The 71,932-nt window shown below is 42.9% G+C and overlaps 3 protein-coding genes across 3 annotated transcripts in view; 2 read left to right on the top strand and 1 right to left on the bottom strand.

Annotated features, from left to right (window-relative positions):
* Positions 1-10,311: 10,311 nt before the first annotated feature.
* IGBP1 (immunoglobulin binding protein 1) lies at positions 10,312-49,897 on the top strand. The gene is made up of 6 exons (XM_079728233.1): positions 10,312-10,517; positions 10,917-11,210; positions 19,896-20,091; positions 21,893-21,972; positions 22,685-22,797; positions 49,666-49,897. Exons 1-6 carry the CDS (start codon positions 10,327-10,329, stop codon positions 49,803-49,805), a joined length of 1,014 nt encoding a protein of 337 aa, XP_079584359.1. The 5' UTR covers positions 10,312-10,326; the 3' UTR covers positions 49,806-49,897.
* On the bottom strand, positions 23,793-24,308 carry LOC307069916 (ferritin heavy chain-like; the record flags this gene model as incomplete). Its single annotated transcript, XM_079728234.1, has 1 exon — positions 23,793-24,308. The coding sequence occupies one exon, from the start codon at positions 24,306-24,308 to the stop codon at positions 23,793-23,795; it is 516 nt and encodes a 171-aa protein (XP_079584360.1).
* An 11,453-nt stretch (positions 49,898-61,350) lies between the features above and the next one.
* Positions 61,351-71,932, top strand: part of LOC307069156 (diacylglycerol O-acyltransferase 2-like protein 6) — a gene marked incomplete at both ends in the record, with an annotated part of 11,704 nt that continues 1,122 nt past the window's right edge. Inside the window, 6 exon segments of the mRNA XM_079727320.1 lie at positions 61,351-61,441; positions 66,892-67,002; positions 67,536-67,583; positions 67,586-67,605; positions 67,974-68,178; positions 69,601-69,775. Of these exon segments, the coding sequence (XP_079583446.1) occupies positions 61,351-61,441; positions 66,892-67,002; positions 67,536-67,583; positions 67,586-67,605; positions 67,974-68,178; positions 69,601-69,775 (650 nt within the window).

The raw sequence follows: 71,932 nt of genomic DNA on the forward strand, positions 1-71,932 counted from the left end.
CCCTCATTGGGTTGTTGTGGAGATGCAATACAATGATATCTACAAAGCACTTAACACAAAGTACCCGTATATAAGTATTCATTTGTCCCTTTCTTACCCACCACAAACTCCTATATTTTCACCCCAGATTTGCCAGGAAGGCAAAAGTCCCCAGCATGGAGAAGATAGCAGCCTTGGGGCAGAGGGGCAGAATTTCTACTACTGCCCATGAGGCGCACAGACAGCAAGGCCAAAAGCAGGCTGAGTTCTGAATGGCCCTTGCTGTTGGACTCCTTTAGTTTTCTTCCAAACTGTGGGCCTGGGCTGGACCTTGGGTAGTTTTAAATAGTCCCATGCCGAGTAGGAAGTACTGATAAAAGATGGGAAAAGCAAGAACCAACAATTCTCCCTGGGGAAAGATAATGCAGAGAAGGGGGTGAAGGTCTTTGAAAGTGAAAAGGAAATAGAGGAGAATTGCTGGGCTTTCCTAACATATTGGCGTGCCAGGAAATGAACAAACTGGGATACCTTCTCTGACTCGCTTATAAGTTTCCCTCAGTCCTTGGGGACCATTATAGGGAAATCCCTTAAGTGGAAGGGAAATCCAGGTTCTGAGTAAATTCACCAGCCTCTCAGCGCTTGTGTCATGGGTCTCCGGCTTAGAGATGAGAGGGAAGTCAGAGGATGGGGTCCACGCTGAATCTGGGATAGGCCCCCACCACTTGGCGGGTATTGGGCTAGGTGCCCCTCCCTCCAGTCATTCAATTAATTGGTGCCAGGTGCTACGGGGAATGGAAGAGCCTCAAGTCTCACCTGTATTAAAAAACAACAACAACTGTACCATAATTTCCTTCTCTGGACCTAGCACTCCTTCCTTTTTCAGGCAAGCTTTTAGAAAACCTTGGTTGCTGATTTCTCCCTCTGAAAAAAATCCATGGTCTTCATCCATTGTTCTCTATCCCCACTACTTCTCCAATCTAAGCCCAGCTAATCTCTCACCTGCCTCCAGTCTCTGCCCTCCTTCAAGGCAGCTGAATCTCCAAGCCAGCAAGTGTAACCATCATTTCCTTGCTTTAAATTCTTTGATGGCTCCCCACTGCATGCCAGATCAGGTCCCAATCTTCTTCTCCATGAGGCCCTTTGTGATCTGGCCCCTGTCTTTATTTCTTGTCACTTCCCCACAGGAAACATGCATTTCAGCCATATTAACTACTTACAGTTAGTCAGGGATATACACATACTGTTTCACCCCTTTCTTTATTTGCACATACCATTCTTTCTTCCTGGGATTCTCCTTCCAGCTTGACTGTCTGGCAGATTTTGACCTGACCTGTGAGCTACAGCTGAAACGTGGTCTCTTATGCAAAGACTTCCTGGATCTCGCAACCTTTTCTTGGCTTCAGCCTTCTAGTCACCTAAGTGGCACCCTCCTCATACTCCCTAGTCAGTTCTTGTCATGTCAGGTCTTATTTATCCCCACCCCTGCCCCTGATTTTTCTTCAATTGAGCCTTCTTCCATACCAGGCACTCTGCTAATGTTGTATACATACATTATTCCATTGAATCTTCCTATCTCCCAGTGAGTTTGGAACCATTATTATCCTCATTTTGCAGCTGAAAATACTAAGGCTTGAAGAATCTGGGTCAGTTACCCAACATCACCCAGGATACAGGGTTAATAAGCAGCACAGTAGAGATTGAAACCCAGGCTGACTCAAAAGGCTTAACCCTGGCACTAAAGTACCTAGCCTTTACCCCTTTAAGGAGTGTAGTAACACCCCTTAAGGGAGAGGCTTGCTGGGCTGGGCAGAAGTGGAGATGAAATCTCTTTAGATCCATGTTCCCTGATGTCCTAGAGGCTGCAGACAGTGACCTTGGAGCAGCCCAGTGGCTGCTATCTATGGTTTCTTCCATTTGAGACAGAAAGCAGAGGGGGATAGGAAAGAAACTAGTACCTTTCTAAGGAGAAAAAGATGCAAAGCTTCAGGTACTAACGCTGCCTACTTCAACAGCTCACACAAAATCCCCTGGCCAAGCCTTGGCAGAGAAGGTCAAACAGTCCTGGGCAAGACTGACAGACGGCAGGGAGAAAGCTGGAGGTGGGGGGCGGGGGCGGGGGTGTGTGTGTGTGTGTGTGTGTGTGTGTGTGCGCGCGCGCGCGCAAGCAAATGAAGCCAGAGTTCAGGCTCCAACTGCCACCTGGTGGTCAGCCTTAGAAAGACAAGTGGATGGGGGCTGGCTGGAGCCCTGTCTTGGCACAAGCTACAGGGCAGAGAGACTGCTCAAGTGAGCTGGCCCTGGCTCACAGCATTCTTTCACTCACTCATTCATCCATCCATCTATCCACTCATTTCTTCATTCATTCAACAAAGGTGTATTGTACCAGGCACAGTGTAGGCATTGGGAATACAGCAGTGAACAAGGAGTGAGCTCTCCTTGAGCTCGTAGTGGGAGACAGACAAAGAATAAATACGTAGATGACATTGTGTATTAGACGGTGATAAATGCAGTGGAGATAAAAACACATGGGAAAGGGGAGAGGCAAAGGCTTTGCCATTTTAAGTAAAGCCTCGCTGAGAAGATGAAATTTCAGAAAAGACTTGAAGGAGGTAAGGGAGGTAGCAATGGAGATGTCTGTGGAAAGAAGGTTCTGGGATAAGGAAATAGCCCAGGAAAGATTCTAAGGTGGGAACATATGTGATGTGATTAAGGAGCAGTCAGGAGGCCAGTGTGGCTGGAGCAGAGTGAATAAGGGGAGGAGTAATAGGAGATAAGCACAGAGAGGTAGGCTGGGGTTAGATCAGGCGGAGCTCTGAAGGCCTTCTTATATACTGAGTGAGATGGGAAGTCATGGAAGGGTAACTTGCCTAGGATCACCCAAGCTAGCAACTGGCACTAGGCATTCTGTCTCAAAAGCCTGTGCTCTGCATTGACAGGGATATACACATAGACCAGTGGAAAAGAGAACCCAGAAATAGACCCATACAAATCTGCCCAACTGAGTTTTGACAAAGGTACAAAGCAATTCAATGGAGGAAGGATAGTCTTTCCAACAAATGGTAGTAGGGCAATTGGACAACCATAGGCAAAACATAAACCCCAACCTTACACAAAAATGAGCGCAGAATGGATTACAGACTTAAACTTAAAACATAAAATTATAAAACTCTTAGAAAAAAATAGGAGAACATCTTTTGGACCTAGGGCTAGGCAAAGAGATTTTAGGCTTGACTCAAAAAGCACAGTCCATAAAAGTAAAAATTGATAAATTGGACCTCATCAAAATTAAACATTTTGCTCTGTGAAAGACATGTTTGACTCACACAAAAAGACATGAATGTTCATAGCAGCCTAAAACTGGAAACAATCCAGATGTCCTTCATCAGGTGAATGGTTAAACAAACTGGTGCATCCATACCATCGGATACTTACCATTCAATAAAAAGATGAACTCTTGATATATGCAACAACTTGGATGAATCCCCAGGGAATTATGCTGAGTGAAAAAACCAATTCCAAAAGGTTATATACTATATGATTCCATTTTTATAAAATTCTTGAAATAACAAAACTGTAAGACATAGAGAACAGATTTATGGTTGCCAGGGATTAGGGATGAAGGGAGGGAAGTAGGTGAGTGTGGTTATAAAGGAACAACACAAGGAATTCCTTGTGGTGATTGAACAGCGCTGTGTCTTGACTCAGGCTGTGGATACATGAATCTCCACATGCGATAAAATTACATTAGAACTACACACACACACACACACACAAATGAGTTCATGTAAAACTGGTGAAATCTGAATAAGCTCTGTGGATTGTATCAGTGTCCGTTGACTGGTTTTGATATTATACTGGTAGTTAGGATGCCAACATTGGCAGAGGTGAGGTAAAGGATGCACAAGACCTCCCTGCAGCTTCCTGTGAATTACTTCAAAATAGAAATTTCAAAACAAACAAAAAACCTTAGAAGAAACCATTAGAGATTCTAAGCAATAAACTTATAGAGTATTCAATCATAAAATTTTGAAGACCTCCACTATGTCAGTTTCAAAAAACAAAAACACCTTAACAGATTCACTAGCATTCATACCTAAAAAAAGTCAGTTCCTCAAGAGAAGATCAGAACTACTTATGATCTGACATTAATAAGGGGATATTCAAGGTGACAATTAGTCCAATACTGTTATTTTACATATGGGGAAAATGAGGCTCAGAGACAGGAGGCTACTTGCCCAAGGTCATACAGCAAAGAAGAATGGTGGAAATAAAATCCTCTTGGTTCCCGGTTTCAGTGAGGATGATAAGAGGCTCAGCAGGGGAAACAAGGTCAAGTGCCTCCCCCTCTGTGAGCCTTTCTCCCTTAAACTCTGTAAAATGTCTGATTTGAGTATGTAAAGTGCCTAGCCCAGTGCCTGGCACCTATGGTACTTATAAACTGTAATTTCCCTACCCCCCTTTGTTGAGAGAGGGGCCCCAATGCCTTCATTCAAAGCCAGAGGGAAAGAGACAAAGACTGCAGCCACAGCAGGGAGTCACCCTCACCCTCCTTCCAGCGCCCCCTGATTTCTAGACTTCTGGTAGGGATTGATCCTGGTTATGTCCTGGGGGTAAGGTTTAGGGTCACCATGGAGATGCCTGGGGGGATGGGGACAACATTTCTGTTTCTATGGTGACAGCCTGAGAAGCAGGATGTGATTTGGAAGAAAGGTTGGGGAGCATGGAGTTCTTTCCATGGAGATGGGGAGGGGGCTCTCTGAGCCTCACCTAGGGGTGGAGGTAGGGGAATTAGAGAAGTGAAGCCACTCATCTCCATGGCAACAGATGGGGAAGGGGTGGAGTCACCTAGGGAACAGCGGGAGGTGAAGCTTTCTATCTGTGATGCTAGAAGGTTGCTAGGGGTATCGCTTAGAGCTTTTTTTTTTTTTTTTTGCAGTATGCGGGCCTCTCACCGCTGTGGCCTCTCCCGTTGCGGAGCGCAGGCTCAGCGGCCATGGCCCACGGGCCCAGCCACTCCGAGGCATGTGGGATCCTCCTGGACCGGGGCACGAACCTGTGTCCCCTGCATCGGCAGGCGGACTCTCAACCACTGTGCCACCAGGGAAGCCCCACTTAGAGCTATTTAAATGTTATAAGTGGTCCTCCATGTACCACCTAAATTCATCTCTCATATCACCAGTATGCCTCCACATTTTGGAAAGACTGACCAGTATACCTACTGTAGTCTCTCTCAGAGCTACTGTGGGGCGCAGTTAAGACATTATCTAAGTTCTTTGGAAATAAGTGCTATACAAATGGGCATGCAGTAGTAGCTCCTGCTTGCCTTGCGATCCACAAGGGCAGGGGTTTTGTCTGTCTCGTTCACTCCAGCGCCTAGAACGGTGTCTTGCACATAGCAGGCATTCAATAAATACATGTTGAATGAATTAATTACCTACCTCTTGTTGCTTCCAACTGTAAGTTCCAATAATAGTGAAATGCTTCAAGTTCCCTACACATCCTATCACCATTCAAGACTCAGTTTTGGCATCATCTCCTTTGAGATGTGTCACTCTCAATGTATCACTATAAAATCATATACCACTTTACATTGACTTGTTGTCTGCCTCCCTCACCTGGCAGTTAGAGCTTCGGGAGCAAAGACTATGCATATTTATATCCCAGCAGCTAGCACAGTGGCTGGCACATAATAGGTCCTTAATAAATATTGAATTAAACCAAATGCCTCCCTATTGCTTACAGCACGTCAAGTCTACACACTTCTGGCTGACTCCACATCCTCCATAATGTGGGCCAGCCTACTGATTCAGCCTTGCTTCCTTTTACTTTTTAGCACTATCTGTTACATGTTCATTTCCCCTTTCATTCTTCACTAGGTCTGTAATTTCCCCCCTCTTTTGTAGTATAGTATAGTGGTTAAAAGCATGGGCTCTGGAATAGGATCTGGATTCAATGGAGTTGGTTTCAAATCCCGTGGTAAGGGGACACTGAAGGGCCAGTTACTTTAACCTCTCTGAGCCACAATTTCCTCATCTGTAAAATAAGGATATAACAACACCTATTTCTTACGGCAGTTGTAGAGGTTCATTGAGAAAATGCATATAAAATACTTAGCACAGTCATCTGGCAGGAAATGAGCACTCAGAGAAGGTAAGGTATTATTGTTTTGTAATTCATTTAACATTGAGTCCCTACCTAATGACCCCACAGTGTCAGGTGCTGTGCTGAGGTAAACAAAGTCGAACAAGACACTCTCCCTGACCTCAAGGAGCTCTCAGGCTTCTGAGAGACAGCTGTGGATAAAGAAAACCATAGTCCAGTACTGTCATAGGGAGATGAATAAAGTGCTGTAAGAGCTAAGAGGAGGGCACCTCACCTGCAGGTAAACGATCAGGAAATGCTTCCTGGAGGAAGTGATCCTTCAGCTAAGTTGTCAGTACTAAATACAAATTTGCCAGGCAGACAGGGAAAGAAGGACATTGCAGGCAGAAGGCACGACCCATGTAAATGCATGAAGGCCTAAGAGGACATGATAGTTTGGAGAATTAGGAGAGTCCGCTAAAGGTGGAGCTTAGGATCCATGGGTGAACAGAATGAACAGAATGAAAAGGATGTCAGCAGCAGGTCAGAAAGGATCAGAAAGTCAGGTATGGAGTTTGACCTTTAACAGAATGCCCCCCTCAGGGCTAAAGTTATTCCCTCCATTCTTACCAAATTCCTATTTGACTATTTGTTCACTGGTCTTTCCCATTGAACTGTGGGCCCCTTAAGGGCTCAAACCCAGTGTCTTGTTCTTTGAATTTCCAGTGCCTAGAATTTAGGTAGCACATAACTAATGTGGAAAGGAAGGGACTTCTGCAAGGTCACACAGCTACTCAGTAGCAGAGGTAGGACTCAATATCAGTCTCCAGAGTGTTTTTAACTGTTTTAGCACATTCCTCAGAGTTGGATATAAAAGTAGGAATTTAAATCTTTCATTTAATTCAGCCTTCATTGTACTGGAGTTTTTCCTTTCATGGCTTAATGAACTTCTTGCTACTAGTCAGGCAAATTCAAATCTCAGAAATACTTAGTGAAGATAGTTTGAACACTAGGGATTAAGTCATTATTCCATATATAATTTTTGGCAAGTTACAGCCTGCTCTTGGCTTTACACTGTGCACAATTTGATCTCATCTAGTGTTATTGCTGGCATTACAGGTACAAATATCAGTAGAGTATTACTCACTCAAGACAAAACAGCAGTAGGCCAAAGAAGGTCTAAATTGCCAAGCACCTCAATTCAGACAGGCAGGAAAAGGTCTACTATACCATTTCTCTCATGACTCACAAAATTTATCTCAGAGAATAAATCTGTGCTGATCCAAACATGACAAATGAATATCCATCATTTCGATCGGGGAGTCACAACAGGAAATACTTGAAAGGTCATCTCATTTCTATAGCTATGCACAGATTACTTAAAATGCTTTCTACTATTTTCCTGGACTTTAGTTTCTCCCCATTCCGACTCACTCTATATACTGTTGACCTGTTAGTCATCCTAGCTCTATGACTTTGGGCAAGTTACCTAACTTCTCAGGGTCTCAGTTTCTTCATCTGCTAAATGAGGGGGCTGTGCTAGATTAGTGCTTTTTATACTGTGTTACTTAGAGCCCTCGAGTCCCTCAGAAGTGCTTTGGTGCCTTGGGTGCCACTGCACAAGTTGGGGAAAAGATGGGCTGAGTTGGCAGGCTTCTGTGTATCTACTTCAAACACAGCAGCCCTTTTAAAAACTATGGGCCTGTCTAAAATTTGGTTTGGAAAAAGAGTTCTGCTACTACAAAAAGTTTAAGTGACATTATACTTACAAGATTTCTAAGGGCCCTTCTGGTTGCCCTAAACTAGGATTTAAAAAGAAAATCTCTCATACACAACTGGGATTTAATGTGATAAAGTGTTTACACACAGAAACACGATAAATGACTCATTTTTATTATTACTTTTTTTCTAACCACTTTTTAATCTTGGTATTATCTCAGTAAGATGCAATTCAATATTTAAAATGATGATGTGAATATATGATATGCACTCTGAAAGTAACTGGCGATTCTCATGAAGACTGTCATTTTGAAAGCCATAGAAAAATGGCTTACAAAGTTCAAGACCAGATTCAAATTCTGCGTATTTTTTTTTTCTCTTAGGCAACAGTAAAGCTATGTCTTAATCCAAGCAAATGTGCAGGAACAAATTATCTTTAGTCTCACAATTACTGTTTCTAAGTCTCCTTCACAAGTACTATCTTTCTTCTTTGTATTCTTGGCCAAGGCTGACCCTGAAATTTCAGTTTACAAGACTCATTAGAGGTGCCAGGCAAATCAAATTGGTGATTCACCAGAGCTTCCTTTCCTCCTCAGCTTCTAAAGCAGGTTGCAAGGAAAGGCGTATTAGAATCACCTGGGAAGCTTTTTCCACCCACACTTATGCCCCACTCTCCTCTCCTTCTTGCCAAGCACTGGTTTAGCTTGGGGCTTCATTCTGTCCCACATGAAAGGCCTCTCCATCTTTTTAAATCCTACTCAATTTAAGATAGATGGAGTAAAAACAATTGAACTTAGAAGACACTGGCTTTGTCACAACTCGTTGGGCAAGTCACTTATCTGGTCTCAGGTTTTTTTCCTATGATTTTTGAGATCCTCTTCCAACTTTGAAATTCATGGAATTTCATGAATTTCATGAAATGAAATGTCATGTCTAAGAAGCTTTCTGACTACTAACATAAAATGACTTGTCATTTCTTGGGTTTCCAACAACCTATGCAGTACAACATATCCCCTAGTTATATACTGTCCTATATTGCCCTCTAGTTGTTTTTACATGAAAAGTTTTTTCTTCTCAATGATAGTGTAAACTACATTTAGTCTAAAAGCTTATTTTCCAGGGCAGGCAACATGCATTTTACTTAAATTAAATCTCCTAGGACAACTCGGGGTGTGTCTTATGGTAATCAGTACATATTTATATTGATTTGTTCAAAGCAATGAGGTCCCTTCTTTCAAGGTCCTGGAATTATATTTTAACATCAGCGCTGTACAGTAGCTGTTAGCCACAAACGTGAACCCAATATGTAATTCTAAGTTTTCTAGCAGGCACATTAAAAAAGTGAAAAGACACGAGTGAAATTTTAATCATATGTTTAACCCAATATATACAAAACATTAGCATTTCAACATGTAGTCAGTGTAAAAATTATTGAGATATTTTACATTATTTTTTCGTAATAAGTTCTCAAAATCCGGTGTATATTTTACATTGAAAGCACATCTCAATTCAAAATAGCCACATTCAAGTGCTCAATAGCCCCATGTGGCAAGTGGCTACCGTGTTGAACAGCGCAGTTCTGCGTAATTAAGCTGCTTTCCAAACCGATCACTTATTTTTCTATTGATATAATGACACTGGGCACTTAGTAAGTACCAGGCACTGGGCTAGCCGGAGAGGTGCAAAAGTTAATCAGACTTATAGTGGTAAGGGAGATAGATTTGTAAGTCACTAGCTGTAATACAATGTGGTAGGTGTTCTGATAGAGATGCACAGAAAATTTTCATTTGGCGGGGGAGAGGGGCTCAAGGAAGCTTTCACAGAGGAAGTAACTTTTCAAAGTGTGTGTGTGTGTGTGTGTATAGGAGGGGTGACGGTAACTTCTGAATGTGTGTGTGTGTGTGTAAAAGGGGTTGGTAACAGTAACTTTTAAATGTGTGTGTGTGTGTAAAAGGGGTTGGTAACAGTAACTTTTAAATGTGTCTGTAGGAGGGGTGAAGCGACGGGAAAGAGAGCAGGCGAGGATTGGCTGGGAGGAACCCGGAGCTCCAGCTGCTGGGTGGACGGAAGCCGGAGGGGGGTGCTAGTTGCACGACCCTGGCCGCCCCGGCCCTTCAGGCCAGGGAGAGCCTTGCGAGGTAAGGCGCACGCCTGGCCGACTCCGGAGGCGCGCCCGCGCCTACCCTCTCGCGCCCGCCCTAGCTCCGAATTCAGCCTCGTCACACCCGCGCTTCAGAGCCTACGGCACTGCCCAGACCCGGATCGGCGACGAGTAGCCACGCGAAAAGCAGCACCTAGGGTTTGCTTGTTTGCGCGTTGTGTGTCTATAACAGATGCCTACTACTGTTAATAGGCAGCCTGGTAAAATGAGTCTATGGAAACGGTTGCTAGGTTTAGCTAACAGCCGCTTCCGGCAGCTGTCCGACGCTTAGGTAACAATGGAGCCGCTGGACCAATGCTGCGCCCCTTCCGGTTTCGTTGCTGGCAGCCCAGCCCATCCGTCCCAGGGTCGGAAGTGAGGTTTTCCGTGTTCTTCCCTGCCCCAAGATGGCAACAGCCGAAGACGACTTACTGCTGCCGCGGCTCCCCGAGCTGTTCGAAACCAGCAAGCAGCTTCTGGACGAAGTGGAAGTCGCGACTGAACCCACCGGCTCCCGGGTCATCCAAGATAAGGTGTTCAAGGGGCTGGACCTCCTGAAGAAGGCTGCCGAAATGTTATTGGAGCTCGACTTGTTCAGGTACGGGGAGAGGGTAGTATGACTGAGAATGTAGGTAATAATAGTTACCAAGGGCGGAACCATTGATCCTGGGTGCAGGAGACCTTTAAAACCCGGAGCCTTTCTTTCCTACGTCCCACTACGACCTTGTGTACATTGTTTCCATTCTCCACCTCTCTTCCGAGATACTTAATATCACACAACTCTGCTCCCTAGTGTTGGCTATTTGTATAGGCATTGGGTGTGAGCGCTCAGCCACTGTCAGTGAAGAAAACTGGCAGCTGTTCCCGGTGCCTCCTCCCTTTGTCCCACCCCCACCCCCACCCCCACCCCCACCCCAGCCCTTCCCTCCCCCAGGAAGCCAGGGCCACAGTTTGAATACCCAGGCAGACTTCACAGCCTCCTCTTTGCTCTTTCCAGCCGAAATGAAGATTTGGAAGAGATTGCTTCCACCGATCTGAAGTACCTGATGGTGCCAGCATTTCAAGGAGCATTCGCCATGAAACAAGTCAACCCCAGCAAGCGTCTAGATCATTTGCAGTGGGCTCGAGAACACTTTTTAAACTACTTAACTCAGTGCCAATACTATCATGTGGCAGAGTTTGAGCTGCCCAAAACCAAGACCAACTCTGCTGAAAATAACACTGCTGATTCCTCCATGGCCTATCCTAGCCTCGTTTCTATGGCATCTCAGAGACAGGCTAAAATAGAGAGGTGGGTCATTTGAAGACTGCCCAATGGCAGTGCTGTTGGGGGGGAGGGGTGCATGTTTTTTTTCTGGGGGGGGGTGGGAAAAAATGGTGTGTGTCACTCTTTGGGTTCTTATTTAGCATAGGCCCTGGTGAGAGCAAACTCCTGAGTTTTTCAAGAAGCCTCTGCCTTGGTTGAAATGATCATACCTAACTGTCAGACCCCTAGCACCTTATGGTTGCCAACAACAGCAATGTAGTTTAGCACAGTGTTTCCCAGTCTCTCCCGCATCACAGCATGGCAATACTCACATGGTACAGTGAGGTAAGTATCTCTGAAGGGCACAAATATCTTGTAGCTATAGTCCATTTATGGTCAATTGATTGAGAAGCTCTGTTCTAACAATAGTGGATCAGGTGTGTAACATCCTGAACTAATCTTAGTACTGGCATAGCTTCATTATGTGACCTTGAACACCTTGCTTACTCTCTTAGTTTAGTTTTTCAAAAAGAGTGCTCATAGTGTTTAGGAGCTATGCTAGGCACCGGGGAGTCAAACTGAGTATGGGCGTTTGCATGGATATGGGTGGTCTCTGCCTTGGAGGAGCATACAGTGTGGTGAGGAGAAGAGGCATAGAAACAGTATAAATTACAAAATGATGTGATAGGGAAATGCACAAGGTATCAGGAGAGCAGACAGGAGGGGCACCTAACCAAAGAGGGAGCAGGAGAGAGGAGAAGGCTCCCTGGACGAGGTGACTCCTGTGATGAGTTGTTTAAGGATGCATTGGAGTATCATCTAGAGGAAGAGGAAAAGAGGGCTTTAGCCAGCAGAGATAATAGCATTAGTAAAGCTACAGGGACATTAAAGACCACAGTGCTGGGGTGGGGAACAACTGTAAGCAATTAGGTGATGCTAGAACACAAAGTGGGTGCTGAAGAAGGGGAAAGAATGATGCTGAAGAATGTTGTAGTGTTCAGACCAAGGAGAGCTTGGGGTGTGGGGAAGGTGAAAGGACGACCTTGTTCCTGAGAACTTGGGAAGGGGGTTTGAATCCCAGCTCCAAAATATAATCATTCTGATTTTGGGTAGGTTGCTTAATCCCTCAGTGCCTTAACTTCCCCAGATGTCAAATTGGATAATAATAGGTCCTATAAAATAGAAGAGAAATGCATAAAAAGCTCTTACCACATTGTCTGATATAGTAAGCACTCAAAGTCAGCTATTGTCATATCTTTGTAGCTGAGTACAGGTCGTGGAATGAGAGACCTGGGTTTGAGACCCAGCTTTACTTATAAGCCATTGGACTTTGGATAACTTATGTAAACTGTCTGAGCCTCAGGTTTCCTCATATGTGAAGTCTAAGTAACAGTGGTACCTATCATAGGGTTAAGAGGCATTAATAAAGTAAACCACATAAAACAGCTAGCACAGTATCTGTTACATAGTAAATATTCTATAAATGTTACCTATTATTAGGCCATGCTGAAGAGCCTGAGATTTGTTTGGTGACTAGGGATCCACTGGAGGTTTTTTTTTTTTTCCTTAAAGAGTAGCAAGGTCATATTTGCATTTTAACTAGCATACTCTAGCAGCAGTTAGGAAGTATTCTGAGGGAGAAGATTAGATCCAGTTAGGTCACAGAGGTGATGAGACTTTACTACTACAATGGCAGAAGGGATGGAGGGGATATATTTGTTTATAGGGTTGAATCTGCAGAAAACGATCAATTGGTTGTGACAGGTAGGGTAGAATGAAGCAGCAAAGAAGATGTCCATGTTTCTGATGTAGGTGGTGGGTGGCTGTGGAACTCATTGAGATGGGGGAATAGAAGAGGAAGAACAGATAGGGGAGAGTATGAATTGTATATTGAGACATGTTGCATTTAAGGTGCCTAGGAGACATCCAAGTCAAGGTATCTGTAGCATGAAGCTCAGTGGAGAGGCCTGGTCTAGAGAGCTGAAAATTGATTGATTCATTTAACATATTTATTGAGCCTTTACTGTGTGCTAAGTAATGGAGACCCAGACAAAGTCCATGCCCTCATGGAGCTCTTGTTTTGGTGGAGGAGACAAACAGTAAGCTAGTAAATAAAAATGTGATTTTAGGTGGTAAGGGCTTTAAAGAATAATAAAGTATGGTTAAGAGCTAGTGAGTGACAGAGAATGATTTTTGAGGAAATGGGATAGACTGATATGAAGTGGAATTCAGTATCATGTCCTTTGTAAGAAGGTAAGGGCAGCCTGTTGGCATATAACAGGTAGTTTAAACAGTGAATTTGATATCCAAATAATCGTAATATATCCAAAAAAAAAAAAAAGACTGTAAATGCACTAGAGAGATACAAATGGTGTTGTGGACAAAGACCAGGGAGTGATCACATCTGGTTGGAGGGTTAAGGAAAAGGTTTCCGAATGTAGTAGCATTTGAGGTGAGACTAGAAGGATGCAAATTAAAAATGCAAATTACAGGTTAGCCTGAATGTAAAAGTAATAATACTCATTGTAGAAAGTTGGATAACAGAACATTTTTTAAATTAAAAATAAGTCTTCATCCTAGCACTCAGAGATGAGCTTTTTTAACTATCTGATGCATTTCCTTCCAGATACATAGTTATTTTAGTTAATAAATTTGGAAGAATACCATAAATATAGTTTTTTTATCCTTTTTTTTAAACCTAACATCCTGTTTTGATTTCCCTATGTCTTTTGAAGCCATGGTATTTAATGGTTAAATAGTATTCCAGCTTACAGTCATATCATAATTATTTAAACTGATCTTTTATTGTCAAATGCTTAGCCTGTCTATGGGTTGATTTTTTTTTTCTTCTTTTTCTTTTTTTTTTTTTGCGGTACGCGGGCCTCTCGCTGTTGTGGCCTCTCCCGTTGTGGAGCACAGGCTCCGGACGCACAGGCTCAGTGGCCATGGCTCACGAGCCCAGCCGCTCCGCGGCATGTGGGATCCTCCCGGACCGGGGCACGAACCCGTGCCCCCTGCATCAGCAGGTGGACTCTCAACCACTGCGCCACCAGGGAAGCCCTATGGGTTGATTTTTTATTTGCTATTCTAAGTAATGTTATGAGGAAACATAACTGCATCTGTCACTGTTCCTGTAGGACAGATTTCTAGAAGGACCAGTGCCTAAATCAAAAGGTTTGAATATTTTGACTCTTGATGGTAATTATATCGCTTTCCACAATAACAAAGTTTCAAAGTATGTCCCACTGCAGCAGTATTGAATGGCAGCGCTTAGAAAATCCAGATGGGCAAGCAGGAAAGATACCTCATTGTTTTGATTTACATTTCTTTGGTTAGAAAGCTTGATCTTTGAACTTTTTATTGTTTTTTTTTTTTTGCGGTATGCGGGCCTCTCACTGTTGCGGCCTCTCCTGTTGCGGAGCACAGGCTCCAGACGCGCAGGTTCAGCGGCCATGGCTCACGGGCCCAGCCGCTCCGCGGCATGTGGGATCCTCCCAGACCGGGGCACGAACCCGTGTCCCCTGCATCGGCAGGCGGACTCCCAACCACTGCGCCACCAGGGAAGCCCGAACTGCTGGCTTTTTAATCCCCAAATGTGCCCCCACACTCATGTCTTTACCACCTCAATAAACAGACCACCACTCACCCAGGTTTTAAGCTAGAAATCTAGGAGTTAGCTTCAGTTCCTCCCTTCTGAATTGCCACATCCAGTCCATCAACAAGGCCTGCCAGTTCTAGCTACAAAATGTACCTTATGTCCTTCTGTTTCTCTCTTTCTCCACTATCATACCTTCATCTAGGCCACCAGCATCTCTCACCTGAAATATCCAAGCCATTAACTATAAAGACCTGGATGATCTGGCATCTTCCTCTCTCCAATCTCGTCATATATCACACTCCCCTTGTTCACTAGACTGCTGCCATAATAGCCTTCTTTCAGTTCCGAACAGATCCAGTTCTTTCCTTCTACAGAGTCTTTGTACATGTTGTTCTCTTTGCATGGAATGCTCTTCATTTATCTGTCTTTCTGGGCTTTGTCTTTCTCCCCTACTAGAATGTATACTCCATGAGAGCGGTAGCCATTTCTCTCTTGTTCTCTGTGGTATGTCTAGCACAGGGCTTGGTATATAGAAGGTGCTCAAAAAATATTTATTCTTGACAAGTAGGGGGGAACAACATGAGCAAAAGCCCAAGGCAGGGTAGCTGGAGGTATGTACAGGAAATGGAGAATAGTCTGATTTGGCAGAAGCTAAGAGTAGTATGGTTGGAGGACTGTAAGGAAGTGATGTGTATGGAACATTGAAAAGGAAGAGGGGCAGAAAGACAAGTTAACGTGTTATAATAGTCCTTCAACTGGGAAGAAGTGATAAAAATGAAGTTAACAACTATCAGAGATATTACTTTTGCAAGAAGCATTTATATGATTAGAAAACAAATTGTTCAAATCCTTATTTAACTTCTGTAAGTCCTCCATCCCCCACCTCATGACTTTACACAGTGAGGCCATCCTGCATAAAACACCTAAATGGTATGTCCTCTCTCTCTCCCTCAAAACCTGTTTCTTCACGTATCTTCTCTACTCTAATTCCCATCTTTGAGGCGTGAGTGTAAGTCTTGATTAACTGTACCTACATTCTTTTGACAAAAATGGAGAAGTAGAAGCTGGGTAAGTAATGAGTCTAGTTTTAGATTTACTGAATTTAGGTCCTAAAGTGACAACTGGACAGCCATGTCCATAGACAGATGGAAATGTGTAACTAAAACTTATCAGACTGTTTTGCTGCTAGTGCTAAAAATTCAGGAGTGTCACTGGGTGTGGATAGTTTGCCAAGAAAAAACATGTAGAGGGAACAAAAAAGCCAAGGATAAAACCTTGGGGCAAATTAAGGGAGAAGGAAGAGGAAAGAAAGAGCTGAGGTAAGAGACTCAACAAGGTACAGGTAAAAGTACTTATAGAAAGAAGCCTGGGGAAGAGAGAGGACAAATGTCCTCTTTGAAGCTTCTCTCTACCTGTCTCCCCTCCCAGATACTATAGCACTTAGTTTATGTTACTTATCAGGCCATAACAGTCTGTTATTTTCTAGACTTGGAACTTCTAAAGGTCAGAGATCTTGACTAATTATATCCTTAGTATCCTAATTATATCATTATATCCTTGGTACCCAACCAGTAACTGGATCATAGTAGGTACTTGAGGTATCTTTGGGAAGGACAGATAGAGTGGTCATCAGAAAGATGGAAACAATATGGTATAGCAGAAAAAGCCCGGGCTTTGGAGTCAGACCCGGGGTGACCAGTCCAATTCCTGCCACCTAGTAGATGGGGCATCATCTAGCCCCCCTTAACCTCAATTTTTCCCATCAGATAACAATATATTGCTGCTTACAAAGCACATTCATGAATATTGTTCATTTGCTCCTCTTGACAGCCCCATGAAGCAGATATTATCCCATTTTAGAAATAAGGAAATGGGCTCTGAGTACTGACTTGTCCAAAGTTACATGGCTAGTAAGTGGCCAGGCTTTAAACTCAGGTCTTCAAATTCCCAGTTCTAGTGCTGTTTAGAAAAGAGAGAAGAGTGGTCATTTGAAAAGGCAGAACATGGATTGAGGGAAGGTGTTTCTAGGATAGGGGAAAGGCACTAGTAGGGTGAAAAATTGTAACTGCTAATGACAGGGAGGATGATTGAGTGAGGCTTGGAAGAATGTGGGTGGGGACAGGATTGATAGCCAAAGTGGAATGGTAAAGACAACATTAGCTCCTTAAAGGCAAGAGGAGAGGAGGAAAGGTGAAGCTATAGAGATTTTAAGGTAAAAAGGGAAATTGAATTTCTACATTGGCTGGCCATCTGGTGAGCATGATGTTGGCATGGAATCCACAAAAGATGAGCAAAAAGATAGCTGAACAAGAGTGACCGTTCCGCTGAAGTTTGATCATATGAATTTGTAGTTGACTCATTTGACACAAATTTGTAATTCGTTACCTTTCTTCAGCAGCTTGGGAACAGAAAAGGGGAATGAATGATGAAAGTGGCCCAGAGTCAGAAGGGTGACAGGCACCGGGGAATTCTAGTGTGATAGGGAGTGTTTGCATGCAATGGCTCACCATAGGAAATCTAGAACAGTGACAAAGGTCTAGGATAGTGGTTTACAATCTGTTCCTTCGAGCCCTAAGATTCTACCACAGTGCCTGGGTAGGGGGCATGTTGGGAGCCCTCCTCTGATTTAACCAAGGCGGATTTTATCTTTTATTACTTTCTGGAGTTCCAAATAAGCTCTCATAAGAATAAAGGGTTCTTCTGCTAAGACAGAAAGGTTTAAAAAACACTGGCCTCAAAGAATAGGAGTTCAGGAACTTAGAAGTCCCAAAGATGACTAGGAGCAAAGTCATAGAAGCAAAGGAAGTAGAGAAGAAGGAAAGACCAGAGAGTGTGACTAGACCGCTTGCATGCAGAGGATGGGGAAGGAAGCACAGGAACCTTATTCAAAGGCCCAGTAGACTAACCAAGAATTTACCCTGGATTACATACATTCTAAGGCCCTGATATATATATATGTGTGTGTGTGTGTGTGTGTGTGTGTGTGTGTGTGTGTGTGTGTATTTTTTTTTCCTGACTTAGGTACATCCAGGAAAGAGGGTGGGGGTAGAAGTGGCACCAGAGTTAAATGTTCTCAAGTGATATTTGTAATAGCATTCATGAACTAGGAATTGACCTGTGTAGTGTTTTACTCAGAAGGCCACCTGTGATGGTGCTGTGACAGTTATTTTTAACATTACATAAAGTGCCCACTTGTTGATTAAAAGGAGCAGAAGAGCCTAAAAGTTGTTTTTTTTTTTTTAATAAATTTATTTATCTATTTATTTATTTGGCTGCATGTGGGCTTTCTCTAGTTGCAGGGAGTCGGGGCTTCTCTTGTTGCAGAGCACGGGCTCTAGGTGCACAGGCTTCAGTAGTTGTGGCATGCAGGTTCAGTAGTTGTGGCTCACGGGCTTAGATGCTCCGCGGCATGTGGGATCTTCCCGGACCAGGGCTCAAACCCGTGTCCCCTGCATTGGCAGGTGGATTCTTAACCACTGCGCCACCTGGGAAGTCCCTAAAAGTTTTTATAATAAAGAATGATTCCAGAGCAGAGGTTCTTGACTTTTTGTGGGTCATGGACCTCCTTAACCTCTCCCCAGTAAAAAAAAAAAAAAAGAAGAAGCATACACGTAGAACTCTATACAAAATTTGGGGGAGTTCAAGAACACCCCCCCCTCCAAACTCTGTCCGTGGACCTCAGGTTAAGAACTTCAGATTTGGGTGAACACCCACAGAGGAGCGTCTGATTCTGGAGGTCTAGAGTGGGATTCCAGACATAGATATTTCAAGATACTTCTCTTGGAAGTTGTGGAGTTTTCCCTTGATTCCTCTCTTTGCCTCAAGACCTTACATCCAATAAATCAACAAATACTGTTATATTTTAATTATGTCCACATCTCACCACCTCCCTATTTCAAGTCACTGTCTCTCGCCTGGATTGTGGCAATATCCTCTTAATTGATTTTCCTGCTCCACCCTTGCCTCCCCTGCCCACAGTCTACACACAACAGAGTAGTCCATTAAAAAAAAGTTCATTTCATGTATTCTATTTTAAAGCTTCCAGTGGCTTTCTCTTCTCAAAATATCATGACATTTGATATTTCGTGTATTCTTGACCTACAGCGTTCTACAAATTATGGCCCTGGCTATCTCTCTGACCTCACTTCCTATTATTCTTCACGTCATGCCAGCCACACTGACCTCCTTGCTATTTCTCAAACATGTCAGGCCAACACTCTCCCACCCCAGGACCTTCATATTTGCTTTTCCCCCTTAGAACACTGTTTCAGATACTGGCATGGCTTCCATCCTTATTTCCTTGAAGTCTTTGCTCAAATGTCATCTCTTCAAAGAAGTCTCTCCTGATCACCCCTACTTTCGCACCATCACTCTATCCACTTTACCTTGCTTTTTTTGCTTCTTCAGAGCACTTCACCACCACCTGACTCATCTGTTTCTTTTTGTCTGTCTTCTCACACTAGAATGAAAGCTTCAGGAGAGCAAGGACTTTCTTGTATGCACTGTTGTGTCTCAAGCACTGAGAACAGTACCTGTCACACAATAGGTACTCAGTAAATAGTCCAATGAGTGATAGATGACACACTAGAATACATCTTGAAAAGGGCAGGCAGGGTGGATATGAGTCTTCAAATTATACTAGGATGAGTTAGAGGAGCTGGAAATGTTTTGCCCAGAAGAAAAGAAGAGATTACCCTTTTTTATGCTGTTTCACAAAGAATTCCTGCATCAATGTCAGGTAAATGACCCCTAAGATTCTCTGACTATTTGAAGCTGTAATTCCCAAATGGACATTGTATATACTAAGCACCCGACCTAGTAAAGGTTGATGTCATAAAATTACTAAGGCTCTCCCATCTCAAAATATGATGGGAAGAGTTGCTCAGATCAGGCTACCTCGATATTTTTCTGGTTTCAGGATGCGTTTCTCAGCTTCTGCTGATCCTTTCCTTGCCTTGTAGTCTTGAGAGAACTGCCTTGGTGGCAAATTCTGAGGTATAGAATCTGTATTTTTGCCTAAGTGGAAATCGGTGTACCTGGTCATTTGTAAGGGTAACATTGTATTGTGGCCTTCTTTTGAAGGAACACCTCTTTATTTTTAAGTTCATGGCTAATGTGTTTCTGTGGAACAGATACAAGCAGAAGAAGGAGGTGGAGCATAGGTTGTCTGCACTGAAATCTGCTGTGGAAAGTGGTCAAGCAGATGATGAGCGTGTTCGTGAATATTACCTCCTTCACCTTCGAAGGTGGATTGGTATCAGCTTAGAAGAGATTGAGAGCATTGACCAGGAGATAAAGATCTTGAGAGGAAAAGACTCTTCAAAAGAGGTAAGCCTGGTCACTGCCTATATCGCTGAAAAAGCTACTGTCAGAGATTTGAATCTTCTACAGGAGAGTAATCGAATTAAAATCCTTTTAAGTCTCCATAAGATCATTGTTCTTATTAAGAGTAGTGGAGGAAGGCTGAAGGTTCACTAGGATAGCCTTCTTTCTAGTTTATAGTATTGTTTCCCAGTGCTTTCTAACCTGTAACACACTTCCAGTCTTTTGTAATTTTGTGCCAAGCCAGGAGGGAGGGAGGCTTCTCTGAAGTGAAAATTGGTTTGGGCTGTGAGCAGTCATGACTGCTGAAGGAAGGCATAGGGAGGTGGGCCTTGAAAACCTGTGCTTGACTGTAATAAACAGGAAGAGGGATAGGATGGGAATGAAGAAGAGTGTAACTGGAAAAGAGAGAAAAGAGTAAAAAGAAGATAAAGCAAAAGACATGGAATGTGTTTAGGTTGGGGGAGAAACCAGGATTTAACCTTACACAATGATACACTCTCACACCTTAGGTCACCCAAGTATGAAACACAGCAAGGACATCTCTGCACAAAATGTCAGGCATATTGGTAAAGAAAACTTGGTGTAACCCCACTTTGGCTGTCTCTGAAGATCATAACTGTGTTTTGGAGCTGCTACTTCAAAATATTAGGCTCTGCTGCCACTTATTTTTTGGTTCAGAATATAACATGAATTGAGTTGAATTTATCAGTTAGTCGCAGGCATTTAAGTCCTCAGAGAAACCTCTTGCTAATTCGATTTCCACTAATTAGCCCAGGAGCTTTTGCCTCAGGGTAACATCAACCTAGTTTCTCCTGCGAAGGGATCAAAGAATGAACAATTAGTATTCTAAAGCCTTAAGGCCCCTTGGGCATATCTAGATGAGTGGTTTTCAGGCATCATGAGGCTGGACTCCTCTGGATCCTCCCATCTCCTTAGTTTTTTTGTTTTTTGTTTGTTTTTTTTTTTCTGGTACGCGGGCCTCTCACTGTTGTGGCTTCTCCTGTTGCGGAGCACAGGCTCCAGACTCGCAGGCTCAGCGGCCATGGCTCACGGGCCTAGCCGCTCCGCAGCATGTGGGATCTTCCCGGACCGGGGCACGAACCCGTGACCCCTGCATCAGCAGGCGGACTCTCAACCACTGCGCCACCAGGGAAGCCCGCCAGTTTTTTGTTTTTATACTTTCTCATTTGGTATTGGGATTGGCTCTGGAAGTGATGGAGTTTAGAACCAAGTGAACATCTTTTCTTGACCATAGTTTGTTTTGGTGTGCCCCTGGACAGCCAAGTTTCCTTGAAACATTTCTGTGCACCTATATATGAAAAATACTAACCCATTCTTCCCCCCCCCCTTGCATTTAGGAACATCCACTTCTAAAACACCCTAGGGAGCTCATGACAATTAATAGCAAAATTACATTGGACAGGGTTTTAGCAGAAGGGTCTTCATAATTCAACTTTAGCACTGAAGGCCAGGCTAAGGAAAGGGGCTTCAAATTGAGCTCAAGGGTTTTAGATGGAACAGGGAAGAAGGCTTTGGAATCTTCCTCTTTGGAGGGGAGTATTTTAAAGTCAAGTAATTTTTCACTTGTGGTGAAATGATTCCTGGGAGAGCTTTCTCTTCCTCCCTTTCCAGCAAGATACTTGGGCCACCTCAGGAGAGCTAACCAACCTCCACCATTAGTATTCTGCAGATATATCTTAGAGACTGATAAATAGGGCTTTTTAAGCACCTAAAGACATAAGAGCCTGCATAGTAGGGTGGGCAGAATGACAAGTACACTTCTGATAATTAATTTCCTTTTTAGGCATCAACTTCTCACTCATCTCGTCGGGACAGGCCTCCAATGAAACCGTTTGTTCTCACTCGGAACATGGCCCAAGCCAAGTAGGTAGTATTAAAAAGTGGGTTGCCTTTGCAAGCCCCCTGCTTTTATGGTTCATTTACAGTGCATGAGTACCAGAAGGTAATGGCTTCACCTGGGGAGGCTGTTCTTTCATCAGAGGTATCTCCTCTGATACTTTCTCTGTCTGTCTTCATCAGACATTTCCCTCACAAACTGGAGCTTAAAAATAGGCTAGAAAGGAAACCAACAAAAATTAATTAATTAACTAATTAAAAACAGAAAGAAGAAAAGAATCTAAGGGAGAATTGTAGACCTTAAAATTGTTTCCCACTGTTTCCTTCAGCTACAGTTCTCAAAAGGACATGTTTGCCTATCTAGGTTTTAATTCTGAGTTTGGGGATGCTTTTCCATAGGGTGGCAGAAGAGTCTTCTTCCTCTGTGTATCTTTTATACCCTCCAAGTATAAATACTCCTTCCATCGTATCATCACTCCTCTGTGGGGCATTAGCCTCCAGGATTGCTTACTGGGAGATGATTCTGGGCTATTTATCTTCTCATGAAAGCTCTTGCCTTTAATTCTCCTTCCTGGATGCCTCTTTTTACATATCCTAACAGGAGTTTGCACAAATCCTCAGAAGATAGCTGGGTAGGGGAACAAGGATGAAACAGACACAGGCTTTATCACTAAAGAGAAGAGGCTTTTTAATAGAGCTATTTATGTTTACTTTTCTAAATGCAGTGTTATTCTTGCAGAGTATTTGGAGCTGGTTATCCAAGTCTGGCATCTATGACAGTGAATGACTGGTATGAACAGCATCGGAAATTTGGAGCATTACCTGATCAGGGTATAGCCAAGAAAACATCAGGTATGGAGGGGTGGGAGGAGAGTAGTTATACTACTACACTACTGGTCCCTAACTCTCGAGCAATTAAATTCAGACCAAGTATTGCTGCCCTTTAGAAGCAAAAGAAATCTGGACAAAGATTCTGAGTAATAGAAAGATTCTAGTCAGTATTTTATTTCATTTATTATTAAAATAAATAGCACATGATTTTGGGAGGATGGGGGCAGTGGGACAGCATAGTTTTTAAATTTCTCCAAATATCATGGCATAAAAACATACTGAGCAGCTAGATAGCAAAGCCAAAAATCCATAAATAGCAGTTCTGCTTCTGGTAACAGCAGAGTAGGTTGTATCAGGCCAACCCCTCCTATAGATAACAATTACAGACTGAACAGAATATAACAAAACAGCTATCTGAAGGCCCTGAGAGTGACCAAAATCAGACATAGACTGTAGGGCAGTCAACACTTATATAAGAAGGGAATGGTACTTGGAACTTCTTGAGGGCAAGGACTTTGGCTTACTGTGTTCTTGGTGCTCAGTTTGGTAATTAGATCATGGTAGGTACTTGGAGGTGTGTTTGGGAGGGAAAGGTGGAGCTGGTAGTCCTTAGAAAGATGGAAGCAATATGGCACAGCAGAAAAAGCACGGACAGATCTGGAGTAACCAATTACTCCTACCGCTTAGATAGGACATCATCTAGCCCCTCTGAGCCTATTTTCCTTATCTCATGTATTATCTCACTTGATACTCTTAACAACCCCATGAAGCAAACATTCTTACTCCCATTTTATTTATTTATTTATTATTTGGGGGGGGGGGGTACCAAATTACTTTATTTGAAAGAATGGTACTAAGGAAAGGACTTGTAGATGTTTTGGTACAACTTACAGAAAAGATAAAGGTAACCCAAACATGCATGCACTGCCTTGGTGACCAGGGAAGTCACCCCTATGGCTACGAGAAGCCAGCCTAAGGCTTAGCTCTCATTATCACTATTTCCCAGGGTGTGCTTATCAAAGAGATACTGTGCCATGCCAGATTCGGGGGGCCCCCATCGTGCACAAGTTGGTTACGTGGTCACCCAATTCTTTAATGGATTTCACCTGCTCATTCAGATAATGAGTCTCAATGAAGTCACACAAATGGGGGTCATTTTTCTCAGTGGCCAGTTTGTGCAGTTCCAGTAGTGACTGATTCACACTTTTTTCCAAGTGTAGCGCACATTCTATTGCGTTCAGCCCATTATCCCAGTCATCACAGTCTGGTTTCTTGATATCCTGAAGGAAGATTCGGCCACCCCGTTGGTTCTGCAGCTTCATCAGTTTCTCAGCATGTTCCCTCTCCTCACAAGATTGGTGAAGAAAGTATTTGGCAAAGTTCTTCAAAGCCACATCATCACGGTCAAAATAGTACGACATGGACAGGCAGATGTAGGAGGCGTAGAGCTCCAGGTTGATCTGGAGGTTGATGGCGGCCTCCGAGCCCTGGTGGTAGTTCTGGCGCACCTGCGAGGGGGACGCGGTCGTCATGGCGGGCGGCTGAGGTGAAGCGGTGGCGGTGGCTGCACGGCACTGTGACGGCGGCGGGGACCTTGGGGCGGTCGGAGGGCGCTGTGAGGTGGTGGCGAGGGCTGGCTCTGAGCGGCCGGCCAGAGCGGGAGATGAGCGCCGGGTTCCATCCAAGCACTGTTGAAGCAGGAAACCACGGGCGACTCTCTGCGAGGACTGTGTTTACTCCCATTTTAGAATGAGGAAATGGTGTCTGAGAACTAACCCAAAGTAAACATAGCTAGAAAGTGGACAGGCTAGGATGTTAATACAGGCCCTAAAATTCCCACTTCCAATGCTGTTTCCACTGTAGCAAAGAGAAGAGTGGTCATTTGAAAAGGTTTCCTGTTTTTTTTATAGCTTTTCACCCATGGGCAGGCTGCACTTGCTATAATATGGAGGTAGGTAAAACTTGGATAGAAACCAGTCTTATCGGATGAGGAAGGAGAGAACTGAGTTCAGGGTGACTGTAGCAACTGAAACCTGAGAAGATATCCCAGGAGAGAACCACAGAGGAGGAGCCCTAATTGTATAAAGCCTGTCCAAATCTCTGGCAGACTACTAAGCTATACAGGATTGACTCCAAGCACCCTCAGTAGAGCTAAAATAACTGAATGGATAATCCAGCTACTGCCCAATGCAGAGGAAACAGAATTTGGAATTTTCGTTCTAGACAAATGAAAACTAACTGAAATGAAAAAATCAGTACTTTTTAGAGGAACAAAACAGAATTCATAATCTCTACAACATAACCATTCACAAAGTCTGGGATTCAGTCCTCAACTACTATACGTACAGGAAAAAAAAAGAAAGAAAATGTGACTTATACTCAAGAGGAAAAGCAATCAATGAAAACCAACCCCAAGATGACTCAGATGTTGAAATTAGCAGATAAGGACTTTAAAGCAGCTTATTTCTATGCTCAAGGGCATAGGGGAAAATATACTTGTAATGAATGAAAAGGTAAGAAATCTCAGAGAAGTAGAAACTATGCACAAAAAATTGTGGAACTGAAAAATACAATATCTGAAGTTTAAAAATCAAACCAGACTCATAGATACAGACAAAAACACGGGTGGTTGCCACAGGAGTGGGAGGTTGGAGAGGGGAAATAGGTGAAGGGGATTAAGAGCTATAAACCTCTAGTTATAAAATAAATAAAGCCATAGGGGTGTAATATACAGCATAAGAAATGTGGTCAGTAATATTGTGATAACTTTGTGTAGGGACAGATGGTTACCAGATTTATGGTGGTGATCATTTCATAATGTATGCAAATGTCAAACCACTGTAATGCACCTGAAACTAACATAACATTGTATATCAACTATATTTCAATTTTTAAAAATTGGATGAGATTAATAGCAGATTGGCAATGACAGGAGAAAGGGTTGGTTAACTTGAAATAAGCCAATCTGAAGAAAAAAAAAAGACTGGTTAAAAACGAAGAGCCTCAATGACCTGTGGAACAATGTAAAAAGGTCTACCATATGTACAATTGGAATACCAGTAGGAGAGAAGAAAGAGAGAGAAGGGGCCATTAAAAAAAATTGAAGGAATGATGGCTGAAATGTTCCCCAAATCTGTGAAACACAAATTTAGAAATAGCAGTAAGCCCTAACTAAGCAGGTTTTAAATACAGTGAAAACCAAGCCTAGGGACATCATAGTCAAACTGCCGAAAACAAAAGAAAAAGAGAATCTTAAAAGCAGCCAGAGATAAAGTACATATTACACACAGAAGAACAGTGATATGAATTGTTGTCACCTTGCCATTTGAAACAGTGGGTCCCAGAGATAGTGAAGTAATGCCTCAATTAAACACCCCAATTTTATTTATTTATTTATTTAATTTTTCATTGTGTTGGGTCTTCGTTGCTGTGCGCGGGCTTTCTCTAGTTGCATTGAGTGAGGGCTACTCTTTGTTGCGGTGCATGGGCTTCTCATTGCGGTGGCTTCTCTTGTTGCGGAGCACAGGCTCTAGGCGCTTGGGCTTCAGTAATTGTGGCACACCGGCTCCGTAGTTGTGGCACAGGGGCTTAGTTGCTCTGCGGCAACTAAGCCGCAGACCAGGGCTCGAACCCGTGTCCCCTGTGTTGGCAGGCAGATTCTTAACCACTGAGCCACCAGGGAAGTCCCTAAACACCCCAATTTAAAAATGAGTAAAAGACCTTAGACACCTCACCAAAGAAGATTATATAGAGGGGAAATAAGCATATGAAAAGATGCCCAACATCATATGTCATTAGGGAATTGCAAATTAAAACAACAGTGATCCCACTACACCCCTATAAGAATGGCCAAAATCCAAAATACTGACAACACCAAATGCTGGCATGGCTAATGGAGCAACAGGAACTGTCATTCATTGTTGGTGGGAATGTAAAATGGTACAGACACTTTGGAAGACAGTTTGTCAGAAGTAAACATTCTCTTACCATACTATCAAGCAGTCATGCTCCTTGGTATTTACCCAAATGAGTTGAAGTTAGGTCCACACAAAAATTGCACACAAATGTTTATAGCAGCTTTATTCATAATTGCCAACATTTGGAAGCAACCAAGATGCCCTCAGTAGGCAAATGGATAAACTGTGGTACATACAGACAATGGAATAATATTCATTGCTAAAAACAAATGAGCTATCAAGACATAAAAAGACATGGAGGAACCTTAAAGACATATTACTAAGTGAAAGAAGCTAATCTGAAAAGGCTACATACTGTATGATTCCAGCTACATGACATTCTGGAAAATGCAAAACTATGGAGAGAGTAAAAGGGTCATTGGTTGCCAGGGATTAGAGGAAAAGGAGGGATGAATAGGTAAAACACAGAGGATTTGGGGGGCAGGTAGACTATTAGTATGATGCTGTAATGGTGAATATATGTCATTATACATTTGCCCAAATCCATAGAATGTACAACACCAAGAGTGAACCCTAATGTAAACTGTGGACTTTGCATGATAATGATGCATCAGTGTAGGTTCATTGATTATAACAAATGTACCACTGCGGCTCGATGTTGATAGTGGGGGGAGGCTGTGTCTGTGTGGGGCAGGGGGTATATAGGAATGCTGTGTTCTTTTCATTCAGTTTTACTGTATACCTAAAACTGCTCTAAAACTAAGGTCTATTTTTTAAAAATAATGCAAAGAGAGAAAGCTATAAAGTCAATGGAGAAATTAAAAGGGAGGAAGGCAAGAAAGAATGGAGAAACAAAAAACAGATGAGATGAACAGAAAACCAATAGCAGAATGGTAAATCCCAATCCAGCCATGTCAGTAATGATGTTAAATATAAATGGGAAAAAAATATATATATATATATAAATGGAGTAAACCTTCAAATTAGAAATCAGAGATTGATTACCAGACTCAACTGCATGCTGTCTACAAGAGGTGCATTCTACTTGTTTTTTAATTGAAGTATAGTTGATTTACAATATTAGTTTCAGGTATACAGCAAAATGATTCAGTATTTTTGTAAATTATGCTCCATTATAAGTTATTACAAGATAATGAGTATCATTCCCTGTGCTATATAGTATATCCTTCTTGATTATCTATGTTATACATAGTAGTTTGTATCTGTTGATCCCATACCCCTAATTTGTCCCTCCCCACTTTCCTCTGCCCCCTTTGGTAGCCACAAGTTTGTTTTCTGTATCTGTGAGTCTGTTTTTCATATCCGTTCATTTGTATCACTTTTTAGATTCCACATATAAGTGATATCACACAGTATTTGTCTTTCTCTGTCTGACTTATTTCACTAAGCATAATACCCTCTAGGTCCATCCATGTTGCTGCAAATTGCAGAACTTCATTCTTTTTTATGGCTGAGTAATAGTCCATTCTCTGTGTGTATGTATGTATACATATATACATATATATATACCACATCGTCTTTATCCATTCGTCTGTTGATGGACACTTGGGTTGCTTCCATCTCTTGGCTATTGTAAATAGTGCTGCTATAAACATTGGGGTGCATGTATCTTTTTGAATTAGTGTTTTCCTTTTTTCTAGATATATACCTAGGAGTGGAATTGCTGGATCATATGGTAATTCTATTTTTCGTTTTTTGAGGAACCTCCATACTGTTTTCCATAGTGGCTGCACCAATTTACATTCTTACCAACAGTGTACGAGGGTTCCCTTTTCTTCACATCCTCTCCAACGTTTGTTATTTATAGACTTTTTGATGATAGCCATTCTGACAGGTGTGAGGTAATACCTAATTGTGGTTTTGATTTGCGTTTTTCTAATAATTAGTGATGTTGAGAATCTTTTCATGTGCCTGTTAGCCATCTGTATGTCTTTGGAAAACTGTCTCTTCAGGTCTTCTGCCCACTTATTGGGTTGTTTGTTTTTTTGATGATGAATTGTATGAGCTGTTCATAATATTTTGGATAGTAATCCCTTATGGGTCACATCAGTTATAAATATTTGCTCCCACTGTGTAGGTTGTCTTTTCATTTTGTCAGTATTTTCCCTTGCTGTGTAAAAGCTTTTAAGTTTAATTATGTCCATTTGTTTAGTTTTGCTTTTACTTCTTTTGCCTTAGGAGACAGAGCCAAAAAAAATATTGCTACAATTATGTCAGAGTGTTCTGCCTATATTCTCTTCTAGGAGTTTTATGGTTTCAGGTCTTATATTTAGGTCTCCTAATCCATTTTGAGTTCATTTTTGTATATGGTGTGAGGGAATGTTCTAATCTCATTGTTTTACATGTAGCTCTCCAATTTTCCCAGCACCACTTGTTGAAGAGACTGCCTTTTCTTCATTGTATATTCTTGCCTCTTTTGTCATAGATTAATTGACCATAGCCTATTTCTGGGCTCTCTGTTCTGTTCCATTAATCTGTGTGTCTGTTTTCGTGCCAGTACCATGCTGTTTTGATTACTGTAGCTTTGTAGTATAGTCTGAAGTCTGGGAGCATTATACCTCTGGCTTTGTTCTTTTTCCTCAAGATTGCTTTGGCAATTCAGGATCTTTTGTGGTTCCATATGAATTTTAGGGTTATTTGCTCTAGTCCTGTGAAAAATATGCATATTTTGATAGGGATTGCATTAAATCTGTAGATTGCTTTGGACAGCATGGCCATTTTTTTTTTTTTTTTTTTTTGCAGTACGCGGGCCTCTCACTGTTGTGGCCTCTCCCGTTGCGGAGCACAGGCTCCGGATGCGCGGATGCGCAGGCTCAGCAGTCATGGCTCACGGGCCCAGCCGCTCCACGGCATGTGGGATCTTCCCAGACCAGGGCACGAACCTGTGTCCCCCGCATCGGCAGGCGGACTGTCAACCACTGCGCCACCAGGGAAGCCCCAGCATGGCCATTTTAATAACATTAATTCTTCTAATCCAAGAGCACAGGATATCTTTCCATTTCTTTGTATCATCTTTAGTTTCCTTCATAAATGTTTTATAGTTTTCAGAATATAGGTCTTTCACCTTCTTAGTTAAGTTTATTCCTAGGTATTTTATTCTTTTTGATGCAATTTTAAGCAGGATTTTTTTTTTTACTTTCTCTTTCTGATATTTTATTGTTAGTGTATAGAAGTGCAACAGATTTCTGTATATTGATCTTGTATCCTACAACCTTGCTGAATTCATTTATTAGTTCTAATAGTTTTTGGGTGGAGACTTTAGGGTTTTCTAGATATAGTACCACATCATCTGCAAGTAATGACAGTTTTACCTCTTCCCTTCCGATTTGGATGCCTTTTATTTCTTTCTTGTCTGATTGCTGTGACTAGGACTTCTAATACTGTGTTGAATAGAAGTGGTGAGAATGGGCATCCTTGTCTTGTTCCAGAATTTAGCGGGAAGGCTTTCAGCTTTTCACCATTAAGTATGACATTGGATGTGGGTTTGTCCTAAATGGCCTTTGTTATGTTGAGATATGTTCCCTCGATACCCACTTTCAGAGTTTTTATTATTAATGGATGTTGAATTTTATCCCATTGGTCTTTCTGCATCTATTGAGATGATCATGTGATTTTTATCCTTCCTTTTGATAATGTGGTGTATCACACTGATTAATTTGCATATATCGAATTACCCTTGTGACCCTAGAATAAATTCAGCTTGATCATGGTATATGATCCTTTTTATATATTTTTAGATTTGGTTTGCTAATATTTTGTTGAGGGTTTTTGCATTTATATTCATCAAATATACTGGCCTGTAATTTCCTTTTTTTGTAGTGCCACACTGTGGCATGGAGTGAGCAGGGCCAAAACATTCAGCTTGGGCTGGGGTACACATACAGCAAAGCGGCTGTGGGAAACCCAGCAGCTCTGGTGCCATCAGAAATCTGGGCTGCTTCTGGGGCACCTCTTGAGTAAATTCCAGCAATGGTCACCACTGCTGCCCCACCTGGGCTCCACCTCAGAGCTGGGTCACTTCCCCATCTCAAGGTCAAGTCTCTTCCCAGGTCCTGGCCACCCTAGATCCAGTGCCATGCTTGTGACATGAAGTGAGCAGGGATAGAACATTCTTTCATCTCTGGCTGGAGAGCACAGCATGGCTGTTGCATGAAACCAGTAGCCTAGGACAGCAGACTACTGGTTTCTCTACCCTACCTGGGGGCAGTCTACCCACGCAGTACTCATGAGTGGAGCCCAGCCTTCTCTGTGGACTTCTGTGTATCTTTCTTACAACCTTGGTTGTACAGGAGTCTTTCTGCCAATTTCCAGTTAGTTTTCGGTGAGAATTGTTCCACAAGTTGATATATTTTTGATGTGTTCATGGGGAGAGGTGAACTCCACATCTTCTTACACCACCATCTTGATCTCCTATCAAGAGATGCATTTAAATATAAAGGTACAGATTGGTGGAACGTAAAAAGATTTTTTAAATATACCATGCTAACAGTAAACATAAGAAAGCTGCAGTAGCTATATAATGTCAGATAAAGTAGACTTCAAGACAAAAGGTGTTACTGGACTTTCAAAGGGACATTTAATGCTGATAAAAGGGGCAATTTATCTGGAAGACGTAGCAATCATAAACATATTTGTGACTAATAACAACCTTCAAATTACATGAAGAAAAAATTGACAGAATTAAATGGAGAAATAGACAAATCTACAGCCATAGTTAGAGATTTTCATACTTCTCTTTCAGTAACTGAAAGAATTTCTGGACAGAAAATCAGTAAGGACATAAAAGATCTGGAGAAAACTCGCAGCCACCTTAACCTGTTTGACATTTATAGAAAAATATATCCAATAACTGCAAAATACACCTTTTTTCAAATGCACATGGTATGTTCACTAACTTAGACCATATTCTGGGCCACCAAATAAGTGTCCATAAACTTTCTTTTTCTTAATTAATTAATTAATTTTTAAAATTAATTAGTTAATTAATTTGGCTGCATTGGGTCTTAGTTGTGGCACATGGGATCTTCGTCGCGGCACGCGAGATCTTTCATTGCGGCGTGTGGGCTCTTCATTGCAGTGTGTGGGCTTCTCTCTAGTTGTGGCGCATGGGCTCTAGAGCGCGCGGGCTCAGGAGTTGTGGTGCACAGGCTTAGTTGCCCCGTGGCAGGTGGGTTCTTATTTCCCCAACCAGGGATTGAACTCTTGTCGCCTGCATTGGAAGACGGATTCTTAACCACTGGACCACCAGGGAAGTCCCTCCATAAACTTTCAGAGATTGAAATTGCACTATGTTCTCTGACCACAATCTAATTCAGTTAGCAATCAATGACATATAGGAAGTCCCTAAATATTTTAAAATTAAACAACATACTTATAAATAACCCATCAGCCAAAGAAGAAATCACAAAGAAAATTAAGAAGTATTTTTAACTGAATGATAATGAAATACATTAAAACTTGTGGGATACAACTAAAGCAGTACTGAGAGGGAAAGGTATAACTTTCAGCAGTTATATTAGAAAAAAGAAAGGTAAAATCAGTTACTAAGGTACTAACTTAAGAAGTTGGAGAAAACAAGAACAAAATAAGCTTAAAGTATATGGAAGAAAGGAAACAATAAAGATGGAGAACCTCGGGGGGGTTGGTGGTCGTAGTGTTGCACAAAAGTCAAACATATGTATACCGTTATGACCTGGCAGTTTCACTCCCAGGTATATACCTAAGGGGAATGAGACCATATTTCTTCAAAAGGCTTGTACAAGAATGCTCATAGCAGCAGCATTTGTAATACCCCAAACTGAACACTACTTAAATGCCCATAGATAGTAGAATGGATAAATAAATTTTGGCATATTCACACAGTGAAATACTATTTAGCAATAAGGTTAAGCAGACTATAGTTCTTTACTTATAAGTAACAAATATAGCTAAGTTTTACAAACATAATTTGAGTAAAAAAAGTCAGACACAAAAGAGCATAAAGTTCAGACATAGCTGAAACTTGTATATGCTGGTTAAAAGCCAGTATGGTGCTCACCCTTAGTGGGAGATCATGAATGGAACTGGACCTGAGGGGGACTTCTGAAGAGTTAGTGATGTTTTGTATCTTAATCTGGGTACCGATTACATGGATGTGTTCAGATGTGAAAATTGATTGAGCTATACTGTGTTTGTGTATTTTTCTGCATGTATGTTACATTTCAGTAAAAAAGACAAAAGAAAAAATTCATGGATAATATTTACAGCAAAACTAAGTGACAGTGTATCCCCATGAAACTCAAAATAAAAACAGGTAAGGGCAAATCATTCATAGCCACAAGATCAACAAGGAATGGACATCTGTGTAGGAGAAAGCAGAAGGAATTGACTGACCATGTGAAAGACCTGACAAACAGGAGAATTCCGAAACAGCAAACAGGTATTCACTAAAAAGCATGGCATTCTGACAAGTGTGAGGTGGTATCTCACTGCATTTGAGGTGGTTTTTATTTACATTTCCCTTATGATTAGTGATGTTGAGTAGCTTTTCATGTGCCATGACCATCTCTATGTCTTCTTTGGAAAAATGTCTATTCAGGTCTTCTGCCCATTTCTTATTCAGATTGTTTGTACTGAGTTGTATGAGTTCTTTATATATTTTGGATATTAACCCCTTAACAGACATATTATTTGCAAATATCTTCTCCCATTCAGTTAAGTTGCCTTTTTGTTTTACTGATGGTTCCCTTTGCTGTGCAAAAGTTTTTTAGCTTCATATGGTTCCGTTTGTTTATTTTTGGTTTTGTTGCTGTTGCCTGAGGAGACAGATCAAAAAAAATATTGCTAAGACTAGTTTCAAAGAGCATACTGCCTGTGTTTTCTTCTAGATGTTTTATGGTTTCAAGTCTTACATTTAAGTCTTTAATTCATTTTGAGTTTATTTTTGTAAATGATGTGAGAAAATGGTCTAGTTTCATTCTTTTACTTGTAGCTATCCAGTTTTCCCAACACCACTAAGCCATAAAAAAGAATGAAATCTTGCAATCTGTGACAACATGGATGGACCTGGAGGGTATTATGCTAAGTGAATAAGTCAGACAGAGAAAGATAAAACAAATGAGTCCTAGGCTTCCCTGGTGGCGCAGTGGTTGAGAGTCTGCCTGCCGATGCAGGGGACATGGGTTCGTGTCCCGGTCTGGGAAGATCCCACATGCCGCAAAGCGGCTAGGCCCGTGAGCCATGGCCGCTGAGCCTGCACATCCGGAGCCTGTGCTCCACAACGGGAGACGCCACAATAGTGAGAGGCCCGCATACCACAAAAAACAAACAAACAAAATAAATGAGTCCTAAACAACCCAGAAACAGACTCATAGATACAGAGAACAAACTAGTGGTTGAGAGAATGGGAGGATGGGTGAAATAGGTGAAGGGGATTAAGAGATACAAATTACCAGTTATAAAATAAATAGGTCACAGGGATGTAATGCACAGCACAGGGAATATAGTCAATAATATTATAATAACTTTTTATGGCACATAATTGATACAAATATAGAATCACTATGTTGTACATCTGAAACAAATATTATATTGTAAGTCAACTATACTTCAATTAAACATTTTTAATGAAAAAAATAAAAGTGTGGCAGTTCAGTTTAAGAACATTAATTGAAATGGGGAGGGGTTTTGCCCTCCAATAAAAACTGAATGAATACAAGGAACCTGTGGTCAGGTCTGAAAGGGATGGAGCAGGCTAACCCTTAATGAACTCTTGAAAATGAGCCACCAGATCTCCCTACTCATACACGGTCCCACACTGAGGAGAAATTGCTGAGAATAGAATTCAAATTGAGCAGAACAGGGACAATAAAGAATAAGGAAAGAAAAGGTCTAGATAAGAATGGGAGAGAGGACCAGAACCAAGAACTCTAATCAAGCAAGTCATCATATTCCTTTAACATACATAAAAACAGCAGAAAGGGAGCCTCTGTGAAGTTAGAAAAGCCACCCTGAACCATACTTCTTTCTTTTTTTTTTTTTTTTTGTGGTACGCGGGCCTCTCACTGCTGTGGCCTCTCCCGCCGCGGAGCACAGGCTCCGGATGCGCAGGCCCAGCGGCCATGGCTCACGGGCCCAGCCACTCCAAGGCATGTGGGATCTTCTTGGACCGGGGCACGAACCCGCATCCCCTGCATCGGCAGGCGGACTCCCAACCACTGCGCCACCAGGGAAGCCCCATACTTCTTTCTAAAAGTTCAGGAAAGCTTAGTACACATAAGAATGAGCAACAGATTGTGATGATGGTTGCACAGTTCTGAATATACTAAAAACTACTGAACTGTACATTTTAAATGGGTAAATTTTATGGTATGTGAAAAATATCTCAATAAAGCTGTGAGAAAAATGAATGGAAAAATAATCAAGGTCAGATCCCACACAAAATTATTATAAGGAGAAAGAGGAGAGAATCAAAAGCATTCCATGTTGCTTATCTATTTTATGTATAGTAGTTTGTATCTTTTAATCCCATACTCCTAATTTGTCCCTCCCTCCCTCTCTGCTTTGGTAACCATAAATTTATTTTCTGTCTGTGAGTCAGTTTCTGTTTTGTATATAGATTCATTTGTATTATTTTTTCGATTCCACATGTAAGTGATATAAAGGATATAAACTGAAAAAATATATATATATAACTGAATCACTTTGCTGTACACCTGAAACTAACACAGTATTGTAAATCAACTATACTTCAATTTTTAAAAAAAAGAGAAAAAGGGGGGAAAAATATTCCAGAAAGACACACTCAAAAAACAACAAATTTAAAATATACTGTTTAAAAATGAGTTGGAAGACATTAAGAAAATTAAATAAGACATGGAAGAACAAAACAAAGCAGGATTAGAAAAACTCAGAAATGTAGTGACAACTTGGGGGAAGTAAGAAGAAAGAATCACTTCAGAAGTGAAGGCTGAGGGACTTCCCTGGTGGTCCGCCTTCCAATGCAGGGGATGCAAGTTCGATCCCTGGTCAGGGGACGAAGACCCCACATGCCGTGGGGCAACTAAGCCCATGCACTCTAGAGCCCACGAGCCACAACTAGAGAGCCCATGTGCCGCAACAAAGAGCCTGCGTGCCACAACTAAGATCCAATGCAGCCAAGTAAATTAAAAAAGAAAAGAAAAAAGAAAGGAAGGCTGGGACTTCCCTGGCAGTCCAGTGGTTAAGACTCCATGCTTCCACTGCAGGGAGCGCAGGTTTGATCCCTGGTTGGGGAATTAAGATCCCACATGCCATGTGGTGTGGTCAAAAAATAAAAATAAAAAAAAATAGAGATGAAGGCTAAGGCAGAACACTCCTTGACATAAATCGTAGCAATATTTTTATGGATCTGTCTCAGACAAAGGAAACAAAAGCAAAAATAAACAAATGGGACCTAATTAAACTTAAAAACTTCTGCACAGCAAAGGAAACCAACAACAAAATGAAAAGACAACCTACAGAATGGGAGAAAATATTTTGCAAATGATATGCCCAATAAGGGGTTAATATCCAAAATATATAGATAGCTCATATAACTCAATATAAAAAAAACTTAAAAATGGGCAGATGACCTGAGTAGACATCTTTCCAAAGAAGATATACAGATGGCCAACAGGAACATGAAAAGAGGCTCAGCATTGCTAATCATCAGAGAAATGCAAATCAAAACCATAATGAGATATCACCTCACACCTGTCAGAATGGCTATCATCAAGAAGTCTACAAATAGCAAATGTTGGCGAGGATGTATAGAAATGGGAACCCTAGTACGCTGTTGGTAGGAATATAAATTGATGTAGCTACTATGGAAGGCAGTGTGGCAGTTTGTCAAAAAATTAAAATGGAACTACTGTATGATCCAGAAATTCTACCCCTGGGTTTTTATCCAAAGAAAATGGAAACACTAATTCAAAAAGATACATGCACCCCAGTGTTCATAGAATCATTGTTTACATTAGCCAGTATATGGAAGCAACCAAAGGTGTCCATCAGTAGATGAAAAGATATAGAAGATGTGGTGTATATATATATATACAGTGGAGGATTAGCCCTAAAAAGAGTGAAACTCTGCCATTTTCAACAACATGGACGGCCCCTAGAGGGTATTAATCCTTAGTGAAATAAGTCAGAGAAAGACAAATACTGTATGGTATCATTTATATGCGGAATCTAAAAAATAATCTAATAAAAATATAACAAAACAGAACCAGACTCACAGATACAGAGGACAAACTAGTGGATACCAGTGAGGAGAGAAAAGGGAGGGGAGGGCAAGATGGTAGGGGATTAAGAGGAATCAGCTACTATGTATAAAATGAATAAGCTACAAAGATACATTGTACAGCACAGGGAATATAGCCAATTTTTTAAAAGATCTTTATTGGAGTATAATTGCTTTATAATGGTGTGTTAGTTTCTGCTTTATAACAAAGTGAATCAGTTATACATATACATATGTCCCCATATCTCTTCCCTCTTGCATCTCCCTCCCTCCCACCCTCCCTATCCCACCCCTCTAGGTGGTCACAAATCACCGAGCTGATCTCCCTGTGCTATGCGGCTGCTTCCCACTAGCTATCGGTTTTACATTTGGTAGTGTATATATGTCCATGCCACTCTCTTACTTTGTCCCAGCTTACCCTTCCCCCTCCCCATGTCCTCAAGTCCATTCTCTAGTAGGTCTGCATGTTTATTCCCATCCTGCCCCTAGGTTCTTCATGACATTTTTTTTTTAGATTCCATATATATGTGTTAGCATGTGGTATTTGTTTTTCTCTTTCTGACTTACTTCACTCTGTATGACAGACTCTAGGTCCATCCACCTCACTACAAATAACTCAGTTTCGTTTCTTTTTATGGCTGCGTAATATTCCATTGTATATATGTGCCACATCTTCTTTATCCATTCATCTGTCAATGGACACTTAGGTTACTTCCATGTCCTGGCTATTGTAAATAGAGCTGCAGTGAACATTGTGGTACATGACTCTTTGAATTATGGCTTTCTCAGGGTATATGCCCAGTAGTGGGACTGCTGGGTCATTGGGTAGTTCTATTTTTAGTTTTTTAAGGAACCTCCATACTGTTCTCCATAGTGGCTGTATCAATTTACATTCCCACCAGTAGTACAAGAGGGTTCCCTTTTCTCCACACCCTCTCCAGCATTTATTGTTTGGAGATTTTTTGATGATGGCCATTCTGACTGCTGTGAGGTGATATCTCATTGTAGTTTTGATTTGCATTTCTCTAATGATTAATGATGTTGAACATTCTTTCATGTGTTTGTTGGCAAACTATATCTTCTTTGGAGAAATGTCTATTTACATCTTCTGCCCATTTTTGGATTGGGTTTTTTTTTTTTTTTTTTTTTTTAATATGTATAATTGTGATAGAAATTTATTTATTTATTTATTTATTTATTTATTTATGGCTGTGTTGGGTCTTCGTTTCTGTGCAAGGGCTTTCTTTAGTTGCAGCGAGTGGGGGTCACTCTTCATCGCGGTGTGCGTGCCTCTCACTGTTGCAGCCTCTCTTGTTGCAGAGCACAAGCTCCAAATGCGCAGGCTCAGTAGTTGTGGCTCACGGGCCTAGTTGCTCCACGGCATGTGGGATCTTCCCAGCCAAGGGTTCAAACCCATGTCCCCTGAATTGGCAGGCAGATTCTCAACCACTGTGCCACCAGGGAAGCCCGAGTTGTTTGTTTTTTTGATATTGAGCTGCTTGTAAATTTTGGAGATTAATCCTTTGTCAGTTGCTTCATTTGCAAATATTTTCTCCCATTCTGACGGTTGTCTTTTTGTCTTGTTTATGGTTTCCTTTGCTGTGCAAAAGATTTTAAGTTTCATTAGATCCCATTTATTTTATTTTTGTTTTTATTTCCATTTCTGTAGGAGGTGGGTCAAAAAGGATCTTGCTGTGATGTATGTCATACAGTGTTCTTCCTGTATTTTCCTCTAAGAGTTTTATAGTGTCTGGCCTTACATTTAGGTCTTTTATCCATTTTGAGTTTATTTTTATGTATGGTGTTAGGGAGTGTTCGAATTTCATTCTTTTACATGTAGCTGTCCAGTTTTTCCAGCACCATTTGTTGAAGAGGCTGTCTTTTCTCCATTGTATATTCTTGCCTCCTTTATCAAAAATAAGGTGACCTATGTGCATGGGTTTATCTCTGGGCTTTCTATCCTGTTCCATTCACCTGTATTTCTGTGTTTGTGCCAGTACCATACTGTCTTGATTACTGTAGCTTTGTAGTCTAATCTGAAGTCAGGGAGCCTGATTCCTCCAGCTCCGTTTTTCGTTCTCAAGATTGCTTTGGCTATTCGGGGTCTTTTGTGTTTCCATACAAATTGTGAAATTTTTTGTTCTGGTTCTGTGAAAAATGCCAGTGGTAGTTTGATAGGGATTGCATTGAATCTGTAGATTGCTTTGGGTAGTAGAGTCATTTTCACAATGTTGATTCTTTCAATTCAAGAACATGGTATATCTCTCCATCTATTTGTATCATCTTTAATTTCTTTCATCAGTGTCTTATAGTTTTCTGCATACAGGACTTTTGTCTCCTTAGGTAGGTTTATTCCTAGGTATTTTATTCTTTTTGTTGCAATGGTAAATGAGAGTGTTTCCTTAATTTCTCTTTCAGATTTTTCATCATTAGTGCATAGGAATGCAAGAGATTTCTGTGCATTAATTTTGTATCCTGCTACTTTACCAAATTCATTGATTAGCTCCAGTAGTTTTCTGGTAGCATCTTTAGGATTCTCTATGTATAGTATCATGTCATCTGCAAACAGTGACAGCTTTACTTCTTCTTTTCCCATTTGGATTCCTTTTATTTCTGTTTCTTCTCTGATTGCTGTGACTAAAACTTCCAAAACTATGTTGAATAATAGTGGTGAGAGTGGGCAACCTTCTCTTGTTCCTGATCATAGTGGAAATGGTTTCAGTTTTTCACCATTGAGGACAATGTTGGCTGTGGGTTTGTCATATATGGCCTTTATTATGTTGAGGAAAGTTCCCTCTATGCCTATTTTCTGAAGGGTTTTTATCATAAATGGGTGTTGAATTTTGTCGAAAGCTTTTTCTGCATCTATTGAGATGATCATATGTTTTTTATTCTTCAATTCGTTAATATGGTGCATCACATTGATTGATTTGCATATATTGAAGAATCCTTGCATTCCTGGGACAAACCCCACTTGATCATGGTGTATGATCCTTTTAACATGCTGTTGGATTCTGTTTGCTAGTATTTTGTTGAGGATTTTTGTATCTAGCTTCATCAGTGATATTGGACTGTAGTTTTCTTTCTTTGTGACATCTTTGTCTGGTTTTGGTATCAGCGTGATGGTGGCCTCGTAGAATGAGTTTGGGGGTGTTTCTCCCTCTGCTATAGTTTGCAAGAGTTTGAGAAGGATAGGTGTTATCTCTTCTCTAAATGTGTGATGGAATTCGCCTGTGAAGCCATCTGGTCCTGGGCTTTTGTTTGTTTGAAGGTTTTTAATCACAGTCTCAATTTCAGTGCTTGTGATTGGTCTGTTTATATTTTCTGTTTCTTCCTGGTTCAGTCTCAGAAGTTTGTACTTTTCTAAGAATTTGTCCATTTCTTCCAGGTTGTCCATTTTATTGGCATAGAGTTTCTTGTAGTAATCTCTCATGATCTTTTGTATTTCTGCAGTGTCAGTTGTTACTTCTCCTTTTTCATTTCTAATTCTATTGATTTGAGTCTTCTCCCTTTTTTTCTTGATGAGTCTGGCTAATGGTTTATCAATTTTGTTTATCTTCTCAAAGAACCAGCTTTTAGTTTTATTGATCTTTGCTATTGTTTCCTTCATTTCTTTTTCATTTATTTCTGATCTGATCTTTATGATTTCTTTCCTTCTGCTAACTTTGGGGGTTTTTTGTTCTTCTTTCTCTAATTGCTTTAGGTGCAGGGTCAGGTTGTTTACTCGAGATGTTTCCTGTTTCTTAGGGTGGGATTGTATTGCTATAAACTTCCCTCTTAGAACTGCTTTTGCTGCGTCCCATAGGTTTTGAGTCGTCGTGTCTCCATTGTCATTTGTTTCTAGGTTTTTTTTTTTTTTTTTTTTTGCGGTACGCGGGCCTCTCACTGCTGCGGCCCCTCCCGTTGCGGGGCACAGGTTCCAGACGCGCAGGTCCAGCGGCCATGGCTCACGGGCCCAGCCGCTCCACGGCACGTGGGATCTTCCTGGACCGGGGCACGAACCCGCGCCCCCTGCATCGGCAGGTGGACTCTCAACCACTGCACCACCAGGGAAGCCCTCTAGGTATTTTTTTATTTCCTCTTTGATTTCTTCAGTGATCACTTCGTTATTAAGTAGTGTATTGTTTAGCCTCCATGTGTTTGTATTTTTTAGAGATCTTTTCCTGTAATTGATGTCTAGTTTCATAGCATTGTGGTCGGAAAAGATACTTGATACAATTTCAATTTTCTTAAATTTACCAAGGCTTGATTTGTGACCCAAGATATGATCTATCCTGGAGAATGTTCCGTGAGCACTTGAGAAAAATGTGTATTCTGTTGTTTTTGGATGGAATGTCCTATAAATATCAATTAAGTCCATCTTGTTTAATGTATCATTTAAAGCTTGTGTTTCCTTATTTATTTTCATTTTGGATGATCTGTCCATTGGTGAAAGTGGGGTGTTGAAGTCCCCTACTATGAGCGTGTTACTGTCAATTTCCCCTTTTATGGCTGTTAGTATTTCCCTTATGTATTGAGTTGCTCCTATGTTGGGTGCATAAATATTTACAATTGTTATATCTTCTTCTTGGATTGATCCCTTGATCATTATGTAGTGTCCTTCTTGGTCTCTTCTAATTGTCTTTATTTTAAAGTCTAGTTTGTCTGATATAAGAATTGCTACTCCAGCTTTCTTTTGATTTCCTTTTGCATGGAATATCTTTTTCCATCCCCTTACTTTCAATCTGTATGTGTCTCTAGGTCTGAAGTGGGTCTCTTGTAGACAGCATATATATGGGTCTTGTTTTTGTATCCATTCAGCCAATCTGTGTCTTTTGGTGGGAGCATTTAGTCCATTTACATTTAAGGTAATTATTGATATGTATGTTCCTATTCCCATTTCCTTAATTGTTTTGGGTTCGTTATTGTAGGTATTTTCCTTCTGTTGTGTTTCTTGCCTAGAGAAGTTCCTTTAGCATTTGTTGTAAAGCTGGTTTGGTGGTGCTGAACTCTCTCAGCTTTTGCTTGTCTGTAAAGGTTTTAATTTCTCCATCAAATCTGAATGAGATCCTTGCTGGGTAGAGTAATCTTGGTTGCAGGTTTTTCTCCTTCATCACATTAAATATGTCCTGCCACTCCCTTCTGGCTTGTAGAGTTTCTGCTGAGAGATCAGCTGTTATCCTGATGGGGATTCCCTTGTGTGTTATTTGTTGTTTTTGCCTTGCTGCTTTTAATATGTTTTCTTTGTGTTTAATTTTTGACAGTTTGATTAATATGTGTCTTGGTGTATTTCTCCTTGGATTTATTCTGTATGGGACTCTCTGTGCCTCCTGGACTTGATTAACTATTTCCTTTCCCATATTAGGGAAGTTTTCAACTATAATCTCTTCAAATATTTTCTCAGTCCCTTTCTTTTTCTCTTCTTCTTCTGGAACCCGTATAATTCGAATGTTGGTGCGTTTAATGTTGTCCCATAGGTCTCTGAGACTGTCCTCAGTTCTTTTCATTCTTTTTTCTTTATTCTGCTCTGCAGCAGTTATTTCCACTATTTTATCTTCCAGGTCACTTATCCGTTCTTCTGCCTCAGTTATTCTGCTATTGATCACATCTAGAGTATTTTTCATTTCATTTATTGTGTTTTTAATCGATGCTTGATTCATCTTTAGTTCTTCTAGGTCCTTGTTAACTGTTTCTTGCATTTTGTCTATTCTATTTCCAAGATTTTGGATCCTCTTTACTATCATTATTCTGAATTCTTTTTCAGGTAGACTGCCTATTTCCTCTTCATTTGTTAGGTCGGGTGGGTTTTTATCTTGCTCCTTCACCTGCTGTGTGTTTTTCTGTCTTCTCATTTTGCTTATCTTACTGTGTTTGGGGTCTCCTTTTTGCAGGCTGCAGATTCGTAGTTCCCATTGTTTTTGGTGTCTGTCCCCAGTGGCTAAGGTTGTTTCAGTGGGTTGTGTAGGCTTCCTGGTGGAGGGGACTAGTGCCTGTGTTCTGGTGGTTGAGGCTTGATCTTGTCTTTCTGGTGGACAGGTCCACGTCTGGTGGTGTGTTTTGGGGTGCCTGTGGCCTTATTATGTTTTTAGACAGCCTCTCTGGTAATGGGTGGGGTTGTGTTCCTGTCTTGCTGTTTGCTTGGCATAGGGTGACCAGCACTGTAGCTTGCTGGTCGTTGAGTGAAGCTGGGTGCTGGTGTTGAGATGGAGATCTCTGGGAGATTTTCACCACTTGATATTATGTGGAGCTGGGAGGTCTCTTGTGGACCCGTGTCCTGAAGTTGGCTCTCCCACTTCAGAGGCACAGCACTGACTCCTGGCTGCAGCACCAAGAGCCTTTCATCTACCTGGCTCAGAATAAAAGGGAGAAAAAGTAGAAAGAAAGAATTAGTAGAAGAAAGAAAGAGAGAAAGAAAGAAAGAAAGAAGGAAGGAAGGAAGGAAAGAAAGAGAGAGAAAGAAGAACAGAGGGAGGGAGGGAGGGAGGAAAGAAAAAATAAAATAAAGTTATTAAAATAAAAAATAATTATTAAAAAACATTTTAATGTAAAAAGTAGTAAAAAAAAAAAAAAAAAAGAAGAAGGAAGAGTGTAACTGAACCAAAAAACAAATCCACCAATGATAATAGGCGCTAAAAGCTATACTAAAAAAACCCCAAAAAAACGGACGGACAGAATCCTTGGACAAATGGTAAAACAAAGCTATACAGACAAAATCACATACACAGTCACAAAAAGAGAAAAAGGAAAAGTATATGTATATCATTGCTTCCAAAGTCCACCGCCTCAATTTTGCGATGATTCGTTGTCTCTTCAGGTATTTCACAGATGCAGGATACATCAAGTTGATTGTGGAGATTTAATCCACTGTTCCTGAGGCTGCTGGGAGAGATTTCCCTTTCTCTTCTTTGTTTGTGCAGCTCCTGGGGTTCAGCTTTGGATTTGACCCCGCCTCTGCGTGTAGGTCACCTGAGGGCGTCTGTTCCTGCCCAGACAGGACGGGGTTATAGGAGCAGCTGATTCAGGGGCTCTGGCTCACTCAGGCCGTGGGGAGGGCGGGATACGGATGCGGGGCGATCCTGCGTCGGCAGAGGCCGGCGTGAAATTGCAACAGCCTGAGGCGCGCTGTGCGTTCTCCCGGGGGAGTTGTCCCTGGATCAGGGGACCCTGGCAGTGGCAGGCTGCACGGGCTCCCCGGAAGGGAGGTGTGGCTAGTGACCTGTGCTTGCACACAGGCTTCTTGATGGCGGCAGCAGCAGCCTTAGCGTCTCATGCCCGTCTCTGGAGTCTGCACTGATAGCCCCGGCTCGCACCCGTCTCTGGAGCTCCTTTAAGCAGTGCTCTTAATCCCCTCTCCTCGCGCACTGCGAAACAAAGAGGCAAGAAACAGTCTCTTGCCTCTTCGGCACCTCCAGACTTTTTCCCGGACTCCCTCCGGCTAGCTGTGGTGCACTGGCCCCTTCAGGCTGTGTTCACGCAGCCAACCCCAGTCCTCTCTGTGGGGTCTGACCTCCGAAGCCTGAGCCTCAGCTCCCAGCCCCCGCCCACACCGGCGGGTGAGCAGACAAGCCTCTCGGGCTGATGAGTGCTGGTCAGCACCGATCCTCTGTGCGGGAGTCTCTCCGCTTTGTGCTCTGCACCCCTGTTGCTGCGCTGTCCTCCGTGGCTCCGAAGCTTCCCACCACTCCACCCCTGTCTCTGCCAGTGAAGGGTCTTCCTAGTGTGTGGAAACCTTTCCTCCTTCACGGCTCCCTCCCACTGGTGCAGGTCCCGTCCCTATTCTTTTGTCTCTGTGTTTTCTTTTTTCTTTTGTCCTACCCAGGTATGTGGGGAGTTTTTTGCCTTTTGGAGGTCTGAGGTCTTCTGCCAGCGTTCAGTAGGTGTTCTGTAGGAGTTGTTCCACATGTAGATGTATTTCTGATGTATTTGTGGGGAGGAAGGTGATCACTTCTTACTCTTCCACCATCTTCCCAATATTTTATAATAACTCTAAATGGAATATAATATATAAAATATTAAATCAACATGTACCCCTGAAACTAATATTGTAAATCAATTAGACTTCAATTTGAATAAAAGAAAAGAAATGAAGGCTAAACTAGAAGAAAACAAGAATGAATGAATATAACAGAAAATGCCTTTCTAAAGTAAAAAGGAAAATGTTTTAAATCAAAAAGAAACAAAGATGAACAGATTTCTAGAAAAAATGACAAATATGAGAGATAGCAAAGAAGACCTGACATATGGATAATAAGATTATCTGAAGAAGAATACCGAAGCAAGGAAAAAGAAAAAAATGGTTAAAACTAATATTGGATGGACCTAGAGACTGTCATACAGAGTGAAGTAAGTCAGAAAGAGAAAAACAAATACCATATGCTAACGCACATATATGGAATCTAAAAAAACGGTACTGATGAACCTAGTGGCAGGGCAGGAATAAAGATGCAGATGTAGAGAATGGACTTGAGGACATGGGGAGGGGGAAGGGTAAGCTGGGACGAAGTGAGAGAGTGGCATGGACATATATACACTACCAAATGTAAAATGGATGGCTAGTGGGAAGCAGCCGCATAGCACAGGGAGATCAGCTCAGTGCTTTGTTACCACCTAGAGGGGTGGGATAGGGAGGGTGGGAGGGAGATGCAAGAGGGAGGGGATATGGGGATATATGTATACATATAGCTGATTCACTTTGTTGTACAGCAGAAACTAACACAACATTGTAAAGCAGTTATACTCCAATAAAGATATTTAAAGAAAAAACTAATATTGAGGAAACTTTAGATTTGCTTTTAAAAAGCACACCGTGTACCTAAGAATTTTGACTCAGAATTACCAGCAGCAAGACACATTCTAATAAAATTACTAGACTTTTTTTAAAAAAAGAAATGCCTTGGATACTTCAGCAAAAACAGCAGGTGGGTTGTAAAGGAAGGAAAATTAGATCATCTTCAAACTTTTTGACACCAACACTTTATGCCAGAAGAAAATGGAGTAACATTTAAGATACTCAAGGGGAAAAATACGTGAGCCAAGGACATTATATCTGGTAAAACTGACTTTTAGGTATAGAGGGTACAGGTATTTATCAACATGCAGGAACTCAGGAAATATTCATCCCATGATCCCTTTCTGAGAAATTTGCTAGAGAATGAGCTTAAGACAACCAAAGTGATGAGAGAGACATTGATATAAGGACTGTCAGTCAGCATTAAATATATAGTTACTTGTAGAACTAAGACTAAATGAGATTTGAAAGAGAGAAAGTATTAATGCTTATATGCCTAGTGCTCTGGTAATGTAGATATAGTGTTACTTTTAATGGAGAAATGGGGAAAGAATATGCAAAAAAAAGAAATGTTCTCAGCAATTATATTGGTAACAGTATTAGTGTTATTCCAGGACTGTGTAATGTGAGATAATATTAACTGAGTAATTATGAGATATTCAAATTCCATCATTCTCTGTCTTTGAGAGCTAAGACTTTTAGTGTGGAAGAATACAGATGTAATTCAAAAGAATTTGAGTTAGAAACAAAACACCCCTGTCGTCCTGAATATGAACTCATGAGAAATTTTATCGAAAAGTACACACACACACACACACACTTTTGCTTTATCCACTGAAAAGGCTTAGAAACAATGACCAGCCCAGAAGCAATGAGCACACCTAGTAACCCAGGTTCTGTTCTTGAAATACCATTCCCATTAAAAGAAACCAGGATGTCTTAGAGAAATAGCTAATTCCAAGTTTGCAGCAGGAAATAAATAAGATGAGCTTGGAAAATCTTGTCATAAAGGATAGGAAAGAAGCTTTCAAAGACTACTATGGTCATATCAGAAGGACTCAGAAGCCACTTTGAAGACGTTTCCACTGGCCAAAGACAGTTTGGCTTGAAAAAGGATAATTGCCAGTAGCAACGAGCACATCTAGTGCCCAAATCTTGGTTTCTAATACTATTCTCCAATTAAAGGGCTCCTTAGAGAAATGGATAATTCTAGGGCTGGACAGGGAATATACAAGATGAACCTGAAATATCTTGTAGTACTAGAAAATAAAGAAGCACTCAAAAAACAACAACAGCAAACAAAAAACTATTGAGGTATGTTAATGTGACACAGAGCCTTCTGAAAGAACTGTTACTGGCCAAAACTGGAAGAATGTGAGCAGGAAAATAACAGTATTGGATTATAACACAAGGAATAAAATGTGTCCGTGGGTCTATCGTGATAGAAATAAATGATTACATAAATAGATGGGGGCGAAGAGACCAATCTCCCCTACAGAAAAATTCTAAATAATTTGTGTATATACACCTGTCTCAAGGAGGTGCAGCATAACTCCTCACCCCTTAAGTGTAGTTTATGTTTAGTTACTTGCTTCCAAAGACTATAGTATAGAAGGAGGGGGAGCAGTTGGGAACCCTACAAACACTACCTGAAGTGATCCCAGTTAACATCAGCAGTGATAAGTCATGTTGGTGGTTTGTAGCCTTGGTTTGATGTGATAAGGAGGAAACTTCACTGTTATTCTCTTCCAAAAGTCATAACCCTAGTCTAATTATGAGAAAAATATGAGGCAACCCCAGGTTGAGGGACATTCTGCAGAATACCTGATGAGTACCCCTTAAAACTGTCCAGGTCATCAAAAACAAGGAAAGTGAGAAATTCTCACAGCCAAGAGGAGACGAAGGAGCCAGAGGACTAATGTAATATGGAATATTTGATGGGATCCTGGAACCAAAAAAAATGGACATTACGTAAAACCTAAGGAAATCTGAATAAAGTATGAACTTTAGTTGTTAGTTATGTATGTATCAGTATTGGTTCATTAGTTACGACGCACAAACCATAGTAACGTAAGACGTTAACAATAAGGGAAATTGGGTACGGATGTATAAGAACTCTTGTACTATCTTCTCAATTTTTCTGCAAATTAAAACTAAAGTTAGAAAGCTTATTTGAATATTTTTTAGAAATCATTGCAATTCATTGAAACCCATCAAATATGTTTAAATCCATGAGTTCATAACTATAGTTAAAACAAAAATTGTTCAATTTCAGAGGATGATAAGGAACCAATTTATTACCTTGAGAAATGGTAAATTAAAGCAGAAGAATCAAGCATTAATCTTGTTTTCTTTTCCTGGGTGACTAAATAGTAGTAGATGAGGGAAAGCCTCTCTTTATAAAAGCATTCTACTTAATAAAAAAAGAAATGTTAAAGAGTATCACCATTTTGAAATCCTGGGAAAATTAACGAATCTAGGCATTGAGCATCAACAGCTGCTAACATCACAACATATGAGACACAGATACTGTGTGCCACCTGCTGGGGGAGGACAGCACCACCTCTATTCATGAGAAGGGATCAACCCTGAGTCATATCAAGCTCTGTGTCCACTTGCCAATCTGCAGAAATACAGAAGAACGTGTTGGACTCCATCATGACTATGCGGTCGGCAAAATCCAGATTTGGGGAAACTACAGGTCAAATGCCCCAGCCTCTTCAATAGAGAACTTGTAAGGAAAGAAAGGGATGGAAGAAGAAACCTGTAGATTAAAAATATATCAAAATATTTGAAAACGGATAAGACTAACCTCAAAAGCGTTATGCTAAGTGAAACAAGTCAGACACAAAAGACCACATGTTACTTGATTCCATTTATGGGAAATGTTCAGAATAGGCAAATCTATAGAGATAGAAGGTAGATTGGTGATTTCCAGGGAGGGGAGTAATGGGAATTAACTGCTAGTGAGCACAGGGTGTCATTTGGTAGATGCTCATGGAGAAGCTTTGGGGATGGGTACAGAAAATCTGTATCTTGACCCAAGTGAAGGCTATAAAGGTATAGCCTCCTTATCAAATTTTAAGTTATATATATTTTTGTGTGATTTCTAGTATCTTTTATTTTACAATAAAAGGGTTAAAAAAAAACAGAACACAAGACTCCTAAGCTGTAAGGAGAGATCAGATTCCCCACATATTTCATTCTTTATCATGGTAATGAGAGTGTTTCTCGTGGGCAAATTCAAGATAGCTAGGAAATGTTCCTTTACCTCACAAAGGAAAGAAAAAAATAGTGCAAAAGAGACCTAGTATTTGGTACACTGCATGACAAGTGCCATTTGGACCTCAGACCCTGTTCCAAACGTGCAAAATAACACACATTCTTTTCTGGTAGGTTCAACTGCCCCGTGATTTCCAATTTTATACACACACAGAATTGTAGAACTGTAATAAAGGAAATGGATGAAGGAGGAGAATTCACCTATAGTCCCACCTCCCTGGCAAATCACAAATCATAAAATCATAAATATTTTTTACTTTAGTGTTTTTGTCAGGCGAGTGTGATAACCACTATATACTATGGAAACACTTTAGTGTTTTTGGTTTGCTGGGGTTCTGTTGGTCAGTTGGTGTTTTTTTCTGTTGTGAGGGGTTGGCCATTTTAGCAAGAATTCTTTCCCAAAATAGAATTCATTTTGAGGGGCAACTTTTATGTTTTTGCCTTCTCGTGAAAACCACTCAGAGGATCCTGTCTTACTATTATTTAACATGTCACCTGTTAAGTAATAGTAAGTACTCTCCCCAGTTCTGCTGGCCCCAGGGTAGGCAGCTAGGTATATATTCCTTGTTCTCTTGTTATGCGGTCGTATTCAGAGTGGAGCTGGGGCCTGTGACAGTCGCTCTTTCCTTCACCCCTGCTTTCTCATTTTTCCACTTGGGCAGAGTTCAGAACAGCAGCTCAGCAACAAGATCAGGAACAGGAGGAAGAGGATGATGAACAGGCAGTCCACAGAGCTCGGGAGTGGGATGACTGGAAGGACACCCATCCTAGGGGTTATGGCAACCGACAGAACATGGGTTAGTCTCCCCACAACAAGACGGGACTACAAGGGGCTTCTGTCTTCCCCACCAAGGAAAGCTGTGCAGTCTTCTCATTAAAATATCAAACAATTAAGTGTGTATTTGTTTGTTTGTTTTTTCATTTTTGTTGTTTTTTTTTTTTTTTGCGGTATGCGGGCCTCTCACTGTTGTGGCCTCTCCTGTTGCGGAGCACAGGCTCCGGACGCGCAGGCTCAGCGGCCATGGCTCACGGGCCCAGCCGCTCCGCGGCATGTGGGATCTTCCCGGACCGGGGCACGAACCCGTGTCCCTTGCATCAGCAGGCAGACTCTCAACCACTGCGCCACCAGGGAAGCCCTAAGTGTGTATTTGTACCCTAGATGATGAGCCAGGAATCTTTTCTTGGAATTATAATCCTCATCATGGTATATTCCACTTTTCTTAAGTGAAAAGAAAAGAGTACTGAGAAATGGTTGTGTATAATCAATGGCTGTATGAATTCTCTTTGAAAAATAAAAGTCCCCTCTATCATGTGAGCCTGTGCAGAAGTATGAGTATCAGCTGCTTTCTTCCAGAGGGTGAGGGGAGGGGGTCAGCTGTGGGTCCCTGGGCTTATGGAGGAGATCCTAGTCATCTCCCTTTGATGTGGGCAGTGAGTTACCCAGCATCAGAGCTGCCCAGACTGGCTGGAGCTTGCTTTCTCCTTTCTACCCCAGTGCTGTGAACTAACCCAACACTTGCTTTACAAGGGACAAGCACAAAAGCCAGGACTTGTCTTGCCACACGGCTCTATTTTCAGGAATTCCAGCTGTAAATGAACAGAACGATCCTATCTACCCAATCTTCCTTGCTTCAGCCATGAGAAATGAGGAAACTGATAAGGCACTATGAGAGCCATCCTTGTGTGAGCATCTGAGGCCAGGGCCTTTACTCTGGAACTATCTAGAACCCTGAGGGTAAGAGCAGCTCAGGCCGGAGCCTGGCTCTTAAGTGGGCTGCTGGAAGACTATTTTGGCCCTCTTTGCCCGTGCTGTGCCATACCTGGCACAGTCCCAAGTGGTCAGTGTGCCATGGCAGTCATTTTGCTAGTTAATAAGGTACCTGCAGTCATGCCAATAACTGGGAGTGGGGGAGGGGGACAGCACAGATGTCAAGGAAAGGTACCTACTTTCTGCAGTAAAGAGAAGACACGTCCTCAGCTCCTGGGTTGATACCCTAGAAAAGCAGCCATGTGTGAAAACGAATGATCTAGAAAACATACTTTTGTTCTATGTGGCTTTGGTACACTTCACCTTCTTTTAAGAAGATGACTCAGCCTTCCTATTGTAGCTTCTGCAGCCTAGCTTAGGACAGGGTTTTGAAAAGGAGACTCAGATCCCTCTCCTTTGTAGGGTGGTAAGTGGAGGGTTGTCAGACGATGAGTAGGACGTTAAACTTTAGTGGGAGATGACAGAAGACTACCAATAATATATTTATTGCTAAATATATACTGCTTAATAAAGGATTCATGTCACCCTCACAGCATAAGCTCCTGAAACTGGTAGAGCACAGATTAACTTCCCCACAGATTTGGGAAGCAAGCATTCATTTGTAGTTCTCTTCCAGTTATTGCCAGGCTGCCTCTAGCAATGGCCTATTTCGTGCCCTTGAAACTCCACCCTGAGCTCATTCCCCAGATGGGCCAGGTTGGGGTTATCCCCTTGGTCTGAGTCTATTTAAAGATGGTCCTTTCAGAAGATCCAGCCTGAAGCCCCCTCACATTCTGATATCTAAGAGGCAAACTAGACAAAGTGGGTTTGAATCCTGGCTTTAAAAGTTGAAAGCTGTGTGACCGTGGGCAATATAACTTCCCTGAACTGTTCCTCTGTTTTCTCCATGTTTATAGATGAGCTGTTTCATAGGGTTGTTTTGAGAATTAAATGAATAATGGCAGCCATTATAATAGGCTAAAGAATAAGTGTTTTGGGCTTCCCTGGTGGCGCAGTGGTTGCGAGTCCGCCTGCCGATGCAGGGGACGCGGGTTCGTGCCCCGGTCTGGGAAGATCCCACATGGGGTGGAGCGGCTGGGCCCATGAGCCATGGCCGTTGAGCCTGCGTGTCCGGAGCCTGTGCTCCGCAACAGGAGAGGCCACAGCAGTGAGAAGCCCGCGTACCGCAAAAAAAAAAAAAAAAGAATAAGTGTTTTCGTCTGAGCTCAGTGACTATGGTCTGTCCACTAGGAAGGGAAAGGAAATGGACAGGTAGGTGTTGGAAACTCTGTTCTGTGCCAGGCAGCAGACCCGGCACTTTCACATGCTATTAATACTCACAATGACCCTGCAAAATAGGTAGCATTGTCCCCATTTTACAGATGAGAAAACAGGCCTGGAGAAGCTGAGTGATTTCTTCAAGTTCACATTAGTAACAAGCTGTGCTTCTGTCATTTTCCATGTGCTTCCCATTTGCGTGTGCTTTTAGTTCTGCATCTTAAAGCAGCTTAAAAAGAGGGAGCAGCTTGAAAAATCCAAACCCAAACCACCACTTATACGTTATTGGAGCTATAGAAATTTCTTTTTAGCTGACTCACCGAAGAAAAGGTTATGCCAGCCCTCTTCCCCCCTGCCATTTCCCCCTCAGCTGGGGGATAAGACAGAGGCGGTGAGCAAACCCATCTCCCTCCATTTTCCTCCCCAGTTCAGTCTGCCTGTCTGGCGGCTAAAGAAAACAAAAAGAGAACCACCTTCTCTACTCCCACCAGAACAAGGCGTTTCAGGGTCCTAGAGTGAGCTGGGTTTGGTGGACTCCCCGGGAAGCTAGGACTCAAAGCATTCCACAGATAACAGTACTGCTTCATCGTTTGCACTATGCTTATTTCACATATGCTGCATATTTCATTCTCACAACCCGTCAGGCAGGAGATGATGCCTTCGTTTTACAGCGAAGGAAACTGCCTTGGGGAAATGCAGTGAGTGACTTACTTCAGCACACAGCTAATACATAGACCGTGCAAACATATCAGTGTGGCCAAAATATTTGCCCTCTGTAGCTCTCACGTGCAGGCCAATTAGTTATTTGGAAAAGGTGAACGCTGGGCACTACTTCTTTTAATGCCATCATGCGATGATTTGTCCTTTCCACTCTTATTCTTTTCAACACCCCTGTAAGAAAGACAGGGCAGGGGACTGAATGAGCTGATTTCAAGCCCAAGAAGTTGGAGTTAAGGGTTCTGAATTGAGTCTCAATCCTCAGGGCTCTGCCCCTCCCTAGCTGGGTGACCCAGGGCCACCCAGGTCACGGGGGTCACTGCTGTCATTTAAAACAACGTGCAAAGGATAAAACTTTTGAACCTAAATTCACCTCTCTTATGTCAACTGAATTCCAAAGTCCTCCTCTGCTTACTGTGGGCCTCCGGTTTGCTCATCAGCACAACAGATACACTGCCACCCGGCTCTTTCAGACACCCAACAACAAGACGGCACTGTGACCTTTGTCTCCTTGCAAAACAGCTCCCTCCAACAGCTGCACATCATTTCCTCACAGATTGCCTTTCACCCATTCATCCAAGGTTTAACCTGGCTCAGTTCACTCATGCTCCATAGCAAGGAGGTATGGGTTCTAATACCAGCTCTGTCAGTTTTAGCCCCTCCCAGATGCTGACAACATCTGGCCTACTTACCTCACAGGCCAGAGTAAGGAGCAAATGAAGTCAAATATGGAAAAGCACTTTGAACAATTAGAAAACATGGCACAAATGTAAGTTTGGCGGCCAGAGGAGGGGATGCATTGTTTTTTAAATTCAGTATTTCACAACTTATTTTAACCCCTGCCCCCCTATTGCTTTCTCAGTCTTCTATATATATCACCACCAGCGAAAAGGTTTGTGAACATGCTTTTCTTTTTGTGCTGGAGATGACCAGCACAGGCACAGGAGAGAATTGTTACATGCAGTGGAAATTGAGAACCGGTTTTTACTTATCTGACCACCAGGCCGCCTTTGACAAATGTATATGAAAAGATGGTAAACAAAAGATTTCAGTTTCTTGTCCCAACTGGCAATAAATCCCTCCAAGAGAGTACAACTCAGCAATGACTTAGGCCATCCTATTCCCGTGTGGTAGCACAAATAACAAGAATTCGTGTATTGAGCACCTACTGTATACTAGGAGTTGACTATTTCTAATCCTCACAACAACGTCCCAAGGTAGATATTATTATTGCCTCAATTTGTAAATGAGGAACTTGAGGCTCAGAGAAGGGATTTCCCAAAGATCACTCAGCCCTAAGTGTCGAGCTGGGCCTGGATTCCAGGTGGGCCTGATTCCACAGGCCACGTCCTTCCAGTCTGCCACACTCCCCGGGAAGCACAAAGCACGGGGGACATAGGAAGGTGGGCGAGATACCCCGCTGGCACACTGCTCTGGGGATCACCCCTCCCCTTTCTCTGTCTAAATTTTGAGCAACGATTCTATCAGCTTTGCCGGCCAGGCCCTTTAAGGACACATCTGAGACCTGCTCACTAGGGGAATACCCCGGACTCAGAACTCTCCCCTTCCTGGGGCCCTACATCCCTCAACCTGTAGAACATTCCTGCTCCCAGTGCCAGGCCCACCTGTTTCCAGCCCTATCCGATCTTGGTACAAGTGAATCTTTTAAACCCTCTCTCTATTCCACCCTCTCACTTAAGGGTTTCTACACATTTTCTGAGCCCGTCAAAGCCCCCCCTCTTGATCTACCAGGCCCTCCTGGACAACTAAGACCAGACCCAGGTTGTGTGAGCATGAGACTTGGCAGCCAGGGGCTGGTAGGGAGGATTTCTGCCTGAACTCTGAGGACCTCCCACACTCAGCGACAAGATACCGCCTCTGCTACCCTGGTGCCCTTGTCCCCGGCTCAGAGACATTGAGAGATTGGCAGAAAGACTCGTCACCCGCTTTATGGAACCTGTCTTCTCCTTTCCTTGTCTACCTTCTGCCTGGGTGAGCTCACTCCACCTCCAGCTTCCATGACTCACCACATGTATGCTGATGGCCAGCTCTAGCCCTGACCTTTCTGCTGAGCTCCCTGACCCATATCCTATCATCTACCACACCTCTCCTCTTGATGAACAAAAATTCAAATTCAACAGCGTGGCAATGAACTCATCACACTCCTCACCCCTCTGGCTCCATTAGAGTTTCTCAGGGCCTGTCGCCTACTTAGTGCTCTTCCTGGGAAGCTCAGCACTGTTTCTGGCCTTCTCCTGACAAAGCCGGCATTCAGTGTCTGCAGAATGAATTACTGAATGAATGAGTTCCATCATGAATCATGCTTCTTCGTCAGGCAGATTCACAATAATGCAGCCTCTTTCTTTTCATATTCAAACAACTTTACATAAAAGGAAACCCAGAATCCCTCACCTTAAAGCAGCAATCATTTCTCTCTCAGACCCCCTTTCATCCTATCACTGAAGGGACCACATTTTCACAATGTGTATTCAGTGGAGAGGTCTGCTTTATACTCTGCTTTGGAAGCTTACCAGATCATATACTACAGAGTCTACCTTATAATAATTTTAATGACTTTTAATGACTGCAGATTGTCTATAAGATTGCTATATAATAGCTTACTTAGCCAGGCCCAGATTTTGAACATTTGGATTGTTTCCAGGTTTCTACTGTTATTTCCTTTACTCATTTAACAAAGCAAATTACCTTATTTGCCTGGGCACGCATAAAATTTCCCTGGAGGAGGAGGAGGGGTGTGGGATTGTTAGAGGCCAGGAGTGGGAAGGAGACTTTTCACTGAATTTCCCTATAGACCATTTTGAATTTTGAATCATGTGAATATGCTGACTATTCAAGATATATATACCAAAAGCTTACTGTACATGAAGCATCTCACTAGAAGCTGGATATAGCAGTGGGGTCTACACTCTCAAACTAACTTCCTAATATGTGCTCTCCCAAAAGTATGTATAATGTACCTTGGGAATCCAGAGGAGAGAGCAGGGTGGAGAATCTCAGACAATGACATTTTCACAGTAACTTGAAGCATGCGTAGGACTTAGGCTGATAAGAGACCACCGTGGGCAAAGGCCCAGAATAGCAAAGGGCACTTCCTTGTTGGGAAAGGAGGCTGTATCTGGTGTGGTGTGAAAGTTATGGGAAGTGAGACTTTCAAGGAGGGCAGAAACCAGTGGAGCAAAAGGGCTCTGGAGGCCAGGCTCTGGGCTTCGCACTTGATCCCGGAGGCCATGGGAACCTTTGGAGGGTTAGAAACAGGGCAGAGGGTAAGAGCTGTGTTTGATAGCAATCCTCTAGCAGCAAAGGACCAAAGGAAGGTAGAGCAGCTGGAAGCAGCCTGCTGGAGTCCAGGAGACAGTGACAAAGACCTGAACTAGGGGACCAGCTGTCCCACTGAGCCCCAAACCACCCTGGTTTTAGCACTGAAAGTCCTGCGTCCCGGGCAACTCCTCAGCCCCTGACAAATAGACATAGTCGGTCATTCTAGCCTGAACCAAGGCGCTAGATGCTGCTGTTCCCCAGAGCCTGCCTGCCCTGAGAAGTGATCCAGTGACTTCCAAGAGATTTTGAAATACTCACCCTGTTCTGTCCCACACTCCACCTCCTCGGTCCCCACCTCCAGCCACTACTCCTGGGTTCATTTACTTTCTGTAGGTTCTTTCTAGAGCTGCTGATCTGCAGACATAAAGGGATTTATGAGGAAGACATCCCCACTTACCAACGTCCAGTCTTCTTTCCCTCTGCTCCCCTCCACAAACCTGAGGCTACCGTCAAATGAAACTAGTCCCTGTGCCAAAGCAAACCTGCAGACTTTTGTGTCTCCCCAGCCATCACAAGACAGATCACTCTCCCTACTTCTCTGCCTGTTGAAGCCCATTGCAAATGCCACCCCCCCGCACAGCTGAGTACCAGTACCATGGAAAAGCTCCTGGGTGGGCTTCCCTGGTGGCGCAGTGGTTGAGAGTCCACCTGCCGATGCAGGGGACACGGGTTCGTGCCCCGGTCCGGGAGGATCCCACATGCCACGGAGCGGCTGGGCCTGTAAGCCATGGCCACTGAGCCTGTGTGTCTGAAACCTGTGCACTGCAACGGGAGAGGCCACAACAGTGAGAGGCCCGCGTACCAGAAAAAAAAAAAAAAAAAGGCAACCCTCAGAATGGGAGAAAATATTTGCCAGCAAAGCAACTGACAAAGGGTTAATCTCCAAAATATACAAGCAGCTCATGCAACTCCATATCAAAAAAACAAACAACTCAATCCAAAAATGGGAAGAAGACCTAAATAGACATTTCTCCAAAGAAGACATACAGATTGCCGACAAACACATGAAAGAATGCTCAACATCACTAATCATTAGAGAAATGCAAGTCAAAACTACAATGAGGTATCACCTCACACTGGTCAGAATGGCCATCGTCAAAAAATCTACAAACAATACAAACAAACAATAAATGATGGAGAGGGTGTGGAGAAAAGGGAACCCTCTTGCACTGTTGGTGAGAATGTAAATTTATATAGCCACTATGGAGAACAGTATGGAGGTTCCTTAAAAAACTAAAACTAGAATTACCATATGATCCAGCAATCCCACTACTGGCAATATACCCAGAGAAAACCATAATTCAAAAAGACACATGCACCCCAATGTTCATTGCAGCACTATTTACAGTAGCCACGTCACGGAAGCAACCTAAATGCCCATCAACAGACGAATGGATAAAGAAGATGTGGTACATATATACAATGGAATATCACTCAGCCATAAATGGAAACGAAATTGAGTTATATGTAGTGAAGTGGATGGACCTAGAGTCTGTCATACAGAGTGAAGTAAGTCAGAGAAAAACAAATACCATATGCTAACACATATATATGGTATTTTTTTTTAAATGTTTCTGAAGAACCTAGGTGCAGGACATGAATAAAGATGCAGACGTAGAGAATGGACTTGAGGACATGGGGAGGGGTTTGGTAAGCTGGGACAAAGTGAGAGAGTGGCATGGACATATATACACTACCAAATGTAAAATAGATAGTGGGAAGCAGCCGCATAGCAGAGGGTGATTAGTTCCGTGCTTTGTGACCGCCTAGAGGGTTGGGATAGGGAGTGAGTCCGGAGCCTGAGCTCCGCAACGGGAGAGGCCACAGCAGTGAGAGGCCCGCGTACTGCAAAAAAAAAAAAAAAAAATAGAAAAGCTCCTGGGTGGCAGACACTGCCCGAGAACTTTTCAAACATTACCACTACTCCTCACAGCAAATAAATATGATTAGTCCCTTTTTCCAGAGGAGGAAACCGAGACTCAGAGAAGGGAAGTGTCTTGTCCAAGATCACACAGCTACTAGCCTTCCCCTCCATCTTCTTTGTACTTCTCTGATGGCCCCAATCCTTGTATTGGTGATGTGTGTACTTCTTTCACTCCCTGCCAGCCCCCTGACCCACCACACACACGATTGTCAACCTAGAATAATGCCAGGCTTATAGTAGAACCTCAATAAAAATTTGGTGAAAGAAGGGACTATGTATGTCCCTTGTATAGTACCTAGCCCATTGACTGGCATTAAATAGGTTCTCCTATTCAGGTATTGCTGAAATTGCAGTACCGAACCAAGTAAGGGTATGATTGAAGGGGGACGATCAGAAGAAAACACATTATAGCAAAACCTCAGCTATCCAAAGCTTTCTAGAAATGAGTCATTCTGAAGGCTGAGGGTGAACCTTCAGAATCCAGGAAGAAGAATCCTAGGGCTGCTTCTTTCTCAGCGTTTCCCTCGCTTCCACCCACTTCTTCTGAGCTCCCTGGTCCCCTCGCTCTCCTTTTCCTTCCAGTCTTCTTTGGTTTTCTGTTGTTCCTGCAAAGCTTCTTAGCTTCTGGTTTGGCGAGCTAAGTGCAGTCTTCCCCTTGCTGTCCTTCCATGCCTTTTGCACCCTTTCTTCTCACCGCAGCACCCCCGCTTCCATAGAGGCTTCCCTGCCCTCCTCAGGCTGGCGGATGCTTCTCTCATCTGCGTCTGCACACCCCACGGCACCCCATATGGGTGTCTGTGATTCCATCCACCTCACATGCTGGACTGTGAGTTTCTTGAGGGTTAGAATCATATCAGCCCTAAATGTCTATGAATGAAATTACCAGACCCTTTTGTGCTTCTCGGCCACCTCTCCTTTGGTACTGCTTACTCCGAGGCAGCTAAGGGTTTGCTTGTTGGTTGGTTGGATTGTAATTGGGAAATCATGAGTGCTGGTTATTCAGGATTTGTCTGCTCACCTACTTCTCTTCTTCCTGCTTTTACTACATTCACTGGTGTTCATGTTATACTTGTCCAGTTGGCTCAGGAAGGCTCCAGCTCAGACAGTATGATCTTTGTTTTGGAGGGGAAAGGGCTGGCAAATCAGGGTCATGGCCCAGCCCTGCCAGTCCATCTTTTTTTTTTTTTTTTATTCCGGTACGCCGGCCTCTCACTGTTGTGGCCTCTCCCATTGCGGAGCACAGGCTCCGGACGCACAGGCTCAGCGGCCATGGCTCACGGGCCCAGCCGCTCTGCGGCATGTGGGATCTTCCCGGACCGGGGCACGAACCCGTGTCCCCTGCATCGGCAGGCAGACTCTCAACCACTGCGCCACCAGGGAAGCCCCCTGCCAGTCCATCTTGCTTAAGGAACCAGGAGACCAGACCTCATTATTTGTTCCACAAGCATTTACTTGAATGCCTACACTGTATCAGGCCCTGAGCCGGACATTAGGGAGGCAGAAATGGAAATCCGTGTGGCCTTGCCCTGCATCTAGCACCCTGTGTGAGCCCTTTCTAGGCCTCTTCCATTTACCCATCTGAAAGTTAAGCAGGGTAGAGACCTGATTTGTAAGCAGCCTTGGAGCTGGCAGCATCGCAGAACTCGTCTATCCGGGATACTCTCGCCCTCCCCACATCTGTGCTTTGCCCTGGAAGGGCCCAGGCCCACCTCTTACCTCTCTCCCTTCTCCCCTGCAGATTCTGAGCAGACGTGCTCTAATAGTCTTACCCTGTATGTGGCCAACTAGCCCCCAAGAAGCAGCTTGGTAACCCCAGCTAGCCAGGGGGAAGAAAAGAAAGAGGATGAGGAGGAGGGGTGGCATGTCAAGTGGCCATGGAGGGTACATTGGGGGAGGACAGTACATCCCACGGTGCACCAAAACCATCCCCTAAGCTCAACTCTGAAGATTCATATTAGTCAGTCTAATCGAGGAGGCCCAAGCCAGAGTGGGAGGTAGGGAGGGAGACAGAGTTCCACTAATATTCCTGGAAAAGGCTAAGGAATCAATATTTCCTTGTACTTGTAGGACACTTGATACCTTTTTGTATTTGATTTTCCTAGCAACCTTTTTGATTACATTCAGAAGATTTTTTTGAGCACCTACATTAGAGGCCTTATGCTGAGAATTACTGGCCTTTTCCTTTAGGACACTTATCAGAAATTCAAGTGTATAGACAGTTTCGTAAGTTTTTAATGTCTGTCTCCTCCACTAGACCGTGAGTTCAATAAAGGCAGGAATCATGCCCATCTTCTTCCCCAATGAATCCTCAACACCTAGAACAGCACCTGGCAAACGGTAATCACTCAACAGATAGTTACCGAAAAAAGGAATCCACAAGCCTGGGACCTGGAGACAATCTTTAATTTTGAAAAGGCTGGTGTGCAGAAGCAAGCCTTTTAGCCTGAAACATAATAGGTGTTCAGTAGACATTCATTTAATTAAACGAAGAATAATAATAGGAAACACTTACAGTAATACCTCCTGTGTGCCAGGCCCTGTGCTAAGTGCTTTACATTCACTCACTCAATCCTCAGAACAACCCTATGAAGCAGGTACTATTATTATCCCCATTTTACAGTTGGGGAGACCGAGGCACGGCAGTTTGCCAACTTGTAAGTGGCAGAGCTGAGATCTGAACCCCAACTATCTGGCTCTGAAGTCCATGCCTTTAGCCGCTAGATTGCCTCCCAACAACAGATCTAGAGAGACAGAGCGATTCCCCCACAGCGTCCAGGGAGGAACTTGGCGGAGCCAGGACCGAAAGCCAGGTCTGCTGTCTGTGCAATGCTTCTCCCACTGGCCACTGGTACAGAAGCCCTGGGAACAGAGGCACAAGGAGGGATCTGAGAAGTCTAGATATTCATGCAGAGAAGGCTCTAGTCGACTAGGTGGCTCTCAGCAGAAGACATGAGGAGTCAAAGAGCATCCACCAGGGCAGACTGCTTTTCAGAGATCCTATTTGAGACCTAAGCCATTCCCTTTTCCTGTACTAATTTATCAGGGACCCCTCCTCACACACACACACACACACACACACACACACACACACACACACAGCTAGAACCAGCCTGAGGCAATTGAGCACCTGTGGGGAAAGGATGCGTATTAGAGAGATTAGAAAGTATGATCTAAATCCTGGTGTGTGCATAGGAAGTTGAGGTGGGGAGAGAATAGGGAAGACTGGAGAAAAGGCTAAAACCTCCAGCAGATAAAGGGACTCAGTGATGAGATTAAAGCAAAGCACCTGCAATCAGCTCAGCTTTGGAGGCACCAGCCTTCTTACCACAACAGAACAGCACCATGGCCATGGCCTTCCTCTCCCATCTGGATCTTCAGGAAAGCCTCCAAACACTCTCTGTTTTGCAGTGGATCCCAGGCGATGTCTTTTTAGGTGAATGAACCCCAGGAGCTGGAGAGCACAAGGGAACAGATGAAGAAAGAGACCAGGAATCTCCAGATGAGGAGGACTCCAAAGAGATCATTTGGTTGGTCCCCTGTCTCTGGGAAAGACTGTGCCTCTCCACCCAGAGAGATGGCTACTGTTGAGTTCATTAGATTTCTCTCCTCCCATCTGAGGGGCGTGAAGGCCAGGAGTGAGGCTGCAGGTTTCCTGGTTTAAAGATCACCCCAGCCTTCTCTCAGGACTGCCCCCTGTGAACTAGCTGAAAAGAGTCCTATTCGGGGACAGGGGCAGAGTTGGTGTTACTGGGTAGATGTAAGGTGGTTTTCCAGTATAAGACTATGATGAGAGAATTATGGAAAATCTGCGGGCTGCGTGAGTGACTCATTAGACAGAATTTTGAGAAAGGGCCAGTTCTTCAATGGACTCAGAGAATGACAGTCATCGGTGCTGGGCAAATGGGCTGAGAGCTTGAAGATTTTCTCAGTCAGAAACCAGGGCTTTGTGAGCAGCCAATTACAGGGGCAAGTTTGGAAACTGGACGTGGAGAAATGTCATCCTGAAGGATGGGACAGGCTAGGAGGCTGCCAAGTCCAATCTGTGGGAGGCTATATGACCCCATAGAGCAGTGGTTCTTAACTAGGGACCTATAGACCTAGAATGAGGCAGGGAGGGACAACGTTGAATTTGGATGGAAAAAATTACCTGTTTATTTTCACTAACCTCATATTGTAATGATGAATGTAGGCAGCAAACCACAGAAATACCTGTGAATTTGTCGGTAATAGACATCACAGAGATTTACATTTCACATGCCAGTTGTTGCAGTCATCTCATGAGCCTGTGCGTCCGGAGCCTGTGCTCCACAACGGGAGAGGCCGCAGCAGTGAGAGGCCCGCGTACAGCAAAAAAACAAAACAAAACAAAACACCAGGCTAACATGTTCAGACTTTATCCTGTCAGCAGTGGTAAAATACTGAAGGCTTCAGAGGAGACAAACAACATTATGACTGTGCCTTAAAAATATATCTGTGGCATGGAAAACAGACTGGAGGGGAAGAGACCAGCAGACAAGAATAGACAAAAGGCTGCAGTCCAGACCAGAGGAGATCAAGTTCTGGACCACAGCAGTGGCAGTGGAGATAGAGGCAGGAGGATGAATGGGAGAGATTTTTTTTTGGAAAGGGAGAGAAGTTAAAGATAGCTCCAAAATGTTGAAACTGTGACATTTATCCTGAGGCCTGAAATATGAATAGGAGCTAGCCAGGCAACGAGCTGAGGAAAGAGTCTTCCAGGCAAAAGGGACAATATGCACAGAAGCCCGGAGGCTGGGGAACAGAATGAGTTGAAGAAACTGACAGAAGAACAGTATGGTGGCATGCAGAGAACTAGGGGGTGGCCAGGGGCTCCATCACCAAGGACCTTCAGAACCAAGGTTATGAGACTGGACTGGATCCTAAAAGTCATGGGAAGCCATGTGAGTTGTTGAATTATTGAATTACCATTAACCCCCATAGGTTCTCATATTTATCATTAATTTTGATCCATTAAGTAATCACAGAGCCACAGAAATGTCTCTTTGACAAACCAGCCATGTTCTTGGTTATATGCTATAGAAGGACAGAGATTTGCATTTAGCATGCTGGCTGCATCATGGCTCAAATCGAAGCAGGCAACCTGTTTAGAAGACATTGGCAGTCGGCTTAGAGAGAGAGAATGGTGGCTTGGACCGGATGGTAGCATGGAGGTGGGGAATAGAATAATTTGAAAGATGTTTGGGGGACAGAACTGATAGGAATTAACAATTGCCTAAAGGAAAGCAATAATTAGAGCTCAGTGGCGAAGAGTACAGTCTCTGGAGGAAGAGTGTGAGTTCTCAACTCTGGCTCACCCACTAGCTGGCTGCGTGACCTTAAGTGGTTATTTAACTTCTCTGAACCTGGGTTCCTCATTCACAAAATGAGAATGCTTATTGTCCTAATGGGGGCTTTATGAAGATTAAATAAAATACACATGTAAAATACTTAGTTTTACATGATGAGTGTACAGTAAATTTTGGCTATTACCATATGGGGAAAGTGAGCAAGCAAGATGAATCAGAAATGATTTGAAGAAAGGACCCGCTTAGATTCATATTGGTACCATCTTTAACTTAAGCTAGTAATCATTAGTAATTTGAGGGTGTACAGGTTTACATTTATTTTTTTAAAGTCAAGAGCAAGGGTGAAAAAGGATATTACATAATGGTAAAAGGGTCAATTCACCAAGAAGACATAACTATCCTAAATGTCTATGCACCTAGCAATAGAGCTTTAAGATATATGAAGTGAAAACTGACAGAACTGGAAAAAAAATAGACAAATTAACAATTACATTTGAAGACTTCCTTGAAAACCACAAACAACCAAAACTCACCCAAAATGAAATAGATAACCTGTAACTATTAACTAAATTAAATTTTAATTCTGGAAGGTTATAAGCCTTCCAAAACAGAAATCTGCAGACCAGTTGGTTTCAACGGCATATTCTTCCAAACATTTTAAAGATGATATATCACAAATTCTACACAATCTTTTTCAGAAAATAGAAGAGGAAGGAACACTTGCCAACTCATTTATGAGGCCAGACCCTGATACCAAAACCAGACAAAACAGTACAAAGAAGAAAACTACAGACCAATATCCCTCATTAATATAAATGCAAAAATCCTCAAAAAACTAGCAAATCAAACAAATATACCATGACCAAGTGGGCTCTATCCCAGAACGCAAGTGTAAATATTTGAAAATCAATCAATGTAACCTAGCATATTAACCACCTAAGGGAGAAAAAACACACACAATTATATCAATTGATGTAGAAAAAGCATTTGACAAACTTTAATCCATGTTAAAATCTCTCAGCAAACTAGGAGTAGAAGGCAACTTTCTCAACTTGATAAAGAGCATCTGTAAAAAAAAAAAAACAAACCTGCAGGTAACATCACACTTAACGGTGAAAGACTGAAAGCTTTCTCCCTAAGATGAGGAGCAAAGCAAGGATGTTCACTCTCACCATTTGTATTCAACATCATACTAAAAGTCCTAGCAAGTGCAATAAAGCAAGAAGAAAAAAAAAAAGAAAGAAAAGCATACAGATTGAAAAGTAAGAAATACAACTGTCCTAATTCACAGATGACATGATCACCTGTGTAGAAAATCCCATTAAATTAAATACTTTTAAAATCTACTAAAAAAAAATCCCTCTAAGGGTGTGGAGAAAAGGGAACCCTCTTGCACTGTTGGTGGGAATGTAAATTGATACAGCCACTGTGGAGAACAGTATGAAGGTTCCTTAAAAAACTAAAAATAGAGTTACCATATGATCCAGCAATCACATTCCTGGGCATAAATCTGGAGAAAACCATAATTCAAAAAGACACATGCACCCCAGTGTTCATTGCAGCACTATTTACAATAGCCAGGACATGGAAGCAATCTAAGTGTCCATCAACAGATTAATGGATAAAGAGGATGTGGCACATATATACAATGGAATATTACTCAGCCATAAAAAGGAACGAAATTGGGTCATTTGTAGAGACGTGGATGAATCTAGAGTCTGTCATACAGAGTGAAGTAAGTCAGAAAGAGAAAGACAAACACCATATGCTAACACATATATGTGGAAACTAAAAAAAAAAAAAGGTTCTGAAGAACCTAGGGGCAGGACAGGAATAAAGACGCAGACGTAGAGAATGGACTTGAGGACATGGGGAGGGGGAAGGGTAAGCTGGGACAAAGTGAGAGAGTGGCATGGACATATATACACTACCAAATGTAAAATAGATAGCTAGTGGGAAGCAGACACATAGCACAGGGAGATCAGCTCAGTGCTTTGTGACCACCTAGAGGGGTGGGATAGGGAGGGTGGGAGGGAGACGCAAGAGGGAGGGGATCTGAGGATATATGTATATGTATAGCTGATTCACTTTGTTATACAGCAGCAACTAACACACCATTGTAAAGCCAATATACTCCAATAAAGAAGTTGAAAAAAATTAATAATGATTCATATTTAACTTTATCTGAGTTTTCTTCTGAAGCTTACCCAGCAAATTTACTCTCATCTTTTTTTAAAAAATAAATAAATTTATTTATTTATTTATTTTTGGCTGTGTTGGGTCTTCATTTCTGTGCAAGGGCTTTCTCTAGTTGCGGCAAGTGGGGGCCACTCTTCATGTGGTGTGCGGGCCTCTCACTGTCGCCGCCTCTCTTGTTGCGGAGCACAGGCTCCAGATGCGCAGGCTCAGTAGTTGTGGCTCACGGGCCTAGTTGTTCCGCAGCATGTGGGATCTTCCCAGACCAGGGCTCGAACCCGTGTCCCCTGCATTGGCAGGCAGATTCTCAACCACTGCGCCACCAGGAAAGCCCCCTACTCTCATCTTTTATGAGGGTCAGAGGTAGCAAGATTTGTATCCATGGCAATCTTCCCATAAAATTCCTCCCCCTGCTATTTCCTATTTAATTAGTATGCTTACAACAACCACTTCAGCCAGCTCTTGTAAGGGGAATTCAGCCTATCACTAAGGTTTCTTCTACTCCATAACACGACTTTTTTTTTTAATGCCCATTCCATCTTTTTCCTGTTATTTTCATCTAAGCCCAAAATGCGAGAGACAAACCTGCTGGCAGGTAACTCTTGAGTTTCTTCCCCTTCTCTGAAACTTTTATCTACTATGATGTTATCTGGTCAAAGAAGTCATTCCTTTAGCTGGGTATTTTTAAATTCACAATATGTGTGCTGAGCCCCTCTTTCTCATGAATGCAGATTTTAAAACGGAATTCAACTCCCACTGCTGTAAGATGTACCACGTCTGCATTTCACAGCCTGCTGTGACCCTTTCTTTGCTAACAGAGATGATTTTTCCCCCTTCTGAACTTTTGAGACATTTTGAATGGGACAAAATCGAACAAAGTAAAGCAGTTTCTGATATGTGTTTTCTTCTCAGCATCAAACAGCCCGTACACTGCAGGCCGCCCCTCTCCACTGGAATGTGCTGACAGAGCAGTTCCACAAAGGAAGGAGGGTTGAGCTTTCAGAAAGGACTTCCTGAGGTCCCAGAATGGGGATGTAAGCCACCGGCTCAAGATGCTGTTTCCTTCCAATTGCCAAGTAGTGCTGTCCTTTGACCCCAGCTGAGGACCTACTCTGAGAACGTCATGGTTCTGCTGTCCTCAGTTAAGATCTCAGCCATCAAGGGGACCCAGATCCAGGGACTCAGAGGTCCTCCCGGACCACAGCAGAGCTAGGAGGGGGGTAGGGGGTCGGGGGGGATGAGGAGAGAAGAGTCTCACACTGGCCTCGACCTGCTCCTTCACTACAGAGCAGAGATCGGGCTTATGAGAGGTGTATTAAACTTGAAGGGAACTGAAGGGCACAAACCCTTTGTGTCCCCTCAGGAGCTATTCCTATTCTTCTTATACCCTACTTTCTGGTGTTCACTAAGTTTGGGATGCTGTCCGTGCTCGCCTTAGCCTGGCTCACCTATGACTGGAACACCCACAGTCAAGGTAAGAAACAGGGGAAGAGTGATGGTCCCTGTCTGTACCAAGGATGGAACCACAGGGCTGGGGTGGGGGTGGAAGGAGAGAGTGGGAGAGACAGAGGGAGAAGAGGTGGGGAGAGGAAAGAAGAGGAAAGGGAAAGGAAAGGAGGTCAGGGAGGCGAAGCGAGGGAGAGAGGGAGAGGAGCACAGGAAGGTAGAGGGAAGGGGAGGGAGACAGGAGGGCAAAGCTCAGCAAGTAACAGAGGTCTCTGCCAGGCTGCCCAGGAAGAATTGAGGCTGGTTTCTGGGTGGGTGCTCCCAGCCTCCTGCTATTTCCCTCCCAACTTTCTGACTGCTCCAGAGGAGCAGGGGCTTCCTGTGTCTCCTTGGGGGTTGGATTCAGGGACAGTACCTATAGCTCTGTGCCCAAGATATGGAAATGTGAGAAAGAGGCCCCTCTAGTGACCTGAAGATTTTAGGAAGCATCCTCCACCTCTGGGAGAAGTAGAGGGACTGGCAAGCTCTCACCCAGTCTTCCCTTCCCTTCCGTACCTGCAGGTGGTAGGTGTTCAACTTGTGTACGAAACTGGACCCTCTGGAAGTATTTCCAAATTACTTCCCAGTAAAGGTGACTACACTTCCTCTGGGTGCCCTCACTCCCTGTTGCCCAGACTGTCCCTCCCCATTCAGCCCCATGTTTTCAAAGGCTTTGGTGGCCAGCAGTGGACATCAAGGCCCAGAGGCATAATGCAGAGCAGGGACCCCAGATGGATGGGCAGGTGGGGAGACAAATGGATAGCACCTTGCCTCAGAGTGGCAGACCCAGGTCAGCCTCTCTGAGCATCATAACCCCTGGCAATCCTGTGACAGTGAAGACATCCCAGTGAATAGGGATTTGGGGCTCCCCAAGGGAAACACAGGCTACCTACTGGGATCTCAGTCCACATGTCCTCTCTTCCTTCTATCCACTACTCTGATTCAATCTCCCTCTAACAGCTGGTGAAGACTCATGACCTCTGTCCCAAACACAACTATATCATTGCCAACCACCCCCATGGCATTCTCTCTTATGGTGTCTTCATCATCTTTCCCACTGAGGCCACTGGCTTTGCTCGGATTTTCCCAGCCATCACTCCTTATGTAGGGACCTTGGAAGGGATCTTCTGGATCCCAATTGTGCGAGATTATGTAATGTCAATGGGTGAGTATAAGAAATCATTCCATTCTCTGACCTACCTCAGGGCTCCAACTTCTATAAGCCTTGACAGTCAGTCCAGTTCTCACTCCCTGCTGGAAGAAGACTTAGTAGAAAATGAGTCCAGAACACACTGGGCCAATAACAGGAATATGTGGCCAAGCCTCAGGTTCTGTCCAAGATCTGGGAGACAGCGTTTGATTAGACAGCAGGATAAGTTATAGGCATTCGTAAGAGTTGCCAAGGATCCTTTCAGAAGAGGAAGCAGAAGCCTGGAGTTCAGGATCAAAGCCAAAGTGGAAAGCAGAAAGCAAAAGCCAAATATCAAAACCAAATATAGGGAAAATGAGGCATGAATGGGACAGCTCAGATGAACTTTGCCTGACTTTTGGGGGATGTCAACTGGCTTCTTTTGGCCAGTCATTTATATAGCAACTCTCATCTCAGGGCATCTCAAAGACACTTTTAAGTCTTTCATACTAGCTGGTACCCTCCTGGCCCATGACCCTCATCTCCTGAGAACCCCTTTGAACTTGCATAAGACATCAAGGGATAAAGGATAAGCGTCCGTCAGAATCCAGGACAACTTCCCCATGCCAGGCTTCAAGCCGGGGTACTGTGCCAAATGTCCTTCTCTTTGGATGAATATCCATCCTTCTGGACACCAGAAAACAACTGAAGCCAAACATTAAAAGGTAAGATACATTGATACCTGGTGAGGTATCACTCACCAGGTGAGACCACTAGAGTCCCAGAGGATGGTTCTGCTCCCCTCTGAGGTTGGTATGAACCTGGATCTCAAGGACTGTGGCCTGGAGCCAATGTCTGCCATCCCAGGAGAGAACAGAAGGTGAGCACAGGGCAAAGTTGGGAAGCAGAGGTGAGGAAAGACTCTGTGACTGTTGTAGAGCAGCAAGATGTCATCCTCATTCCATGGTTCATCTACATTTCAATTTGGCTTGGACAGGATCCTGGGTCTGCCTACTCTCCAGAACCCCCAGCCAATGGCTTCCCTTTGCCAGGTTGCTCTAAGGAGGAAGCAGGATGGTGGTGGCTATTCCTCACTACTCCTAGGGAAGAGAACTCTGGAGAGCCTCAATTGCCATCAGCCTTGGGAGAGTGGAAGACAGCTGTGGTTCCTGGGTAGAGAAGGAAGTGATGGGCTTAAATACTATAGAGCTAAGAGAAAGTAGGCAGAAGAACTCAATGTAACCCCAACTGTAGTAGCACAGAGCTGCAAGGCAAGCAGCTGACCCTAAGGACCAACCTCAGGGCTAACCCAGGATGTGGAGGTTAAAGACAGAAGAGTGGAAACAAGCACAGTCAGGAGACAGAAGAACTGTCGCCGGCAGGAAGGCCCTGGAGGAACCCCTTACCCCGTCCTCAAGCACCAAGTTTGTTATACCACTTGACTCTTTGGTTTCACAGGTGTGTGCCCAGTGAGTGAGTTGGCCTTGAAGTATTTGCTGACCAAGAAAGGCTCGGGCAATGCTGTGGTTATTGTGGTGGGTGGAGCTGCTGAAGCCCTCTTGTGCCACCCAGGAGCCTCTACCGTCCTCCTTAAACAGCATAAAGGTTTTGTGAGGTTGGCACTGAAGACAGGGTGGGTCCCTAGGTTCTGGTGCCCTATCTTCAGGGTGCCATAGGTCCTCTGTAGCACCTCTCCAGAATGGTGCCCTTCCTTGGAAACCTGTTAGAGGGGGTTGCCTCTTCATTCTGATTGCTTCTCTCTACTCGCTCACACTGTGCCTTAAGGGTGTTTGGGCCTCCAGACACATTCTGGTGGGTACTTTTAAAGCCTGAAGTTGGAGAAAAAACAGTAAAAGACCTTTACCTTCTGCCCATTAGCCTGGTAGGCTGGGGGTCTGGGGAAGTGGGGCTTCAGTCTATATCAACCCATGAACTGCGAGGCCCAGAGAACTTACCCAGGGCAAGGAAGGCACTGGGCTTGATGCTGTGGGGATTGCAAAGATGCAAAAAACATGGATACTGCCCCCAAAGAGCATATAATCTGGTTTGAGAAATAGAATGCATTCATTCAGCAGTTACTGAACAGCTACTGTGTGTCAGGCATAGTACTAGGCATTAAGGGTATAAAAATAGATAAGACCTGGTACTTGCCTTTAAGGAACTCACAGTCCAATGGAAGACAGACATATTCACATATAATTACAAAATATATCCAGAAGCCAACCACTTACCAACTCAACTATCGCCCCCTGGTTTACCACCCCATCGTCTCTCCCCTGGATTATTATGACAGTCTCCTAAGTGCTCTCTCTTCTTCTATCCTTGCCTCCCTCACATCCAAGAGTCTATTCTCAACCGTGGCCAGGATGATCCTATTCAGCGTGAGTCAGATCATGTCACTACTCCAAATGCTCCAGTGGCTCCCATTTCACTCCGAGCAAAACCAAAGTCTTTACAAGGGCCTGCAAGACCCTAAATGATCTTTCCACGTCTCTGATCTCATCAGCCACTGCCCTCCCCCTTGCTCACTCCATTAGAGCTACACTGGCCTCCTTGCTGTCCCTCAAACAAGCCACACACTCCTCCCTTAGGGCCTTTGCTCTAGCTGTCCCCTCTGTCTGGGACATTATTCCTACAAATAACTCTTTGGCTTATTCCTTTACCTTCTCCAGGTCTTTGCTCAAATGTCTCTTCTCAATAAGTCTATCCTGACCATCCTGCTGGATCTTTTTCCCATCATCTCCTCATATGTCATCAATTTTATTTCTTTACATATATGGTTTTCTATTTGTTCATTATTATTGTTTATTGTCTGTCTTCTCTTAATAAAAGGTAAGCTCCATGAAGACAGAGATTTTTTTTTTAATCCATTGTGTTCACTGATGTGTCCCCAGGGCTTAAAAAAGTGCTGGCACATAGAAAGAACTCAATACATATTTGTTGAATGAAAGATGTGCCCTAATGGACATATGTATAAAGCACTATGAGAGCACCAACTGATGGAAAGCCTTTCACCCAAAGTAGAAGTTTCATAAGTGGGTGACACCTGAACTGTGAATTGAAATATTAGTAGGCATTACCAGTCAGACCAAAAGGGAGAAGAACTCAGGCATTCAATGAGGGCCAACGATGACATGTCAGGCACTATGCCAGGCCCCTGGGGTTCAAAGATGAATAAGACATAGTTCCCCCTTTGGATTAGCCTGCTGTCTACTGGGAGTCAGCCAGGCAAGGTGATGACTGTAGTACAGAGTTGGGGTAGTGTTAGTGTAGGAAAGAGGTAAGCACTAGATGAGGGAGGTGGGAGTGGAAGGAAATGGAGGGGGTCAAAGAACTGGAGGTGGTTCAAGGGGATGAAATTGGAGCTGAGTAGTGAAGGGCGAAATAGAATTAGCCACGTGAAGACAGAGGGAAGGCATTTATAGCGGAAGGAGCAAGATGTACAAAGGTGCACAGACAAGCAAGAACGTAGCACACTTAGTATGGCTAGGCAGATTCTGACGAAGGGCTGAGGAGAGGGGAAGCTAGCCAGGTAGGCAAGGCTAGAGCACAAAGGCCTTGCTAAGCAGCGTGGCACAAAGTGAGGAGCTCTGGAAGAGTTTTAAAGAGAAGAGTGACATGTCCAGATACACAGTCTAGGAAGATCACTCTGGATGCTGGGTACAATAAGGGCTATTAGATTTCCTGAGATTACTTTCCTCCCATCACAAGACAAGGTGCAACAACTCCCCTCAAAGGGTTCACTTGTGGGAGGTGGGTGTGGAGCATAGCAAGAATGAGACACAAGGCT

Source organism: Hyperoodon ampullatus (assembly GCF_949752795.1).
Source record: "Hyperoodon ampullatus genome assembly, chromosome: X".
Classification (NCBI taxonomy): Eukaryota; Metazoa; Chordata; class Mammalia; order Artiodactyla; family Ziphiidae; genus Hyperoodon; species Hyperoodon ampullatus.

Bases quoted from the DNA above. Each gene is read 5' to 3' on its own strand.
- IGBP1 (XM_079728233.1), top strand. From the start codon at position 10,327: ATGGCAACAGCCGAAGACGACTTACTGCTGCCGCGGCTCCCCGAGCTG. The intron at 10,518-10,916 runs GTACGGGGAGAG...TGCTCTTTCCAG, and splicing joins TTGGAGCTCGACTTGTTCAG to CCGAAATGAAGATTTGGAAG. The intron at 11,211-19,895 runs GTGGGTCATTTG...TCTGTGGAACAG, and splicing joins AGACAGGCTAAAATAGAGAG to ATACAAGCAGAAGAAGGAGG.